Source organism: Setaria viridis, chromosome 1 (assembly GCF_005286985.2).
Source record: "Setaria viridis chromosome 1, Setaria_viridis_v4.0, whole genome shotgun sequence".
Lineage (NCBI taxonomy): Eukaryota > Viridiplantae > Streptophyta > Magnoliopsida > Poales > Poaceae > Setaria > Setaria viridis.
The window spans coordinates 4,593,946-4,648,120 of record NC_048263.2 but is presented as its reverse complement, the minus strand read 5'-3'; the positions used below and the strand labels follow the sequence as shown (position 1 = coordinate 4,648,120).

Here is a 54,175-nt window from a genome sequence, read left to right as displayed (position 1 = left end):
GGTGCTAAAATTTAACACTGTACTAAAATTTAGCATATGATATCCAAACAGGGCTGGTAGACAAGTAACAGAGAGCAAACCCTCTTTAACCATTGCGGGTGCCTGAGGTGGGCTAGATTTGGGCCTGGATCGGCAATGATTGGGGTTGGAAACTAGTCAAAAGTTTGGGTCGACTTCAAGGATGATTACCGTTGTTCCCATTCTCGCCCAAAAATCTTTTGATTTTCATTTTATGTTTTAAGAAGAGCTTGAACACATTTTGTTTGGTATATCTTGTGCGATTTCAGCATGGATCCTAAGGGAGCTTGTTTGGTGGTATTCAGAAGAGCTTGGGCATCCTCTGTTCTTGGGAGGGCGGAGATATTGCTCTCGCCTCAAGGCCCATCAGAGGTAGTATAGAACATGACCGACAACATGCTGCCACTCGGCCTTCTGAAACTGACACAACAATCGATCACTTCGCATCCTATTCATCCATGTGACATTGTCTTGGCATGCAGGTGTGGTCTATGCGCACGATGATTCTATTGTCAGAAGGAAATGGATCTATCAATCGATGGATATGCACGCAGCACGCCTCTGGGGTCTGCTGCATCGGCCTCTGCACATCGAACAGATGAGGCTGAGCCGGAACACAGGATCGGTTAGATGCCATGCAATGCCGTGTCCTGCAAACGGCAGAAGCATGACAAGATCAGGGAATCTCCGAGAGTGTTCAGTTGCAAGTTCAGCTCAATCCGGTGATCCATCCACCAACAGGGTAGGTTTTACCCTGACGCATCCGCTCTCCGGTTTCGGTTGCGAGCTCCGCTGCCAAGTTGCCGTCTCTGCCCTTGGGTCTGAAAAGGGCAGAGAAGCTTTTACCTCTCCGACGTGATGCCGATGCGCCACTTGCTGCCGTGCGGCGGGCCGGCGGTGGCGTGCAAGCAAGCGGCGGGCGACGGCCATGGTGGATTGGGACGAACCGGTAGATGATGGATGGGTGATGATGGCGTCGCCTTGCGGCTCTTGGGGTCCAAGAATCCTCTGATATAAACCGTCGCTCTCCCGATGCGCATTTGTCGCCCACCCCTATTCCGTTGATCCGTCCCCGGCGAAAAAGGAGCAATTTCTCCTCCTTCCTCTCGAGACGGAAACAGTAAACATCACTGTCACAGTCTCACTCCAGTGAAGTGAGTCGAGGTCGTCTTCTTCAATCCTCCCTCCGATCTTTGTTCCCCTCGTATGAATTGCTTTCCGCGCAATTCTTGGTTGAATCACTGGTAGTTTGATGCGCTGTCACCATTTCGTGATGCTTAATCTTATCCTCCTCGCCCTTCTCACAGGTTACAGGTTTGGGTTTTTGGAGGCTTTCGCTTATGCGGTGTGTGTCGGTCAACTGAGGACAGGGTAACGAGTGGTTCTTGCCAAGAAAGGGGGGTTGGTTATGGCGAGAGGGCCGGGCATGCCGGCGGCGGCGGCGCTGGGGGCCGTGGTGATCTTAGCCGCCGCAGCCGGCTGGCACGGCGCGGAGGGTAAGTCGTGCACCAACGCGTTCCCGGGGCTGACGTCGCACACGGAGCGCGCGGCGACGCAGCTGCGGTCCGCGCCGCGGGCGCCGGTGCCCGAGCGCAGCCACCACGGTCGCCACACCCATGAGCATGGCCACGAGCAGCACCTCACCCCCACCGACGAGTCCGCCTGGATGTCGCTCATGCCACGGCGGGCTCTGCGGCGCGAGGAGGCGTTCGACTGGCTCATGCTCTACCGCAAGCTCCGGGGCGCCACCGCCGGCGCGCCGCGGCCCGGGGTTGCGGCCGGGGCGTTCCTCTCCGAGGCCTCCCTGCACGACGTGCGGCTTGAGCCGGGCAGCCCGTACTGGCAAGCACAGCAGACCAATCTGGAGTACCTGCTCCTCCTGGACGTCGACCGCCTCGTCTGGAGCTTCCGCAAGCAAGCCGGCCTGACGGCGCCGGGAACGCCCTATGGCGGGTGGGAGGGCCCTAACGTCCAGCTCCGGGGTCACTTTGTTGGTGCGCCACCGCATCTCAGTTTGATTTCGATTCTGTAGCATTTACCCACTACAATTTCGCAGCTAGGCTGAATTTCAGCGTCCTGCCGTTGTTCTTTTCAGGGCATTACCTGAGTGCTACTGCAAAGATGTGGGCTAGCACACACAATGATACTCTTAATGTGAAAATGTCGTCTGTCGTCGACGCGCTCTATGATTGTCAGAAGAAGATGGGCACAGGGTACCTGTCGGCCTTCCCGTCGGAATTCTTCGATTGGGTTGAGGCCATCAGGCCTGTCTGGGCCCCTTACTACACAATCCACAAGGTTCATGGGGGTTTTCAGTTTCTACTTCATGATAAATATGTGAATGAATGAATGATCACCACCAATTTGAGTGGGTGTAATTTTTGGTTTACAGATTGTGCAATGAATGAATGATCATCACCAATTTGAGTGGGTCTAATTTTTGGTTTACAGATTATGCAAGGCCTTCTTGATCAGTACACGGTGGCTGGGAATTCCAAGGCTCTTGACATGGTGGTAAAGATGGCTAATTATTTCAGTGATCGGGTGAAGAATGTCATACAGAAATACAGCATTGAGAGGCACTGGGAGTCTCTCAATGAGGAAACTGGTGGGATGAATGATGTGCTCTATCAGCTCTACACAATAACGGTGATTTGCCGTTTGTTACAAGTGTAGCATCGATTAATACAGTTATATCTAGCTGATATGCTGACTTTCTCTTAATTGGGCAGAATGATCTGAAGCATTTGACACTGGCCCATCTCTTCGATAAGCCATGCTTTCTTGGGCTGCTTGCAGTTCAGGTGTGCTGAAACACTGATTTGGTTTGCTAGTTGTGAATCTTCAGCTATTTGGTGATAGCTAGGATTATGTTTACATTACAATAAATGACTGAAATAGAACTTAACCAGTTTCAGTTTTAACTATGTTAAGAATTGTGATTACTAACTTCAGTTCAATTTGCTTATCATCCAGTGGTCACTACATGTCTATATATCGAACAGATTTTAATTATGCCACTACTGAACTGGTATTACCATGTAAAGTGTACACTTTCATGGAAATTGAACTTGGGTTCCTAGTACAGGACTCAATCGATGGACTAGAATTACTGTTCCTCTCGAGGGATTTTTCGTTTAGTGATAGCGTTGTTTGTGTATTTGTTTCATTTCAGGCTGACAGCATTTCAGGCTTCCATTCCAATACACACATTCCAGTTGTCATTGGTGCACAGATGAGGTATGAAGTTACCGGAGATCCTCTTTACAAGGTAAAGTTCACTGCGAAATTTATTACTACAGAGTTGAAGTATTCCATTTTCATAGACAGTGAGGAATCTGTTAGGGGATGCGGACATAAAGTGCATGCTGTTATCAGTTTACATAAAGACACTGACTACTGTTCAGAAGAGGAAAAATGGGTTAATAAAAATTAAGATATGTATGACTCTTGCTGTTATTACTAAAATTCCGAATGGATTAAGATAAACTGTTTTCAATTTTTTGAAATATGCTGACATTATGCGTGTTTAGCACAGCTCTTTGGATTTATATGTTTCTTTCCTTTACATCCATTTTAGCCTTTTGCCTATGAGTATCTGCGTCTCTGTGTCTGAAGTAGTACCATCTTCTGTCTTCTTTTTATCATTTGTTCTCCACCATTTGAGTGAAGTTGACCATAAGCCTCATTTTTGAAACAGCAAATTGCCACATTCTTTATGGATACAATAAATTCATCTCATAGCTACGCGACTGGTGGCACATCTGCTGGTGAATTCTGGTAATATAGCTTGTAGATGCTTGATTAATGGCATCAATACTTCCATAGTATATCGAAAGTTATATTTGGCAAGGAACTGATTCTCTTAATTGTTTTTCAGGACTGACCCAAAACATTTAGCTGAGACTCTGAGTACTGAGAATGAGGAATCTTGCACCACTTACAACATGCTTAAGGTTGTGAAACCATACTAAAAAATTGTTTTCTTGTTTAGAAATGTGTCATATGTAAACCTGTGTCATATCCAGATATCTCGCAACCTATTCCGATGGACAAAGGAAATATCATATGCAGATTACTATGAAAGAGCACTGATAAATGGTGTTTTAAGCATTCAAAGGGGGACAGATCCTGGTGTGATGATTTACATGCTACCCCAGGCCCCTGGACACTCTAAGGCTGTGAGTTATCATGGTTGGGGAACAAAGTACGATTCTTTCTGGTGTTGTTATGGGACAGGTAATACAAAAATTGCAACATCTATTTATTGCCTTGATGTGAATATTCTGCTTGATTTCAACCAACTGTTTCTATCCAATTTTGATTCCATAAGCTAAAGGCAGTGTCTAGCCCCTTCATTTTTAACCTTTCTGCTTTATTGCCTCAAGCTGTGAACGTTGGGGTCGCATTTATTCTCGAGCAAGTTGTTTATTTCAAAATATAATGATTTCCATGTGCAGGTATAGAATCCTTTTCAAAACTTGGCGATTCTATTTACTTTGAGGAGAAAGAAGATACACCTGCACTCAACATCATTCAGTACATACCAAGCACTTTCAACTGGAAAGCAGCTGGGCTCACTGTTACTCAGCAAATCAAAACCCTCAGTTCTTCTGACCTGTATCTTCAAATTTCACTCTCCATTTCTGCAGAGGTAATTATTTTCAATTCTTTATACGTTGAATTCAGATAAAAAACATCTTCACTCAGCTCATTTGTTTGCTATTTGTTCAGACGACAAGTCAGTCTGCCAAATTGAATGTTAGAATTCCATCATGGACATTTGCTGATGGTGCAGGAGCAAATCTAAATGGCAAAGATTTGGGGTCATTATCTCCAGGTAAAATCATTCCATTCTGTTCAATATTCAAATTATCATCGATTTTTGAAGCCCAGTTCATTACCTTATGTTATTTTATGGGCAGGATCTTTCCTCTCAGTCACCAAACAATGGAACTCAGAGGATCACTTATCACTACGCTTTCCCATCAGGTTAAGAACTGAAGCAATTAAAGGTAACTCATGATACTTCCACTGTTGACTAATTTAAGATTGAAGAACAAATTGGCTGACTTTACTTGGCTCGCACACTGATATACCACCATGATAACCAGTGGTTGTACACTTATACTACAAAAACATAGGGGCGCTAGTAGAAATAACGGATTTTGCTACGATGTGTGATAATATTCAGATTTTTGTACAGAGAGAATCTTGATCCAAATATTTTTGAGGAACTTGATCCAATATTAATTGCTAGCTATCTGTTCAGATGACAGGCCGGAGTATGCATCCCTTCAAGCCATCCTATTTGGGCCATTTGTTCTTGCTGGCCTATCCACTGGTGACTGGGATGCAAAAGTTGGCAATAGCAGTACAATTTCAGATTGGATCACCACTGTTCCTTCAGTGTACAACTCACAGCTGGCAACCTTCACACAAGTATCCAATGGAAAAACATTTGTCCTCTCAAGCGCAAATGGCTCCCTAACAATGCAAGAGCGACCTGAAGTTGACGGCACCGACATCGCCATCCACGCAACATTCAGGGCACACCCTCAGGACTCAACGGAGCTGCATGACACATACAGCACAACCATGAAGGGAGCTTCCGTGCTGATCGAGCCATTTGACTTGCCAGGAACTGTGATCACCAACAACCTCACCCTATCCGCGCAGAAGGGTTCAGATTCCCTCTTCAACATAATACCCGGGCTCGATGGAAATCCTAATTCAGTTTCCCTCGAGCTCGGGACCAAACCAGGGTGCTTCTTGGTGACAGGCGTGGATTACTCTGCAGAGACTAAGATTCAGGTCAGCTGCAAGAGCTCTCTTCAGAGCATTGGTGGGATACTCGAGCAGGCGGCGAGCTTTGTGCAGACTGCCCCACTGAGGCAGTACCATCCAATCAGCTTTATCGCAAAGGGAGTGAGGAGGAACTTCATCCTGGAGCCACTGTACAGCTTGAGGGACGAATTCTATACGGTTTACTTCAACATTGGGGGCTGAGTCCCCAAATTTACACTTGGAGTAGAAAAAATACAGAATAATGCACGGCCTCTTTCTTCTCATACACTGTAGTTTAGAACAGACAATTAAAGAGGAAATGAGCTGTTTCATGTGTATCCCTCTCATATACATTCACTTACTGCAATACCGAGCAATCCACACAGCGCTTCTTCGGTCCTTTCTTGAGTGAGAAAGTTACTTGAGATTATGTGAATTTTTCGCAGCTGAAGACACCGCTGATGAGTTTGTTCACCTTATGTATCTCGGTAACTGAAGGTGTTGCTAAATGTTTCGTCCTGAAGTGATCTGCTCTTTGCCCTGAATCCGGGTTGCTCAGTTCTGGCTGGGTAAAAAAGAAGTGCCATTGGGTGTCTTATTTGCAACTAGGTAATCCCCATGGTTGCTGCTGAGCTCTGCAAATGTTTTCTTCAGGCTGTTACATACTCTACAATATAATGGCAGTTTTATAGTAAACTGATCAGAGCAGGTAGCAACAGCTAGTGCCATAAAATACATCTCCAGCTACTGGGATGGGAGGACGACAAAGCTGAGATCCTATCCATTCTCCCATAAACAAACAAGGAATCTCAAGGCGATCAGGCTTCTATGGTCCTAGCCCTGTTAGGATCCACCTAACTAAACTCTAGAAACTTTCTTTTAGCTACTTTAGTTAAAGGTGTTTGGATCCACTAGCTAGAAGAGGTATTCGTCTATATAGAAGAGGTATTCGTCTATAGTATCCCTCCCTCCCACTTTAAAAACTTTTCTCGGGGAAGGTTGAGAGGCAATTTCATCTTTTACTGGTTTAGCTGGGTTCAACCAACTACAAAAAATTAAACTAGTTAGATCATATTTGCATCCATAGCAGTTAAATTTAACCAGCTCAAATATAGCTAGTGGATCCAAACAGAACCTATATCATTGCTTGCGTTCTTTAATCCATCGCAGCTCAACACCCGGCACAAGAGTTGCTCAATGTTCCCATGATGTCTGAAGAGACCCACCCACAAATTGAGGAGCAAAAATATTCCCCCCATGCAGAAGAATATTTTTTTCGTACGAATTATCTTCTTTGCAAGTGAATCATACAAAAACAAGTTGTTTAGACTTGTTCCAATTCTTTGCAGGTGACAATCATACAAAAACAAATTAGGCTTCGTACCAATCACATGTAAAAAGGAGAGCTGCATGTCCCCACTTGCACAGACTAGAAAGAGAGAAGGATAAGAATTGTGGAAACCATGCAAGCAAGTTCCTTTGTTTACAGGATTTTCCAAAATAGATCATGATGAATTGACTGTGTTTGCACCAAGTAATTGCGTTTGCATAGACTGTGTTGTAATAAAGAATCAGCATACCCAACAATAAAGCTCCATCCACAGCTCTCTCGGCTGCTACATGATTTTAAAATGCAGTGTTCATCCACAACAATCCCACTTCATGCAAGCAGCGGAAGCTGATTGCTTCCACTTCAGAGAGCACGAAGCAAGAACAGTTGATTGGTCAATAGCTCCACACATCAAAACTTCAGATAATATCAAACATCTGAGCAATTGCCCCCATTGCTCTGAATGAAATTCACAAGCGCACATGAAAAGAAGAGAACCAGAAAATTGCGAGGAAATATGGCAGACCATTGCTGATTACTATTACTGATTGGGATGTAACACGCACGAGACAGTAGTACATTACAGAGCTACCTAAATGGGAATGCCACAATACCAACCAAACCACCATGAATAACTGAATAAGCTTACACAACATAGCCAACACGCAAACCATTTTGGACTCGACTGGGGATGAATTCTTGCAGCTGCCAGGATGCATGTGCATCAGTGTTGAACAACTCGGGGATGTGGCAGCAAACAAGAATGGGAAGTTCAATGATAAAGCAGCAAAGATGCATGACTGAATCTTGCAGATCATAACCAATTCCGCTCCCCATTACCCCTCAGATCTTGTCGAGCTTCTCCGCCTTCACCACAGGATTGGCCTTGGCAATCGCATCCCTAGCTGCAGTCCGATAGTCAAAGTGGCAGTCATGTTTGTCGGAATAGCGGTGCACCGCACAGTACATGTTACCGCATCGGCAGTTGAATCCCGTCAGGCCAACCCGCTTCCTACAGGTTGCGCACCGGTTCGGGCCTTCCTTGGCCTTGGGGATTACAGCAGCAGCCTCGCTGGTTTCAGCTACAACTGGAGGCTGCACAAAAATTGCCTTCTCCTCAACTTGAGCAAACACCACCTCGGCAGTTGCAGCTATGGCAGGGCCTTTCACACCGTCACCACCATTAACAATGCTATCGATGGAGGAGGCAGCTAGCTGGGCCTGCTCCTGCTTCATTATCATCTCCTTATGGCACTTGGAGCACATGTTCATGGTGGCCGCACTGCCAAAGAAGCCACAGTTGTTGATGCATAGGATTGGGCCCTCGGGTTGCTGGCAGCCCGCCTCCTTGTGTTCCATGACTACTATAAGCTGCACATTAAACAATCGATGTAAATAACCACACGATTTGTCACTTCAGCAAATATAAGTCATGCAGATGTTGTACTTGATGAAACGAGATCCTAATTTTTAGGGAGAGCATCGCGGAAGCCACTATCACAAAATACGTTGTGTAATACAAATCAAAACGACATTCCTAAACAAATCAGGGTATATCAATTCCAATCTTTGTAAAAAAAAACCATGGTGATGCAAATCGAGGACAATATGCACCAAATCTGCCAAGTAATTTAACTAATCCACCGCTTACAACTAGATACGCACGATTTCCATGGAATAAAACACTTGAATCACTAGTAACATTTAGCAGCGCTACGAACTCTAAAAAATCAGACAAAAAAAAGACAGGTAAAGCCTAATCGTTTGGACAAGAGAAACAACCTTCATACAATTTTTAAAAAAAATAAGAAGAAGAAAAAAACAAGAACGCGTTTTCATTTCCCCACCCAAAAGACTCAACCTGAACAGAAGAAACCCCCAACCGAAGACCGAATCAACACACGAACCTCGAAGCGCCCGTCCCCTTCGCGATTCCACGGCCCGTGGAATTCCCCGCACCAACGAATCAACACCCCAAAAAAATCACAAGAAAACCGCGCAGATCGATCAAGAGACGCTGAATCAGGCACCGGAAGACACAGATCAGGCCTTCCCTACCAAATCTCACAGGAAAAAAACAAAAGCGACAAGATGGGGAGCAGAGCAAACCCTAACCCTGCGCGAGGCGGAGGCGGAGGAGACGTGCGGGGATTGGAATCGCGAGGAGGAGCTCCGAAATGGGGGGCGTCGTCGGGCCAGGGGAAGGTGGGGGAGCCAGATAAAAAAGGCGGAGCCGAGGGGAAGTTACCTCCTTGCCCCTGGCAGTTCGAATTATTTGCGGTTGGTGGCGTGGAGTGGCCTGGCTGAGGTGGGGGAGGCGCCGTCCGATCGCGGTGGCGTGAGCTGATGGACGGTTGGGATGGATGCAGCTGTGGATTTTTTTTCTTTTGAGGAATACGGCTGTGGATTTTCAGTGAGGTTCCTGCTGGCTGCGGGTTTATATAAATTTTGGAAAGGGTTCTTTTTCTTTCTTCGATGGGGAAGAAGGAGCGGCGTGGCATCCTTTTTCTTCTCCTAAATGGCGTGAACTTGGCCACTCGTACTCGAGTAATTGGTTTCTGCTCCCTCCGTTTTAAATTGCAAATTGTAGGTCGTTTTGACCTTTCTAGATGTATACACTTAGATATAATGTATGTCTAGATGCATAATGATATATATGAAATTAATAAAGCTAAAACGAACTGTAGTTTGAAATGGAGGGAGTATCTTTTTTGTGAGGCAAAATTTAGCATCGGTAGAAATTTGAATAACTGTCCAATATAACTTGGATGAGTTCACAAGCTGGAGTACCGTGTAGCAATATGCCAACGTACTTTTTTGGCACGTCGGTACACCAAGGCAGCTAGAAGGTAATATCAGTCCAGCGATAATGTGTTGGTCTGATATATCGTTTTGGAATCTAGTTGTCAGCATCCACCGTTAGAATGTTATGATTATAACTATAGGCGTGTTTGGATCTCTTGCTGCCGCTCGTCTTGCTTCCTCTGCTTACCTCGTCTCGTCGCGTAAAACAAGGCAAACTCCGAAGGGACCGTTTGCTTCCCTCGCTGTTGCTCGTGTAGCTTTCCCTCGTAGCTCGATCCGGTAGTGTCGGAGCTTGTTTCGGCAGCATCGAAAGTCGATTCGATGGTGCTGAAGGTCAACCCAACGGCACATAGGTCGATTCGATGGCTGTAGAGTTCGATTTTTGGTGTCAGTGAATCTCATTTCGGTGATGGTGGAGCTAGTTGCCACAGCGCAACATCGATTTGATGCGTTATTGGAATTATTCTTTTACTATTGGAATTATTTTTTTACTAGCAAAATGCCCTGTGCGTTGCTACGCCAGAATTCGTTGTTGTCGTCATCGAATTCGTCCAAATGGGACATCATTGACTGTTTATTGTGTGTTACACTGTACAGAACTGCACCTTAACTTAAAAAGTAGAGAACAACAATTGATACTAATATGGATTGTACTCTGGAGTATCTTAAAATAACACCATATAATATTAATGCCTGTAGGGAAAATTCACTCGTTTTCAATTTGTTCTTAAAAAGGAAAATGAGCTATGCTTCTAGGAATTGGTTTTCTATTGTCAGAGATCCATTTTGAGGCATATGCTCCTCTGCCCTCCAACAAATCAGCTGACACCACAATCAGATATTAAAAGAAGAGGAGCAAGAAAACACCAGTCATCTCGTACAAGGAAAAATAACAGCACTGATGCAACTTTGGTAATGTAATTTTGTTACTAAATTTGGTTAAAGGGTAACCAATTCAGAGCTGTTCAGAGTATAGCATAGCCTTTAGCATCAAATGGGATTAATCACATTGGTAAATAATTAGAAATCGTTGTCATCGAAACAATTGTAGTCTACAGTTGCGCATTCATAGGATTTCAGAAAATAGGAGCGCTATCTCATGCCTATCATAGGACAGTATGCCAGCCATGATCGTAGGGACAATGATGAAAGAAGTCACTCCTTGTTCCTTGATGGCATCAAAGGCTAATTTGGCGTCAAATTCGGTACCAGGACATGGCAACCTCTGGCCATCAGGGATAGTCATGCATGAGGAGATCCCCTCTGATATGGCAAAGAGTCTCCATATGCAGGTAAACCTGCAGACCAACAAAGGAAAATTATTGAAGTCATACACTTATTGTTTCTTCTAAACTCAAATTGAATTGCATAAAGTTATGAACATAACATAAAACTTATGTTGGTGATTCATCAAATCTATTAATGACATACAGGGCAACATTATGTTCATGGGGGAACTGTAATATAACAGTACTTGGATCTTGATATCATACATCATCCTCTCCGAAGCCATTTTCATGGCAATTTTTGCAAGGGACTGAATGATCAAAGAATGGCTTATCGCTACACCCTTTGGCTGCCCATTAGTTCCTGAATCAGAATACCATAAAGTATAAGTCATTTTGTACCCAAGTTTCTCAATTCGAATTTTCTGTAATAGGCAAAGCAAGATCACCTGAAACCGACAGGAGCATAAGAAATGATGTATAATCAATCGCACCTGAGAAATTGGAGGTGGAGGGTTTTGGACAGCTTTCCGACCCCAACGCCGCTTTGCCTCCTCCTGCTTTGCTGTCGCTGATTGCGGCGGCTCCTCCTGCACTTCCTCCTCCTCAACCCGATCGCCGTCCGTGCCGCCACCTTGGTGAACTCCAAGATCACACAGAAACACCGTCAGATTTGACGCTGGAAGAACCAAAACAACTCGGATTTGCGACAGCGTAGATTGATTCAATTACCTGTACTTGCTGCTGTGCGGTGACGATGGCCCTTGACAGCGGCAGCACCCACCTGCCCGCCGAGCTCCTCCTGCAGCCGCTCCTTCCCCCGCCCACCTCCTGCCGCCAACGGCCTCGGCGGCGGGATGTCGACGGAGGATGATGGCGTCGATGTCGGAGGACGGGGGGAGGTCGTCGATGGACATGGGGTGGAGGGCGAAGGTGGGAACCGACCGCAGGCCCCGGATCCGGACGGAGCGGCGGCGGGATGTCGACGGAGGATGATGGCGTCGATGTCGGAGGACGGGGGGAGGTCGTCGATGGACATGGGGTGGAGGGCGAAGGTGGGAACCGACCACAAGCCCCGGATCCGGACGGAGCGGCGGCGGGATGTCGACGGAGGATGATGACATCGATGTCGGAGGATGGCGGGAGGTCATCGGTGGACATGGGGTGGAGGGCCGGACGGAGCGGCGGCGTCCAGATCCCCCGAGGGAGGGGCCCGGAGCTGGACGGAGTGCGGTGGAGGAAGGGGAGGGGAACAAGGGAGTTGGGTGGAGGGCCGGACGGAGCGGCGGCATCTAGATCCCCCGAGGGACGGGACCGGAGCCGGACGGAGTGCGGCGGAACTCGATCCCCCGAGGAAGGGGAAGGGAACGAGGGAGTTGAACTCTTTTCGCTTTAATCCCTCGCTTTCCTCTTTTTACCACGCGAGCCCCCATCTCTTCAGATTGGACTGCGGGTTGATATCACGAAATGTCAGGGTTTTTTTTTGCAAAATAGCCCGACGGACGAAAAATCGAGGCAAAGACGTTACTGACTTTAATAATAGGTAAAGATTAATTCTCAGTCCCATTTCTAGTTCTAATTATTAGTCCTAAGAGCTCTTGCATATCAAAAAATACATTATGGTGCATGTAAAACTCAAAATGGCACTGGTTCCAGAGCAAGCCTACATAACAACCCTCAAGAGAACATCTATACTCTAAAAAAGGTAAAAAGGTGACGTTTTCCGGCTCTCCGCCCATTGCCCCTCCCCCCTAACGTCCCTCTGCTCGATTTCCACCCCCGGATTGTCGACGCGCCATCTCCGGAGTCCCTCAACAACTCAGCGCTGTACATTCTTCCGCTAGGTTATCCCTCCGCACCGTTTTGCGACTCCGCCTCCGCTTCCATCTCTTTCCTCATCCTCATTGCCTCCCTCGCCGTCGCCGTAGCCATCCCCATCACCACCACACGCTGGGGGTGCCGCTATCGATAGCACACGCCGGTCCCGTCTCCATCGCCAAAACTCCCTCGCTGTCACCTTTTCCATCCCCATCACGGTACAGTGGATCCAGTGGACGTTGCCCGCCACGGCTGTCGTGTCCACGACGGCACATATCCGGTGAGGTGAGCCAACATCAAGTTCTTCGCCAAACCCTAATCTTCCCCAGTGCTGCCCCCCAACCTCATACTCGCTCTCCTCGTGCCTAACGTGCCGGGGAAGGAGCCACGCTGCCAGGTTAGTTTTCCTTGATCTTGTCGAGTGATCTACAGTAATGCAATCCCCCGTGATCCTGTTGTCAGACGGCGCTGCCGCCCAACCTCATACTCGCTCTCCTCGTGCCTAACGCGTCGGGGAAGGAGCCACGCCGCCAGGTTAGTTTTCCTTGATCTTGTCGGGCGATCTATAGTAACGCAGTTCCCCCATGATCTTGTTGGATGGCGCCGCTGCCCAACCTCATACTCGCTCTCATCGTGCCTAACACGTCGGGGAAGGAGCCACGCCGCCAGGTTAGTTTTCCTTGATCTTGTCGAGAGATCTACAGTAACGCAGTTCCCCCGTGATCATGTTGTCTGATGGTTTTCCTTCTTTGGGATGTTGGCATACGTGCAATTCCCATGTGGTTTGGTGCCTGAATATTTTGATTTTGGGCTAAGTCGTATTCAGTATAGAATTCCTGAAAATTTCCTTTTTTTAGGCTAGAGTTGTGGTCAATGTACGAAATAGCGGGCTATAGTGAGGCTATAGCGGCGTTATAGTGGTTGATGCTAGCTGCCGCTACAACAACGTTGTACTAATTAGCGGGCTATAGCGGCGCTATAGTGGACTATAATGGAGCTATAGCGGTTGAGTATAGTTCTACGTTAAAATCTCATAATCCGCTATTTTGTACATTGATTGTGGACTTTTTGATGCATGACTTGGCTTCAATTGATTATGCAACCGTTTGATCAGCTATGGTGTTCTCTCACCATACAAGTTTAACTGCTGGTGATTTTCTTTTTCTGAATTTGGGTAATGACTCAAAGGGCTAACTAACAAGTTTCCAGCTTTTCCAAATGGTAAAGTTGGACCTCATGCTGATTTTGTTCTTTTCTCGACTCATAAAAAAAAAGAACCTGCTGAAGCCGTTCCACTGTCAAAGGGTAAGCAAACTGTTAAATGGGTGCTTATGAATCTGAGCAAACTTCATCGATCTTTTAGCACATGAAGCGAATGAGTGGAAGATAAGACTACCTGGCATTGTAAAACATTATCTTTGGCGCATCACAAGCAAAGAAATAGGATAGATGGGGGTAGCCTTTGGATGACCTGTCGTACCATGCTTACGATTATCTATATTCGTACTTGTTTCCACGTGATTATTATCCTGCTAAATCCAATGTTGAAGGTTGTTCAGGTCGCCGTTAGAGCTTGCTACAAACGAATATGATGTAAAGGTGATTAACTGTCATGTATAGTTTGGGAATTGGTCACATGATTATTCTTTTGCAAGTTGAGATAAAGAACATCCAAGTGTACTGTGTGCTTATGTTATTACTCGTTGCAAATTCATTTTTTTTCCATATTGGGGGCATTTCGCATGTTATTACTCATTCCAAGATTTTATGACTTAAATAAAATGTAGTGTTGGAATTAGATGAAACCTCGCAGAAACATAATGCATATGTCCAAGGAAAAAAATGCCTTATATTTTTGAGTTTGTAGAAGTAAATATTTTACACGATAATATTTAATGTTTATAGATGAAATTTATTTTGCCCGTAGCAACGGACGGGCACGATCTTGCAAAGAAAGAAAGAAAGAAAAACCTTCTAAAGAGCTAGTATTTGGTATTTGTACCGTATAATCCTTATATAGTGTCGATTATCTTCAAATTATACCGTCTCGGTTATGGGCTATAAGATCATGACGCCACTCGCGACCCTGAAGTTATCTTGGAATGTGAATAATTGAGCAATTTCTCAAGATAAAAAAGGCTACATATGCAAAAGGCCGAGAGATGATGCCTCGACACGTATTGCCTTGTGAAAGAGAGAGGAAATGGAAGGAGGTGCTACAGTTGGCAGCCGGTGGCAGCACGGTTCGGTTCGCTGACGGTTCACTGCCCCACCTACGCACAGGCCACGATTTTTTGCCCTTTTGAAACGAAGTGCAACAAATGTGCATAGAAAATGGAGCACGTATGATGTTACTACTTTTGTAAAACACGCGTATGATCTGGATTTGACTAGTGGTGTTGGCGAATGGAGATGTATTATGGTCTATTTTAGAGAAAGATCGATAAGCAACTCGACATTGTTTCTAGGTTATGATATGTTTCATCTAGTTCTTTTATTTTTCATTCCTTGCTATTTGACATGGCGCCTAAAGCTCCTGAGTTTTCCATGTGAAACATGGAAACTTTTCTTAAGCGATTTTTATGGTTTTTCCACCCTATTAACTCTAACTCTAAGGATGTCTTGACATCCTATAAATGTCTAAGAGTAAACATATCTTGCTTAACAAAGTCACCGTAAACACACAAGTATCTCCATGCGTCAAAAAAATAAATGTATTAATAACACATACTTGACATAAGTTTGAAAGTTTGATTGCTAAATCAACCTAATAATTGCTCGGTTCGACGGTTCCACTTCATCTACAAGTTAGTGTTTGTAATTCGATTTTGCAAGAATTTTGATAGGGTGGGTCTGTTTGGTAGAGCTCTATCTGATTCTGATTCTCTATGGGAGTCGATTCTCTGAGAGAAGTGATTCTGTGGCTGAAAGTGATTTTTTTATTCTCCAGCATAAACTCTTAAAATCAGGATGGAGAATCACTTCATAGAATCAGGAGAAGCTACTTTTTTCAGCTCCTAACCTCTTAGTTTATTTCAGAGAATCACTTCTCTCTGAAAAACTGTTTAGCAAAGCTTCTATTAGATTCAACATAGAATCAACTTTAAGAGCTCTGCTAAACGCACCCTTAGACCTGATTCAAAGGTCAGGACAAAGTCTTTTGTTGGCCTGACGCGTAGCTTAAATTGGAATTGTGCCTATTGACACGTCTACACAGAGAGGTAAGGTAAGGTGTACGTGTAACACATGCTTATAAAAAGATTACACCCTGTAGCTCCATGAATTTCGTTGTTTAGTTCTGGCTCCATAGGTGAATCTTTGTGACATAAAGTTGATATCATTAAAGTTGCATTTAAATTCTTTTATTTTGAAAAAGAAATTATCTTACCAAACAACTACCCTCCATTTCAAATTGTAAGTCGTTTTGATTTTTCTAGATTCATAGACATTACGATGCATCTAAACATACACTTAAGTGCGTAGAAAATTAAAATAATTTATAATTTAGGATACATGAGTAATATAATACTCCCTCTGTCCCAATTACTAGCTATGGATCAAGAAATATCTAAACGAATAGTAATTTGGGAGGTGGGTATATGGAATTACGGATATCCAACGTGGCAAACCGCAAACCTCATCACCCCGCCGCCGGGCCGCCCCATTTCGGATCCCGTCCAGCGTCTCACGGCGCTCGCACTCGAAAGGGCGGGAAAATTTTCGGCGCCGCCGCGCCGCCCTCCCCTGTATAAAATCCCCAATCGCCTCCGCCCTTCTTCCCGGTTCCCCAATCCCCCATTCCTCACCAGTCACCACTGCAGCCACCGATCCACCACCGCCTCCCGTCGAATGGGCCGCAAGGGCAGAAGGGCTAGGGTTTCCCGCGACGCCGACGCCGACGCCGATGGCAGCGACGAGGAGAGGGGCGCCGCCGCCGCCGCTCCGGCCGCCACCGGGAGCAAGACCCTCTACGAGGTAAGGCGACATCCTAACCCTAGCTGGGATCTCGGGCAAGCGCGGGGCGGAAGGTTGCGTGCTGGGTTGGGGTTGGTTGCGATGCTGGTGCGGCGCTCGAATCCTGTGCGGGAAGGGCGCTCCCTGCGCTCGCTCGGTCAGATGGCTTTCGATTAGTCTTCTTAGGCGTTGTGTTGTGTTATGAGTGCCCGTGAATTGGTGGATCTTGCGGATTTGATCGTTTCGGTGATTGTATTTGTGGAATGGGGACAAAGTTTTTGCGGATTGCAGACTGCTCGCCTGTTACAGTAACAATCATGTGTGGGTGGGTGTGGGGGGCTCTGTTTCAGTTAATCCGATTGGTTTTGCTTATCTACATGGTTCACCTGCTGATAATTTGTGGTGGTGTTAGTTCGGCATGCTAAGCAATTGGGTTGTACAGCTGTGCCATTTGCTTAATTGTAACAATGCTTAAGCATTTGGGATCCGGCAAAATGCAGGGGAAATTAATAGTTGCATTCATGTATATGGAAGTTGTAGGAATGTCAGGAGAGAATCACAGTGAAGTCACTGGAACACTCTTTTTTATCTCGTGATATGTTCTCATGCTGTAGTTAGCTCATTGGGTATCATGCTTGTCTTCAAGCTGTATCTATTTTTAGATAATGGAAGTAATATCCGGCTTCAACCCCCTTGTGGAGGGAGAATCAGTCCACACAATTATAAATTGTTACACGTAGTAGCCACACGCTACACGCTCCCACAGCTAAAAATTCAGCAGCAACTAAAAAATTCAAGCTGTATCTGTACCCAGTATCCTGCTTTGGGGGAAGGAAGAGGAAGGTATGCAGGCAATTGAGTATTAAACACAAAGAATTGCTATGAGAAGTGGCAGCACTGTCAAACGGTTATGCGCCTGGATGTGAACAGGCTAATGTGTTCTTATGCGCCTGGATGTGAACAGGCTAATGTGTTCTTATGCGCCTTTATGTGTATGCCACTATGTTGATTCAGGGATGGGTACTCTTCATGAATATGCTGCAGTTAAATTTAAAGTGCTTCTTATTTGTATGGTAAATTGTTTTGCTTTCAAATGAATTTTTTTTTTGCTCATCTGGTGGACCGCACAAGGCCTTGGTCATTTGTGTTTCATGCCTAGCAAATTTACTCTTTTGTTTAGATCAAGAATAATAGAGCTTGCAATTTGCATTTAGTTGTATCCACTGAGTGCTTTTACTAGTTTTTTCTCTGTAGGTCATGGTTCACTTATGCTAGTTTTTCTTGACCTGCGCCATCACTTTAGACCTGTAGCTAATCAGTGCTTACTACTTGATTGCACTTAACAAACTAGTACACATGGAGATGCAGTTCAAAAAATATAATGGGTATACTCATTATTGTGGACAGGTCCTGAACTTTAATTGCTCCGGACTCTTTTGGTACCTGTTTAAGTTGTAATCGCAAATGTAGGGTCTGTGTCAATGACTTCAAATGAGATGAAGTCCGAACTGTTTTTGGTGTAAATGTAGAGGTTATTGTCACAAACCAATTTCTCATTGTTCTTTTTCCAGATCAGAAGTTACTAATTTAATGCGTTGTTTCTTTTCCTTTCTTTGTTTTGAAGATCCTAGGGGTTGAGAAGACCGCTTCACAACAAGAAATAAAGAAGGCATATTACAAATTAGCTCTTCGTCTTCACCCAGATAAGAATCCTGGGGATGAGGTAGGATCTCAACCCTAAACCATCGATATTGTTCTACAGTAATTTGGTGGCTTGTTTCTCAAGTGGAATGTTGTGTGATTCCAGGAAGCCAAAGAGAAATTTCAGCAGCTGCAGAAGGTGATTTCCATTCTTGGAGATGCAGAGAAGAGGGCATTATATGATGAGACTGGCATTGCTGATGATGATGTGAGCACCTCTTTTCTAGTACTTTCTACCTTTGAGATTGAAGCAATATTTTCTGAACCTTCTCTGTCCTCTTAGGCGCTGGTTGGAGCAGCTGCGGACAATCTTCAAGAGTACTTCAGAACAATGTACAAGAAGGTATGTTTCCTTGTATATCATCAATCACAGGTGACTGTTGTCTATGCATTTGCAATGGTTGACAAATCAATCTTCGAATCATTTTTTTGCCAGGTCACTGAGGCTGACATTGAAGAATTTGAAGCTAAATACAGAGGATCTGATTCTGAGAAAAAGGACTTGAAGGATCTTTATACAAAATATAAGGGCAACATGAACAGGTGATTTCTGTGAACTAATCTGCTTTTAGGCTCCATCAAACCAATCTCCGAATGTTGTGATTGTGAACTGATGCCAAAAACTTGGTGCTATTTTCTATTGTGACATGGTTCCCTTCTATGCAGGCTTTTCTGCTCAATGATTTGCTCAGAACCAAAGCTTGATTCCCACCGCTTCAAGGATATAGTTGATGAGGCAATTGCTGAAGGTAAACACTTGGCTGTATTTTTTGGTTATCAAGGATTGATTTCACAGTTTCATTCATACAGTAGTGCCAGCTAATTGCCCTGTTTATGCATGCTTAGTCGTGAAACCATTCACCATTTTCTTCGTATACCAGGTGAGCTGAAATCAACTAAAGCATATGAGAAGTGGGCTAAAAAGATCTCTGAGATGGAGCCACCAACAAATCCATTGGAGAGGAGAGTGAAGTAAGTTTTTCCTAACAGAACACTCAGCCTCTCATTTGATACCCTTAAATGTTGCATTTATTTACCATTTGCTTCCAACTGATCGTTGTTGTTGTTGAACTCCGTGGCAGGAAAAAGAGGAAAAGTGAGGAGAACGACCTGATCCTAGCCATCTCGCAGCGCAGGGCGGAGCGGAAAAACCAGTTCGACTCCATCCTCTCGTCCATCATGTCCAAGTGCGACCCCAACGCGAGCAGCTCGGAGCCCACCGAAGAGGAGTTTGAGCAGGCGCGGCAGAGGCTGGAGGGCAAGAGGGCCAAGAAACGCAAGTGATGCTGCTGCCATCCTCTTCTTGCCCTGTGCCGAACATCATCTGTTTTAGCATCAGGATGTAGCCAAACTGATTGCAATACCATCTGGGTGTCTTCTCTTCTCCTCTGGGCTAGTACAGTAGGTTTGTATGTTCATCGCCATTGGCGGGGGGGGGGGGGGGGGGGGGGGGGAAGCTTTAGCTGTTACTCCGAATGTCCAAGTTTCGTAGCGTCTGGCAACTGGTTATTTTGTACTGAGCTGCGTGCAAGAGTCGTTATGGTAAATGCCATGGTTGACACTGACAATCTGGTCCCACATGGAAGACTCATTGCGTTTGGGCAAGCAGTTTGGTTCGCCATGGATCGATCCTGCAGCGCACAATGAACTGATGCAACGTGACGTTCCACAACTGACGCGCGGGTCCTACAACTGCTGGGCCCGCATGTCTGCGACAACATCACAACTCCTTCCGATCGATCGAGCACGCATCATCCTCTCCGCCCTCCATATGCCACAACAATGGCGAATCATCCTTCCAAACCCGCGGCCCGCGCGCACCGCTAATGCCATGCCATGGCCTGATGGACACCCCAAAAATGGCAAACCCACCAGCTGATCACCCGCCACCGCCGCTAACCACGCGCGGCCACCCTATTCCCGGCAATCCACACGGCCCGCCAGCTCGCCCAACCGCCGCGCCCTGGCTTCGCTCGCGGCCGCTCGCGCTCGCGCCGGGGAGCTCCTATAAAGCGGCGCCCCGCCCTGAGGCGGCAGAAGCAATTGAGAGATCTCTCACGCCGATCCCCGAGCGAGCAGCGTCTCCCAGTTCCACCCCAATAAAAAAAAGGCTAATAACACCACCTCTCTCCAGCGGCAAAGCAAGCGACCAGCCAGCAGCAATGGAGATGAAGAAGGTCCTCTGCGCCGCGCTCGTCGCCGCCGCCTCGGCTACCGCCGTCCTGGCCTCGGCCTCGGTTGGCGCTGCCACCGAGGCGCCCTCCGAGGCGCCCGCCGGCGCGGTCGGCGCGGCCGGCCCCTCCGCCAGCGGCGCCGCCGCCGCAGCCGTGCCCGCCGCCGGGGCGCTCGTCGCCTCCTTCCTCGCCTACTACCTGCACTGAGCGAGGCGCGGGAACGGCGCGAACTCGCGATGGCGATTTGTGCTTGGTTCATTCGAATGATTTTTTAATTTTATTATCTGTGTTTTTTATTACGATTGATTAATTAATTATATGTGTGTTAGTTTGCTTTGCGTGTGAATTGTCAAGGATTCTGTTCTGTAATTGTGGATGATCCAAGCTAAATATCATGATCCCAATTTGATTTTCTTTGATGGATTCGTGCTCTGCTGACGTGGTGTGGCTAATGGGCTAAGCTCCTTGCGTTGTCTGAATTCTGATGCTCTTAACTTTCGCGTCAAAAAATTTATAAAAAAAAAATGATGTTTTATTTCAAGAACCCAAGTGATGTGGTATTTGATCTACGCCATAGGGCATTTCAGAACCGTCACCATCGTTGGAGCAGGTACACAAGTACATTGCATCATGATTCATGCCGCTTGGTGTTCTTCAGATTAGGAAATTGTCAGATGGCAGCACTGCTGCGGCTTGGAGTTTAGCAAGTCGCAACCTGCAGAGTCTTACTTTTAAAGTGCCTTTTTTTTTCTTTCCTTTTAACCTTTTCAGTGCTTTAAGTCGATCTATACCAAAGTAAAACTAGTCTGCTGACGAAACAGGATGACGCAAGAGGGAATCATGAATCTCTCTCAATCTCCGTCGCTGCTGTTGCCAATAATCGTCGCTAAACGTAAAATTCCTCCATAATTCTCATAGGATTCGCATTTCGAAGCATAGCTCTCGTTGTTTGGGCGTTGGGATCTTCAAAGCCGGCTCTTTGCCGAACCTGCTGCTAGATTCAACATTCGCAACGAAAGCCAGAAAAAAATACTTCTTTTTATGCGAGATTTTCAAAGTTTCAAATATGCGATGCCAACAAGAGGGGTCAGAAAAGGTTAAAAAATTCCCCACTTTTTTTTTCCGGTGAGAATAAATCCGCACTTGCGCCTCCTCCCGTCGCCTTCCACGATTTTCAGTTCAATTCAATCACTCCCCCAGCCATCGCCTCGCGCAGGCTCACGACAAGCTCACCCTCCTCTCCCTCCCCTCCCCTCCCCTTCCCCGCTTCAGCCTCGAATCCCCCAAAGCCCAAACCCTAGCGTAGGCTGCGTGGGGGGAGAATGGAGTCGCAGGTGTTCTACAGGGCGCTGATGCTCTCGGCCGTCGGCGGGCTCAGCACCGCCATCGGTACGGCTCCCCTCCGCCCCCCGGCTCCTCGGTCGCTGACTTTCCGCTTGCTTGCCGCCGTGGTGGTGGTTCGTTGCGTTTCCTGGGGTTGGAGCTCTAGCGGGAAATTCACTTGCTGCCTTTGGTTCAAGTCCGATTTCCTAGCTTGGGCTGCGGCGTGAAGCAGTGTACACGATGCGATTGAGTGTTCCGCACCCGCAGGGGTTTCTCGCGTCAACGTAGATATTTGTGGGCGAGTAACCGGCTGTTCTGCATAAGCTTAATTCTGGTGTCTACAAACCCCTACCCTCCTGTACGGATACAGAAAATTGCAGAGCATTTTTGGCTTTACTGTTTTATTAACCACACATCACCAAGTGATGGAAATTGTGCACCCACATGGAAAAATAGGCTAATTTTCAAGTTTGGAAGGAGACCCCAGGTAGCCTAGTTGCTTGGTTAAACCATACATATAGCTAAAACCTGATCCACATTGTACTTTACTTTTGATCGATTTGGTGAACTGTCTCAAGATGCCCAGCCTCACTTTTGGTCAGTCGAATTGGTGACTTGTTATGTACAACAAAGTTTTTTTTAGCAACCTCACCCACTTAAGTTTGAATTCTCTGTTTCAGGTGCGCTGTTTGTGGTTTTGAATCCTGCCCCTAACCTTAAGATGCTTGGGCTTCTCCAGGTGAAAAATTGTCGAGTAACTTCACTATCTCTTTGAGTAAGTAAGATGTTTAGTTGCTAATGCTCTATATGTTGCTCATACTGACTACAGGGTTTTGCTGCTGGGCTTATGCTGAGCATCTCCTTTCTAGACTTGGCACACAATGCGATGAATTCTATTGGCTTCTTGAAGGGCAACCTCTGGGTGAGTCATGTTGTGCTTACAGTTCTAGAACACATGCTGATGTGATGCTGATCTGTCTCTGATAACGAAAAGCAACCTGCAGTTTTTTGCAGGAGTTCTTTTCTTTGGTTTTATCGTCAAATTTATTCCAGAGCCAGACTTTTCACCAGAAGCTGATCCAAGTGAGAAAAAGGTTGGAATGAACAGCACTTATGATTCTTTTGGAGCAGCATATCTTTTTTGCTCGCTAAAATAGAAAAGCTGAACAGAATTTAGTTCTCTTTGTATGACTTGAGGAAAGCAGGCTGATGATGGTGGCTCGGGTAAAGATATGATGAGAAAACATCGCCGGCAAGTGTTATTCAGTGGTATTATCACTGCTGTTGGTAAGAAATTTAAAACAATTCTAAATTATTCAGTGCCCTTATTTAACTAGTAAATAACACATGCACTCCATTGGATTTCTTTCGAATTCTGATAAAATAAATATTAAGACTGTTTCATATCATGTGTATCTTGTTGCAATATCTTGTGCAACTTTGCTTGACGCTACAGTCATTTGAATTGCCTTGCAGGAATTAGCTTGCACAATTTTCCAGAGGGAATGGCTGTATTTCTTGGGTCTGTGAAGGTACATATTGCCTTAGTGTAATTAACTAATTATGTCAGTAAACTCAGTATAACAGCTCAAATCACTAACCATCAGCCAGATTACTGAAATAACATTTATTTGTGGTGCCTTTCCTGTTATTTAGCTGTTAAATTGTCGAACTAGTGATACTCTCTGTTATTCATCACACTGCTGATTAAACTGTATTTTAGAATGTTTCTGATTGTAAATGTATGTTAGTGTAATAGATCAAATGAGTAAGACTTAGTTGAATTATATCAATGACTAACAATCCATTTAATAATTGGAGCAACAGTTGTGTGTTCCTGTAGCATGTTCTCCGATTAATTTGTTCTTAACAGTTTAACTAGCGATACTTTCTATTGTTCATTACTATTAAGATTCAAATGTGTGCTAGAATGTTCAGTTATACTGCATGACTTTAATTCTTGGTCAAGTTTGTAAGAGTTCTGTGGCTAGCGTTCCTGCATTTCTATTGGTCCCTGATTTCCTGTGGTATCTTAGTACTTACTGATGATCAGCTCAGCATCATTCATTGTTTTAATCACCCATTCTAGTATTCATAGCTGTTGTGATTTTTACCATCATCCATCCTTGCAAAATTTGTAGTCTGACATAGTCAGTAATAGTATCATATACCTGCATTTATCAAGGACAGTAGCTTTATGAACAACTGAACATCATATCAATATGTTGAAGTTACAACACTCGTTAACTATAGCCTATATGTTACTTCCAGAATTATTCTGTCTTGGTTCCTTTGATGTGTGCTTGTCTTAGCTTCTTTCCATGTTCCATTTTTGGTGAACTGTGACAAAAAGTGTGGTTTCATGTGCCCTGCATTTTCTTCTAATAGAACACTGTTGGAGTTACTTGTTCCTAGCTTTGTTAGTTCTGGAAAGGCTCCGCCCAAAACCTCATGCTTGAATTGATTGCTTGTTGCATTAAAAAACTGCAGGGTCTTCATGTGGGTCTGAACTTGGCTGTTGCTATTGCTTTACATAACATACCAGAGGTACAGAAAACAACTATTCAGCCCCTCCCGTCAAATGAGAATTATCTATATCTGATATGAAGCCACGAATGATAACGACCGGAAGATTTAAATGCCACAAAGTTTCTAAAACTTTAAAAATCCCATAGTCTATGGATGCTCAACTTAAGGGTTACCTTTGTGTGTGCAAATTAATTCATAGCATGACAAAAGGGCTCATGACAGTTAGTAAGTTCTGTGTAATCTATATCATAAAGCCGCCCTCTTAAATTTTGCTAGGTATCAGCAGTAATCAAATTATATTCCTTTTACTCATCTCTTTCAGTTTTCCAGAATCGGGTAGTCTCAGAAGATACCAGTCTAAAGAGGGGTATGTTTGTATATAGCATTAGCAGAGTATAGTGTAAAAAAACCCCATCAAAATAGTACTTAGGAATATTTTTTCCATTCCATAGAGAGAATATATGCAATGTACATAGAAATCATATAATTTATAACTGGGGATACATGGCATATTAGTGATACCATTCAGGTTCTGTGTATTTGTATCTGTTCTTTGGACCAGTTTTCAGTTTCATTCAGTTCGGTTCATCTTGCTTAGTTCGTACTAACTGCTCACCACTTTGTTACCTTTTCAGGGGGTTGCTGTAGCTCTTCCAATTTATTTTGCTACCAAGAGGTACCTGTTCTCTCATGGAGATAGTCATGGTGAATGGAGTTTATATTTTGCAGCAGCCTTTACAAATGATTCCAGTGTCGAATATATATATGATTTATGGACAAATGAATCCTAAAAAAAAGTTTGAAAATGTTATCAGTTCAAATCCATGTTTGTCAGATATATCATTGCAGGATGTACGAGTCGAGAACTTGAACTTATTATAAATGGTGAAAATACAGAAAAACCAAAATGGTGGTTCGTTAGAAAGAAGGCAGATCCTAGTTAGCATTTCCATTTTGTAATGGTTGCTCATAGTATTATAACCATTCCTATATTTGTCGGACCTTTCTTTTTATGCATATGATATATCTGTCTATTATTTATTTTATGTCACAGCAAATGGAAGGCATTTTATATGGCAGCAGGATCCGGTTTGGCCGAGCCAGTAGGAGTAATTGCTGTAGGTATGCTTTCTCATGAACCCCTTTTGAAATGATGTTCTTCAGATGGAAACTATACTAAAATCTATCTATTTTCTGTCTCTTACTCTGCAACCTTATTTAGCGCTGATATGATTTTACTGCAGCTTACTTGTTTCCAAGCAGCTTGAATCCTGACATTCTTGAAGGTTTACTTGGATCTGGTTAGTTTGTTGAGTAAATCGAACACTGGTTTTGATATTGAATACTCTGTCAACATCATGTGTGTCATTTTGCAGTTGGTGGTGTTATGGCTTTCCTCACTCTGCATGAAATGCTGCCTCTTGCATTTGACTATTGTGGCCAGAAGCGAGCTGTCAAAGCAGTCTTTGTGGGCATGGCCTGCATGTCTGCAAGGTTTGTTGATTCTTCGATTTCGTACATGTTCTCGTAATGACTAGTATGGATTATTTTAGACAAAAAATCCAATTCGATTCAATTTGCTTTTGGCAAGAGACTTTCTGTGTGGTAATGTGTTTTTTAAGAACACCTGTAATGCAATATGAGAATATGAACGGGTATTTATCCTCGTAGGGTGTTTATTGAGTTTTCACAAGTCACAGGCTTGTGGGTATGAGTAGGGCACTAAACGCAAATGTTGTTAATGTTAGGGCTCTAAAAAGAATAGCCTACCAATGCCATAGTTCTATCATCTATGAAGGTTGACCATCCTGCAATGGCACAGATAAAGACTGACAATATGTTTAAACATACTGGCCTAAGTTTATGCAGCGGTCATCAATAATCACATTTGTTAAGTGCACTGGCTGGGGCCTTTGTAGTGTGGACCTGTAGGGTCGTGAAAGTCCTGAATTTGATACCAGAGTACCAGACGAGCTTGTATCGTTGTACACGCCTTTTTTACATCACTTCCTGCTATTCTTTTACGACCTAATTGCTTTCTTTTTTCGGTTATGACAGCTTGTACTTCTTGGAGATCAGCCTACCAAAGGAGATAAGCTTGTAGCATCACATCTGTAGCGCCGCAAGTCCTCCACAGTGTCACAGCAGCATCTGAATTCTAAAGCTGAGCTTTTCAGTCAGTGTGTTCCTGGAGGATTTCATCCGACAATGTGTTTAGGCAGTAGGCACTACACCAAAACATCAGAAAGGAGCCAGGAACAATGGCTACATGTATCGGAGGGGGGAAACTGCATTTCCCCAGGATGTAAAAACTGAATTAGTTGCCAGACGATTCGTGGCAACTGTAACAATCGAAAAATTGTAGTCCTCAGTTGGTCGACAATGAAAGCTTCAAAAGTATACACTCCGATTACACTGTTTCTTAACGTTTCATACAGGTTGCTGTCGACCTTTTAAAACTTTGATTGTGAACAACCACCTCAAGTTTTGCTCTACATGTCTTGCAAATCAAAAGGTCATCAATATTTTGAGAGCAACTAGGTCACGCTGTTGGAGATGCTGAAGTTTATAGGAAATGGGGATCATTTTTCTCGATCTACTGGAGATGCTCTTACCGGCAATCTTGGATATGGTCACGCATCCCTGAACTGGATCGCAGCAATGACCGACTGCAGCAATAGACCTGCCGCTCACGAGTCAAAGCATTACAGCCACTTCTGGCACACTGAACATCTCAATCTGAACAGTGTGTGTAAATGGCGCTCATCCATCTTTTCTCAACAGAGAAACATATGCTACCAAAGATCATTCAATTTTTTGTACTGGATCAATTGTCCCCAAAGATCATTGTTTCACGGATATGTCGTACATAGGCGTAAAAACTGCAGTTGCCCAGAATGTAACAGCCAAAATTGTTGTTAGATCCATACATTAGAAAAGGTATGGTTGGCAAACCATTCTCTACCACTAAGAAACCTTTTGTATTGTCCGGATATATCATCTGTCATCCATGTGATGAAATAAATAAATCAACCACTCAGATCTTCAAGTGTTTGAGCACTGAGCACATATACACATGCATAAATACGCAAGGAATGGCAACACTATTGTAGCAGCATATTCATCCCTCGTTCTTCGCATCTTCTGTTTCACTTGCCAGGCCTCCCAGAATTCAGATACCTTAGGCAGGATGAATCTACCAGCTGGGGTCGACTTAAGTTCTCTAGCACAAGAATGCTTACAACAGGAGCAAAGGGACTATATGTTACAGAAAGGAAACCTGACTAAATAAAGCTTTCTATCCAAAACTTGCGACATCGCCAAAAAATGGGAAGGCATGGATCACCTCATACCAGCCAAAGAATGCTCAGAAGAACATGCCGAATATACATGTTAATTTCTGTAGCCAACACCAAAGTGAAATCTCCTTGCTTGTTTATCATTGAAGGCATATTCAAGCCGCAGAGGTCCAAGTGGGGAGTCCACACGGATGCCAACACCGTAACCATACCCGCTACCTGGTTTCCCACGAGCTCCCGCTGGGTCACCTGAACAGCCAATCACCACGGATGGTCCAAGTAAGAACACATACTGTCTAACAGGAAAAAAAATGCTGATATGTATCGATGATATAATGATTGCATAAGTGCAAGATCTCCAGCTGTTTATATTTTCATTCTGTCAAATGTAACCTACAAAAAGTATATAACTATAAGTTGGACAAAATGTGAGTAGAATGTGAATTACCAGGAACTTTAGGACCAGAACCGACATCACTACCATAGTCCCCAAAGACAACACCTTCCAGCGGTCCAAACTGCATGCATTAGTAGGTGTAATGTGCATTAGTGTGACTTTATCAAATGCATATGATGGCATTTGCAGACAACAGCACTCAAACTGTGCACATAAGCATTTCCAGGCAACGGCACTCAAACAGTGCATATAGCTATTCTTCAAGCTGGTAATATAGTCAGGCATGAGAACAGGGCTCCAGATTCTCTGTGCAAAAAATAAAGAAGAAAAAGAACCAGGAACAGCTGTTTTACCCCACAGCAAACATTCTATTAAAAAACAGTAACAGCATCCATCTATAACATTGCTGCTACTTGGGCCCAATATGAAAGTAGAGCAGTGAAAAAGAAAGCAAGCACGCCTAAGCTACCGCAGCCAATCACTGGGTGATGGCCCCATCCATAGAAGACTCATTTGAGCAAAAACAATAAGGTAATGCTAAGACACAGGCGTCTGGACGGGGAAGAAAAATCGGATGCTCCGACATATGTTGCAAAAGTTAAGCATCGATGTTGCAACTATTGTTTTTGCATGTTTCACAGTGAATGTTGCATGAAACATAGTGTTCATGTTGCGGCGGGAATTTTCTATCCCAGAATCGAACGGCATATTTATTTTTTCAATGTTGCAACTATATATTTTTGATGTTGCAGATGTTGTATTTTGATGTTGCAACGGAGCGTCCAATAGGAAACTTCCCATCGGACGTCTGGGCGCTAGCAGCACCGAAAACAATATAAGACTGGGTAAGAGACAAGTTTAACTGGGCTGCTCACTTTACTTTCATGTTGAGCCCTGGTAACAATAATGTTATAAATGCATATTGATTCGGTTTTTGCTAATATCCGTTGCTAGATATTCGTATAGGTATTCCAGGACTATTGTGTTTTGTGCAGAGAACTTTGGGCCCTATTCCTGGGTACGGCACCTACAAATGGTAATTATGTACATATGTATACCCTTGTAGCCAACACGGTATTCTGTGGTAAGTTACCATACCATTGTGCCTGGATTTTGTCATACTAGTGTCACATGTTTCCTTGTGGAGTCAATATAACAAAGACAAAAGGCCTATGAGGTTCAGGAGGATGAAGAAGCCTACCATGCGACATGACACTTCTCCACTACCTACGGCATAAGAACGCCCAGAACCAACAGCACCTTCTTCGTATCCTCTTACACTATTTGTCCCACCAATTGCAAATGCTTCATGAGGTGGAAAATTTCCCTCCACGTGACCTCCAGAAGCACTACATCAAACAAAAAAAAAATTATATAGAAAGTTACACAACTGGAAACAAACTATCAGTGCAAGTTAATATGCAGAGCATTCAGTTCATGATGGTTTTTGCTACAGGCCCAGTTCAAGAGTTTGATAAAAAAAACAAACCTTAGAAGAAGCCGAGCAGGACCAATTTCATAGCCCTGCCTCAAACGTGCTGTCACTCTGTTGAAGCTTAGCCACTCAGGAAGAACAGGGAGACCTTGCTCAACGTTGAAAACAAACTACAAGCAGCAATGATAGCAGGAGATAAGCGATTATGGCTACAAAATTGCCAAGTTGGGGAAGGAATAAGCATTAATGCCAACCATTGTAGAGCTATGGTCCCCAGAATCTGTGTAGACACTTTCAAACTTAGCAAGCAGTGTATCATCATAAGCATTTCCACTGCAATGCAAAGAGATAAACATCAGGTAGAATGTAGAAGTCTTAACTCGACTATTATATTGATTGTGTGCCTGGACATATAGGATCTTTCATGTGAAAACCAAGAAGGAAATAAGACAATGAGAATGGAGACCTGGCAGTTAATTGGCTGTTATAGAAATCCCTGATGACAGGATTGCCTTTGTCATCACGAGCACCAGCATGCTGTGCAGACACAAAAGGTCAGCACCATACTATGTGGCTAGTCCTAAAACGATAAGCAGCAGAAATTAACCTGAAAAATTAAGCCAAGCGTCCCACTCCATTTTGGCCTGAACGGACGGCTATACTCCACGCCGGCAGTAACACGTCCAATCGTTATAGGCTCATGGTTAGGATGATCACCACCATGTACAAGTGTTCCAGGAGTCCTAGAGTTCTGGCACGAGAAATAACAATAAACATATGTATGGTGCTAACTAGCGGAAATCGAAAGCGATGTCATATTAAAGCCAAATACCTGAATCATAACAGTTCTAGAGGTTCTCTTGTTGTCGCCATCGATCCATGGGTCAGTAAAGTTCAATCTAAAAATTGAATCAATCTGCCCCCTTTCAAGTGAAAGATTCAATTTTTTGTTCCTCCCAAAAACATTCCGGTGTGAATATGCAAAACTGCATTCAATTAGAACGTATTAGACTGTGCATCTTCAATATATCCAGATAAATAGGTAGGAGCTAATAAGAAGTTGCAATATAATGATTTTGTTCTAGACATACTACCACAAGTTCGGAAATCAGAATGTCTACTTTAGCAAGTTGGTTTTGGTTCGCAGATACTTGTCACTTTGGTTTCGAGGCATTCTGCCACAAATGGCACTAAAACTTGCCAATTGGCAGTGGTGTTTGAAAGAAGGCTACACAATCTTAGAGAGGAACCATGTAAAAAAATGAAACTAGTAACTCTTCCTTGTTCCATATACATGGAGCTAAAACCACAATTAACTTGAACTAGTGTATTGTATACCAATACACTGAATTAAAGAATATTACGGTCTTAAGCATGCCAGTGTAATATTATATTTCTATTGAAGTTTCAAGCCAACTAGCCAACAGATTCCAATATCCAAATGCTACAGATTATGGCAAATCCTTGAGAAAGGAATTTTTTGAAGTGAGCACATGCTTGTAGCCAACTAGTAAATGGCTGGTCAGGGGTTTGATGTTATATACATCTTACAGTAAAAAAAGAAGTTCAGCCACACATTCGAATTAAATATCATCAGCTATCTATTCAACTGCACATGATTTCATCGCCAATAATTTTTGTGTGGGTGGGATGGGGGGGTGGGGTGGTGTCTTTGGAAGAGGGGCATAACTCTAGACTAAGAATTTGGATCACAATACACCCTTTCAAAACAGGTCCTAGTTTTGAGCGCAGGGCCACCCAACTAATATTCAGCAAGGAAAGTTGCATCCCTGGGACTATTTGAAGAACTATGATAATGTTGAGCCTATGAGGAGAGTAGGATCTCACAAGAAATGATAGCATTATAGCATTAGAAACAGAAACACAGTAGCCGTATATATACATCTTAAACTGTGAAAGAATAACATACAAACCTGCCAATAAGTCCAGAAAGGGGTCCATTTGTTATCCTGCAGAAAAACAGCTTGTCAAATAATAAATTAATAAGAATTGAAGAATAACAGTTCAACTGTATTTTCGCATCTGCAGATGTGCTACAACTGGAGGTTAAGAAACAGTGCATCCACAGTTTCCGCACTAGTGAGTAGTGACTGAAAACAGAATTTCTTAAAGCATGCAGGCACCAGCTACGTCCTTTTATGCAATCTTACTCAGCTCAATTTACAAAGCACTGTTTGTACTCACCCACTTGAAATGCCACCACCAGCAGAGAAACCACCCGAAGGGCGTTCAACAAGATTCATCACAAGGTCAACTTTATTCGAATCTGCAGATAATTACAAAGCACATGAAGACTAGCACTTAAGAAAAGAACGGATCAGCTTCAAAAACAATGATAGAGAACTTAGAGTTAGCTTCACCTCCAACTGGCTGTGGAATTATTGTAACATCCTCCATGATGCCCATAGTAAGTATTGTTTCAACATCCCTTTTGACTTGCGCCCTATTGTAAGCCTGTTTTCACCATTCGTAGTTTAAACAGATACGATCAGTGCAAAGTTTAAAACTGACAATATTAGTGTGAAGTAAACAGACAAGATTAATGTCGCAGCATAAGACAACAGAACATGAATAAAAAGGTAAGAAACCCCCCCCCCCCCCCCCCACCACCACCACACACAAAAAAAAAACTGGTAACATGATATTTTTATAGATGATTGCTAATACTTAGTTCTGAATGCCAGAATTCACACAATAAAGAACAAAGAAAGAGGGACTTAGTTCTACGTGCTCAAGTCTCCAACCAAACTTGTATGCCTATATCGTAACAAAAGCTGGTGATTTTGGTATTAGCCTTTGCGTAGCAATATCAGTGCATGAACAATGCAACACAGCATATGAATTCTAAAAAATATAAGTGGCAAGAATTAACATTTCATGCAACATCTAGAAGACAATAACTGAAAGATAATATTTGCATTTCGACATATCATCAATGGTCCTCCTGAAGTATATAAGACATAAATAGAGAATTGAGAAAGATAACTTCTGAAAATGCTCTGACCTGCCCTTTCTTGGTGGTAAGTTGTCGAAGGATGGTCTCTGGCTGTGTCTTTCCGACAGTTGGTTCACCACTAGTACAACACGGAAAGGAAAGTGAAGGGTGGATGATAAGAAAATTACGCAGTTTAAAACCATACTTGATCAAGAAAAACTCATAATAAAGATAGGTCCTCACGTTTTCCTATCTAGAAAGCGGATGTTAATGTTATTAACCTCAGCTTCTGAAATTTGCAGCCTCAAAATTCCTCCAGAAAGTATCTCAGCGTATGAAACCTGAATCCAAATCAATGACTCTGTGATTTATCATTTAGCATTGAGGATCCTTATTTCATATGCAATGAATAACAAATGAATTCTATGCTGTATGCTCAGCCACCTACATATCTGACATCAGGGAGATACATACAAACATTAGTGGGTTAAAGAAGCAGGAGCATAACGAACTCAGTTGCTACAGTTGTAGGCCCCTGGATGATCAACACATTACAGAGATGTTCTTTCAGGATAAATGCCATCAGACACCTTATTTAGCTAATCATATTAAACATATCATGATATAACACCAAGTACCATAAAACGATAAGCAGAAAGAAAAATGTGGCAGGGAAACATAAATTCAGATTACCTACCAGCCCAGTTAGACCGCGGTGCTGATACCATCCGTTAACAGACTTTATCACTTGATCCAGATGTCTAATGTTAATGATTTTTCCTGCACATTGTAACACCAAAAACTCTAATTTAAGATACCACATCATCACACAGCAAAAGCTTAAACCTGTTTGAGAAACTAACACAATTACCATGGCGATCACGAAATGCATCTTCCAGGAACTTGGAAGGCAGCATGTTGGCGCCTTCGCAGACCAACCCATGGAAGTCCTGATTCGGCTCCACCTAAACCACAGCACAACCGGAATTGTGCATCCATAAATTCCAGAGATAAGCCAGTGGAAGGGAAGTGGATAAAACAAGGACCTCGAAGACGAGGCGAATGCCGTCGCGGGTGTCAACGGCGACGGGCATGCACGATCGGAACAGCCCGCTCTCCACGACGCGGTGCACGTCCTCCTGCACCTCCCGCACGGTGAGCGCGGCGTTGGGGCGGCACGCGCGCAGCGCCGCGGCGGCGGCGGCCTCCAGCTCGGGACGCTCCAGGGGCTCCCCGTCCTTGCCCCGCACCGCCACCTCGCTGATCAGCACCCGCTCCTCGGCGCCCCCTCCCGCGTCCTTCCCGTGCCGCCGTGCCGGCGGGGGCGGCGCCGGGTCGGCCCGCGCGACCGGGACCCGGGGGAGGCACGCGCCCAGGCGGCGCGCGGCCGAGTCGATGGCGCGGCCGATGTGCGCGAAGGGGAGCGCCGCGGAGAGGAGCGCGGGCGCGGGCCCCGGGGAAGGGGACGGTGCGGAGGGGAGCTTGACGCCGGAGGAGACGAAGCGGACATCGCGGCAGCGCCCCATGGCGGCGGGAGTGGGGTGCCCGATCAGGGTCCCGAAATGGAGGTGGGTTAGGGTTTAGGGTTTTGCCGACGAGGCGGAGGAGGGCGCGAGGGTTTCGTCCGCCATGGACGAGGCGGAGGCGGCGGAGCGGAGATGGTGGCTGTGGCTGGCTTGCCCTCCTGGCCCGGGGTCGGGGATGGGGGTTCCCTCGCTTTTGTCTAGAGGGGCAGTGAGAACCGTTCGATTGTGGTCACGAGACCGCTCATGAATCTGGACTTATGGAAGACTCTAAGGAGCCCTTTGGTCGGGCTTTGGCTCCGGCTTATTTGCCGGCTTATGCCGAACCCTACCAAACGCTAAAAATCAAAACGGCTTCTTCCCAAAAGCCGGTAAAAGCCTCTAGCGTTTTTGAACTAGGATGAGAGAGCCGAAAAAAGTGGCTTCCCCCGGCTTCTCTTCCTCCCTTGCGCCAAGACAAATGGAACTATCCCTCAACTTGGCTGGAATTGCAACGAAATTGCCATTCCTACCTCTCTGGTGGCGGCGTGAAGCTCACCGGTGATGAGAGGTCGCAGCTGCCCGGCGCGAATGGTAGCAGGTGCACGCGTGCAGCCGCAGCTGGATGGCGCGGATGGACAGCGGGGTGGAGCAGCGGCAGCGCGGTGCTGGGCAGATCAATGACGGCGTGACCCTGCAGGGCGCACTAGCGGCAGGTCGAATCGGCGGCGTAGCCTAGCAAGTGAGACGAGAGAGAAGACGAGAGAGCGAGATTGGGAGAGCGGACGGTGGACTCCGTATAAGAGGATAAGGATGCACGGAAAGAAAGGGAAATAGGAAAGGAGGAAAGGAAAAAATAGAAAAGAAAAATAAAAAGGATAAAAATAAATAGAAAAAAAAGGAAGAAGGAAAAATGGTATTATCTTTTTATTTCACACAAATCACATTATCAATAGAGCCACACATAAAACTTGTATGGGCAAGCAACATACATATGCATGGGCAAAATGGACAATTGACATCTTCTATACATTCTAAAAAGCTAGGAGAAGCCGTTTTGCCAAATATTTTTCTACAAAATAAGTTAGAACTAAAAAAAGCTGCTTTTTCATATGAGCCAGAGCTAGAGCTATTTTTTCACGAGCCAAAGCCGTGCCAAACGGACCCTAAGGAGCCCTTTGGTCGGGCTTTGGCTCCGGCTTATTTGCCGGCTTATGCCGAAGCCCTACAAAACGCTAAAAATCAAAACGGCTTCTTCCCAGAAGCCGGTAAAAGCCTCTAGCGTTTTTGAACTAGGATGAGAGAGCTGAAAAAAGTGGCTTCCCCCGGCTTCTCTTCCTCCCTTGCGCCAAGACAAATGGAACTATCCCTCAACTTGGCTGGAATTGCAACGAAATTGCCATTCCTACCTCTCTGGTGGCGGCGTGAAGCTCACCGGTGATGAGAGGTCGCAGCTGCCCGGCGCGAATGGTAGCAGGTGCACGCGTGCAGCTGCAGCTGGATGGCGCGGACGGACAGCGGGGTGGAGCAGCGGCAGCGCGGTGCTGGGCAGATCAATGACGGCGTGACCCTGCGGGGCGCACTAGCGGCAGGTCGAATCGGCGGCGTAGCCTAGCAAGAGAGACGAGAGAGAAGACGAGAGAGCGAGATTGGGAGAGCGGACGGTGGACTCCGTAGAAGAGGATAAGGATGCACGGAAAGAAAGGGAAATAGGAAAGGAGGAAAGGAAAAAATAGAAAAGAAAAATAAAAAGGATAAAAATAAATAGAAAAAAAAGGAAGAAGGAAAAATGGTATTATCTTTTTATTTCACACAAATCACATTATCAATAGAGCCACACATAAAACTTGTATGGGCAAGCAACATACATATGCATGGGCAAAATGGACAATTGACATCTTCTATACATTCTAAAAAGCTAGGAGAAGCTGTTTTGCCAAATATTTTTCTACAAAATAAGCTAGAACTAAAAAAAAGCTGCTTTTTCATATGAGCCAGAGCTAGAGCTATTTTTTCACGAGCCAAAACCGTGCCAAACGGACCCTAAAAATGCAAAAGTCCGAGATCTCCTCATGAGGATAGAGGAGCTTGGCATGAGTTGTCCTAGCTTTGAAATTTGTTTCAATCCTAGATCATGTAGTAGGGCAGCACATCTTTGTACCAAACAAGTCTCTCGTTCACTGGTCCAGGGTGAGTGGCTAGATATAGCACCCTTTTCCGGTACGTGATATCCTGAATGACGATTGTAATCCAGCTATTTGAGTGATGAACCTCGTGTTCTCAAAAAAAAAAAAGAATCTGATCTGTTGGCTAGTTAATTAACCACGCGGTTACATTATTGTTGAAATAAAACCACTCCAGTACATAATGTCATGGACTGACCATCGTATTTGTTTTTCGAAATAGATGCACACTCATATATATGCGTACACAATCACCTCTATAAAAACATGCGATGCAATTCTTCGAGAGGCTAATCATTGTACTTACTTAATATGCGATGATGCATTGGATAGGCAGATCGGCAGATGAAAATGAAACTTTTGCCCACCACGTGTGAAAATATTGGAGCGTGTGTATCCACTCCCATTTATGAAGGGTCTGTTCGCTTCAGCTTATTCAGCTGGCTTATCAGCCACCAAACAGTGTTTTTCTCTCACAATAAATCAGCCGTTTCAGCTTTTCAGCTGACTTATAAGCTGAAACGAACAGGCCCGAAATCTATCGTATCTCTCTTCATGACTGTAGTGCCATGCCATCTTCCCTACAACGCGTACTTTTATCGAACATTAGCTGGCTATATATCTTGCAATTGCCCGTTGCTTCTGCCACCCAAGCTGCTGGAGAAGCGGAGGTAGAAATACAGTTTCAGACTTCAGCGAATTGAAGCTCAGCCTCGTGGCCTCGTCAGCTCACCGACGCCCCCGAAAGAGAGAGGAGGGTTTTGAAATGGAGAAAAGAAGACGACAATCCAAATAAAGCCCAAAACTAGAAACCTCACTGGCCAATTTAAGCCCAAAATGGGCCCATCTGGAGATTTTGGCCAGGAAGTAAAAAAAATCATGCGAGATTAGCAATCTGAAGGCTCATATGAGCAAATTGAACTGTTTCCTCATATCCACTCTTTTGAAACAAATTTCAGGATCATGTTGGCAGAAGCTCAGACTGAAGTCTGAAGTCTTCATACGGTTTCGATTGTTGTTTTCAAGACGCTTGTGATTTGAACTCTTGTCCCTGCTATAATGACTGGGATTTTGAACTATAATATGTCAGACCATCAGAGTATCTAAAAGTAACCGCGAATGTTATTTTCCTGGGATGAAAGAGGTTTCAATATTGTCTTTTTTTTAAAAAAAAGAAGTTTCAATATTTACTGGGCCATCAACATGTTTCCAGTTGCATTTGGCTTCGTTTACAGTTTCTTTTCTTTCTCTTGCGAGGAAGCTACGGTGGATCAAAGCAAACCGGATAGCCAAGGTTAAAACTTAAAAGTCAAACATGACAAATTTTCACCGTGGTGGTTACGGTACGATGACAAAAGACTAAGGAATATTAATTTCTTTATACACGTCTTTTGGAACCTAAAGAGATAATGATATGCGAGACCACATTGGTGGCATATTCGCACTGGATTCTTGATACTCCTTGTCCTTTGTAACCTAAAGTTACGCTCAGTTCGTTAAAATTATTTAAATTACATGTGAGATTTGAATCACAAATCTTTTCAGCAGACTCCCATTTCACAAATTCACTCGAAGTCTGACTTATAATTAAAAGGTGTATTTGAACATATCCATAATTAACAAACCTGTTTAATTCAACTTTGATTTTGCAGCTACAGCCTACATGTAGTTGTTAGTGGAATTTGAACCCAAGTGTTACCCACAAGAAAATGAGTGTGGCATAATTGGACTTGCCATCGGTTTGGACTTTGGAGTACCTTTGCCGCTTTGCGCAGCTTTGTTGTCTTGTTGAAGTCGCCCCGTGTCCTACAACCTTTTTTTTTTTGCGAGTAGTCCTACAACCTTTTCTCTTTTAAAGATGAAATGAAGTAAATAGTGTAGTGGATATATGACGAGGAATTGCGTCGTCCCTAGTGCTTAGATGTTGTCCGGAGAAAATGATCGGCTAACCGGACAACTCATTAGTCCTTTTTCCTTTGACGGAGACTGCTTGATGGCCCTGTGTTTTCTTGTACGTGCATGTGGATTGTAGCCCCTCTCCTCCAATCTTCAGATGTAGTGAGCAGGTAAAAGAAACCAAGCATCTCCTTTCCATACGCCTGTTATCGACGAAATGGTGGCTAAATACGGATGTCGAACGGATTGTCTAATTAAGGCTTTACTTGGAACAACCACAAGATGAATTAGGAATTCCGACGAATTATTCGAGTTCTGTGGAGAAATTCATACGGCTTCGCCTCAGATGGCAAAACAAGCATACAAAATACCATGGAAAATTAGCAAGTTATTCCCTTTATTCAAATTCCTAATTGCATCAAAACGATATCCATATAAATCTCCTATTAAACTCACATCAATTGCTCATCTACAGTAGGGAGTATCTTAAGGTGCTTTGTTAAAAATCTCATACTTTTGCCATCACAAGTATTGATGATCAAAGTTAAGAAAATCTGACTTAGAAAAAAAACCTAAACGGTTTTTTATCTGTAATAGATCCAACCGCCATAGCAAGCTGTTGGTTAAGTCTACGTGCCATCGCCACGTCATCCAAAGATAGCACAAAAGTATACGTCCTAAACCATTCTTTGCCTTTCTCTCTCCTAGGGTGGAGACTATGAACTAAAAATTAGTCCGATGTTTGGATACCAATTAGGATGACTAGACATGAGCTGATTGTGAAACTAATTGCATAAGTCATACATAAATAATATATGACTTATGCAATTAGTTTCACAATTAGATCAATTTGTGTGACTTATGCAATTAGTTTCGCAATTAGCTCATGTCTAGTCATCCTAATTGGCATCCAAGCATCGAACTAATTTTTAATCGGAGGCCTCCAAACGGGACCTAGTATATATAAGTATATAAGAAAAAAAAGAAGAGGTATGTATAACAAATAATCAAAATGAAGTACAGTAATAGCATGTAACCACGGAAGCGGCGCTCAAAATCTCTTTTGCGCAGCATCAAACGGATGGCCGCCGCAGGGATTAGCAACCAGCCAATCACAAATCAGCCCTGACATCCGGCACCACCTCCGCAAACTCTGCTCGCCTCCATGCGTCGCCGTCGCGTCTCGCGTCCTCTTCGCAAAAGGTCGGCATCTTCACGCGCCGCTGCAGCGAGCCAGCGGGCGCGCCACGGCCACGCACCTTCCGTGCTCCCGCGGCGGCGGGTGCGCGCCGAGATGCTAGCTGCTTTCGGCCGGATGGGCCGCGCCACCGGTCCCTGCGCCTCTGCAGCCCGCGCCGCTCGTGGGTCGTGGCTCGTGCAAGCGACAAAGCAGGAGACGCCCGCCGAGGCTAGCTACCAAACCGGCCGTCCCTTTCCTCGCTGGATGATCATCGGAGATTGAGACAATTCCCTATTGGATGCAAAAAAAACTACTGGTTTCTTTTTTTAACCCTCCGGCGTACACGGCGGACGTGGCTAGGGGCACCTCCACGGGCGCTCGCTCGTGCACGAGGACGTCAAGCCCGCCAACGTCGTCCTCGGCGCCGCGCGGGGGGAGGAGCAGGGCCCGGCCGCCGACGTTTGGGCGCTCGGGTGCACGGTCATCGTGATGGCCACAGGGCGCGCGTCGTGGAGCGACGTGGGCGGCCTCCTCGCGGCCGTGCACCGGATTGGGTACACAGACGCCGTGCCGGAGGTGCCCGCGTGGATGTCCACCGAGGCGAAGAACTTCCTGCCCCGGTGCTTCGCGAGGAACCCGCGCGACCAGTGCACGGCGGCGCAGCTCTTGGAGCACCCGTTCCTGGCGTCAGTCGGCTGCGGCGTCAAGGCAGAGGAGGTCCCGGCTAGATAGGTGTCCCCCCAAGAGTACGCTGGACGCCGCGCTCTGGGAGTCCGACTCTGATGACTCCGATGATGAGGGCGACAGTGCCAAAGGAAAGGATAGACTGTCCAGTGGCCTCGCTTTCCACTCTCGACCTGTTCGCGTCACAAGCAAAGCGGGGGCCCCTGCTGCCCGGGCTTCCCTCCGGCCGGCCATGCTACCCGTGCCCACCAGCCACCAGGACCAGGGGGCAGGGCCCCCCGGCCATCCACCCCACGCACACGCTGCTCCGTGCGTTTTGGAGAGACTCCGTAGACCAGGCTGGTAGTTCCGGGAACGCTGGATCACTGATCCGTCGCAAAAATGGTCGATTGGGGTGGCTCGGTTCGTGTTCAGGCATCGTCAGCGTCTACTCGTGTAGGATGCGGCTCAAAAGGCTACCGGGATGGAGCGTGTTAGCGCGCGACCAGTGGCGCAGTGGCCGAACATGCGACCCCGTCTCCCTATGTTTGTTTTGACGCACCTAACCTTATAGTTGGCCATGGCCCGTGGCACGTGGGCCGGCCCACGGCACGAGAGTTTGACCTGGTCCAGGCATGGCCCAGCACGGCGACCATCGTGCCCGTGCTAGCTCGGTCCATACCATGGGCCGTGCCTGGACCGCTGTCTCAGCCCACGTGCTGGCCCGGCATAGCCTGGCCCATTTGGCCCGTCGGGATTCAACGGTTGCCCTGGCCTGTTAAAGTCCGCTAAGCCTGCCTCCTGGCCATATAAAAGTCGGCCGCGGCCGGCCGCTCCCTCACCCCCGAAACCCTACTCCATTCCGCCGCCTCCCCCGCTCCCTCATCCCTCCGCTTCCCTCTGTCTCGTCGCCTCCGCCTCCCTCTATCTCCTCGACTCCACTCCTTGCCTCCTCCCCTCGCAGATCCGCCGCCGTCCTAGCCCGCCGCCAGCTCGCCCCTCCGCCTTCCTCACAGATTCGCCACCGTATCGCCTCTCCGCCTCCCTGTAACCACTCCTCCCTCGCAGATCCGTCGCCTCCCTAGCTCCCTCATCGAAACCGCTCCTCCCCTCCTGCTCGCCACCGTTGGCTTCTCTGGTGGGTGGATAGACGACATCGACGACGACTTCGATGCTCCAGGTGTGCTCGAGGACGAGGTAAGCAATCTTCGGTGCTCCTGGGGTTGTTGGCATTACTTGGTAGTGGATAGCTTAGATGTTTGGGTAGCCGCAAAGAAGGGAATATAATCTAGAACAAAGAGGAAAGGTAGCAATGCATTGGCATTTCATCTTGAGTTTTATAGCTTTCTTTCGTATGTTTCTCATCTTGCTGTTGTGTTAGTGCTTTAATAGAAAGATATGCATGATGTTTTGTAATGTCAAACCATATTGTGATTCTAACTGTCTTCTTTTTATCTGTTAGCATACTTTGGTCTGTTTTATAGCATTGACATTTCATCTTGAGTTTTATAGCTTTCTTTCATATGTTTCTATTCCTACAATTGTTGTTCTATTGTTTCATCAATGCTGATTGATACCACAAAACACACCAGTCTTTTTTTATCTGTGAGCATACTTTAGTCTGTCTTATAGCATTGTCATTTCATCTTGAGTTTCATAGATTTCTTTCGTATGTTTCTATTCCTGCAATTGTTGTTCTATTGTTTCATCAATACTGATTGACACCACATACCACACCAGTCTTTTTTTTATCAGTTAGCATACTTTAGTTTGATTGTCATTGTCTTTATAGGTCTTCGGTGCCCACCCATTGAGGAACCGGGGAGCTGACGATGGCAGACTATCCAACCTGCTACAACGATGAGGTGAGGTTGATGGGGCAGACTGGAGATGACGAGTCTGACTTGGAGGCGGATCGGCGTGAGCTGCTCAACATCCCCATTCCCAATGCCGATCCTGATGATCAGCCCGGTGGTGGAGATCTACCACCGCCTACTGCTGGTGCTGGAGGTGAGATGGGGACGGAGAGTAGGAGCAGTAAGAGGAGTCGTTCTTGCACCTCTAAGGTATGGGAGGACTTTGAGCCACTGTACGAGGTAAAGAATAGCAAGAGGGTAAGAACTGGTGCTAGGTGCCTCCATTGCAAGAAACTCTATTTTGGTATTTTCTCTAGTGGTACTGGACACTTGCATAGGCACCTTCCAAGGTGCCCAGTCTTGTAGGGAGCTACACGTATGGCTCAGTCCCAACTCAGGTTCGATCCTGATCGCTCTATCCATCTCTGGGAGTACAATTCTAATGTTGCTCGTACCAGTTGTGTAGGTTGATTGCTAGACTGCATCTTCCTTTATGCTTTGGTGAGTCTGATGCATTTGAGGAGTATATTCAGGTTGCTCATAATCCTAGATTTACTTCTGTGTCTAGGCAAACCACCACCAGGGATTTTGGTAAGTATTTCGATGAGCATCGTACTAAACTTGTGGCTTCTTTGCAATTTGTTTCCTCTGTTGCTCTTACGTCTGACATATGGTGTGATAATGCTAAGAAAGATTACCTTAGTGTGGTTGCTCATAATGTGAATGCTGATTGGCAACTAGAGAAGAGGATTTTAGGTTTTCGTTTAATTGATGTTTCTCATAATGCTGATAATATTGCTGAGTGTATTACTTCTGTTGTTTCTGATTATGGTTTAACTGATAAGATCTTTTCTGTTACGTTGGATAATGCATCGGCAAACAATGCTGCCATTGGTAAGCTCCATCCTTCACTTTCTGGTTATATTGGAAAACTATTTTTCATCAGCATTGTACTTGTCACATTATTAATCTTATTGTTAAGGCTGCCCTTAATATTTTCAAACCTATGCTTAGTGCATTTAGAACTGCAATTTCATTACTAAATTCTTCTAACAACGTATTGCTGCATACAAGTCCTATTGCATTGTTGTTGATGTTCACCTCGTAAGTTTGCTTTGGACATGAATGTGAGATGGAATTCAACTTATCTCATGCTCAAGTATCTAATGCCCCATAAAAACACATGCCACTCAATATGGTTTGGTTGAAGGCCAGACACTCCTGACAGAATTACACTGGTATGTTGCTGAAAAGATTCTGTTATTTCTTGAACAGTTCTATGATTCTATTGTAGTTTTGTCTGGTGTTTATTATCCTACTGATCCATTAGTATTGCATCATATTCTTAAGATAGCTGGACATCTTAGTACCTATGCCGATGATGATGATCTCAAACATGTTGTTGCACCCATGAAGTCTAAGTACTTAGATTATTGGTGTGATGTACCTATACTTTATTCCTTTGCATTTATATTGGATCCTAGAGCTAAGATAACAAGTTTTAGCAATATTCTTCAGCTATTGTCTCAGCTCAATGAAAATGATTATTCTTGTTACTTAACTGATGTAAGGGCTGAATTGTCTACAATATTTTCCAAGTATGATGCTAAGTTTGCTTCTGTGAGGTTGTAGAGGGCCACACAATAGGGCCTACAGGTAAGAAGAAGACCGCTTGGGGTAAGATTTTTGGTAATCAGGTTGCTAGCCTTGGTGCTGGCCTGGATTTTGGTTCTGCATCCTCCTCGCTGTCTAGGAGACAATCTACTAGTGCGTTGTTGCAGGCTGCTCATACTGGTGCCTCTCTTGCTACTGCTTCCGAATTGTCTGCCTTCCTAGATAGTGATACTGTCAACCAGTATGATGATGACTTTAACATATTGCATTGGTGGTATGAGCATAAGTTATCCTATCTGTTATTTCTATCTTAGCTAGGGATGTTATGACTGTGCCTGTTTCTACCATATCTTTAGAATCTGCATTTAGTACCACTAGTAGGATCATTGAGGAGCGGCGACGTCGTCTGACCTCCGAGATGGTGGAGATCCTGGTTTTGATCAAGGATTGGGAGCAAGGAGATTCAAAACTGCAACATACCATGGACGATCCAAAACTTGAAGAATCATTTGAGAACTTGTATCTTGATGATTAAATGTAATGCAATTGTGTTGTATCTGAACAATTATAGAGCTGGTTGTACTCCTTTTTCCTTTGTAGGGTTTTCTCACGAGGTGTGAGTTTTTACCTACAAAGGTTTTTAATAAGGTAGCAAAATAAACAGCTCAAAATAATATTGAACTCTTTTGAATTCAAATGTGTTTGTGTTATTGTGAACTTGTGAACTTGATTTTGAACCTGTGAACTTCATTTTGAACCTTTGAACTTGTGTTAATATGTTTGTGAACTTGAATTGGTGTATGTATGACTTGTGAACTTGATTTTGAACATGACAAATTTGAATTGGTGTGGTGAATCTATTTTTGGAGAAGTGTATTTTGATGCCGTCCCCGCGGGCTGGCACTAGCAAGACGAGGCTGTTAAGGACTGTCAGGCCAGCGTGCTAGCACGGCCTACCTAAGAAGGCAGTGGGCCGTGCTTGGGCTGTTTCTTCGGCACGTGGCCCGGCCCAGCACGGCACGTTTACTATGCGGGCCTAAACGTGCCGAGCCAAACCATACTTGGGCTAGACCGGGCCGGATGCCCATTTGGCCATCTATACCTTACCTTAACTACCATGAGTACTTGCGTCGTCCTCTTCTCTACAGCTAAAAAAAGCAAAACCAAGTAAAAACGTCAGACGTCAAATGTTTTTCGGTCCGCCATCCATCCCTTCGCCCATTCGTTGACTTCGTTCACGTTCGCGCTAATCACGTACGCCGTCGATCCGATCGAGCCCTTCCACGATGTCCCTCACCTTCCCACCACGATCGCGCCTTCAACAGTGGCCCTCCAATCCAACCCTACGTGTCATCCCTCGTCGCCTCACGCAGCCATCACTACCGCCTCGCCTCCACCATCGACCACACCATCGCCTCGATCATGTGCTGCCATCGCCTCTACCCCACGCCACCGTCTCATCCAACCGGGGGCTGAGGTCTCCTCTGACCCGGCGCCATCGTCTCCTATGGCCCAGCATTGAGGTCTCCTCCAATCCAGCACCGCTCTCTCCCCTAACCTTGCCGGCGCCGCCGATGCCTCTCGGATCATCTGTACGCGTCCACCCTTGCGGCCGTCCGCCGTGGTGCCGCCCGGCCGGTGCCACCACAGGTTCAGTGGCCCCTAGACGCCAGCGAAGTGGGCACTTGCCCTACATCTCATCCTAGCACGGGAGTGGCCATCGAAGAGGGAGGTCGGCTCCCTGCGTCGCCACCGCTCAGCCTTAATTGACCGGTAAGAGTAAAACTTTTTCCTCAATCATTCTCTAGTTGTGATTAGAAGGGTGGACCTTGTAGTGGTAAAACTCTCCACTTATGGTCCGGAGGTTCTGGGTTCGAACCAGCCTCTTTGCAGAATTTTAAAAGAATTTTGGAAGGGTAAGACTGTCTAGGAATTCCCTTCCCCAGACCCCACCTTGTGTGGAAGTTTTTGCACTTTGTACGCCCCTTTTTATCCTCCAGTTGTGATTAACGAATATGGTGAATCTGGATAAGTGATATTTTTGTTGCTGTGTCCGGTACTGATGTCAAATTTCATTCATCATTCATCAGGAAAAGGGATTCCATCACTGTATTTTTCGCCGATCTGTTTTGTGTGGATACTAATCTCATTGATCAGGCACTACTGCTACTGCTCATCCTCAATTGACCGGTAAATGTAAAGCATTCCTCAACCATCCTCCATTTGTGATTATACACTACCACTGCTTGAATAAAGCATTCCTCCTGTTGTGATTATACACTGCTACTACGGCTCATCCTCAATTAGTCTCCATATTCATTGATAGAGTCGGAGTGCCCGATCTTTCGGTGAGTGGAGATAAATTCGACTTGGTGGAAGTAGACCCTCACGATCCGACTACGACGAGCGAACCCGAAGCGCCAATGCAATCGCTGAACCAACTCCCGATGGTTACCAACCTCGCTGGTGCGAGATCAGCCTGATCACGAAGATCGATTCCTGTCCGCAATCGAAGAACGAACAAGAAAGAGAGGTGAGCAATCTAAATATCACTCGAAGGTGGAGTTCTGAATCACAAGGACAGCGCGTATTTGCGCGTGTTCAAGAGTAGCTAAAGCTAGATGTAAAACAAAACTCAAGTCGTAAACAAAAAGGACTCGGACTAAATAAAGGGGGCGCAGCCCCTGGAGTCCGAAGGGGTCACGGCGCCCAACCCTAGGCGCCCCACCTGGGCTGCCCTGTTGGGCCATCTTCTTATTCCGATGGGCCTTCGTTCCTTAATAGCATGATGAAGTTTAATTCTCTCGCACGGGCTCGAGTGATTGGCCCAACTGGATGAGCAACTGTAGGCGCCTGAGGTGGATGAGCAACTGGAGGCGCCTGAGGTGCTGCTGGTGTAGATGTACTCGTGGTGTCCTCATCATCCTCCCCTTCTTGAACTGAAGTCGTCCTCGACGGCAACTCCTCATCTTCGCCCACATACGGTTTCAAATCTGCAACATTAAAACTCGTGGAAACACCAAACTCCGCAGGCAGGTCAAGGATATAAGCATTATCATTAATCTTGGTTAGCACTTGAAAAGGACCAGCAGCACGTGGCATCAATTTAGAACGACGTAAGGTAGGAAAACGATCCTTCCTCAAATGCAACCAAACCAGATCACCCGGTGCAAAAGTAACATGTTTTCTCCCTTTACTACCCGCAACCTGATATTTAGCATTAGCAGCAGCAATATTTTGTTTAGTTTGCTCATGCAAGCTAATCATTTGATCAACATGTGCAGCGGCATCTATGTGTGGGGTGTCCTCGGCATCAAGTGCAAACAAATCAATAGGCGCCCGAGGAATATAACCATAAACAACTTGAAAAGGACACATCTTTGTAGAAGAATGCGTTGCATGATTATAAGCAAACTCAACATGAGGCAAGCAATCTTCCCAACGTTTCAAGTGTTTATCTAAAACAGCCCTAAGCATAGTGGACAAGGTTCGATTAACCACCTCAGTTTGTCCATCAGTCTGAGGGTGACAAGTGGTGCTAAACAGCAATTTAGTTCCCATTTTATTCCATAGTGATCTCCAAAAATGACTGAGAAACTTAGCATCACGATCAGAGACTATTGTATTTGGAATACCATGCAAACGAATAATCTCGCGAAAGAACAATTCAGCAACAGTGCTAGCATCATCAGTCTTATGACAAGGTATAAAATGAGCCATTTTGGAGAAACGATCAACAACCACAAAAATACTGTCCCTCCCCTTCTTAGTTCTAGGCAATCCCAAAACAAAGTCCATAGAAATATCAAGCCAAGGGGAAGTAGGAACAGGCAAAGGCATGTACAAACCATGGTTGTTTAATCGTGACTTAGCTTTCTGGCAAGTAGTGCAGCGGGCAACAAGGCGCTCAACATCAGCGCGCATCCGGGGCCAAAAGAAGTGGGCAGCCAGCACTTCATGCGTCTTGTAGACGCCAAAGTGCCCCATGAGACCGCCTCCATGCGCTTCCTGTAACAACAAACGACGAACCGAGCTAGCTGGAACACACAGCTTGTTAGCGCGAAACAGGAACCCGTCCTGTATGTGAAATTTGCCCCATGGTTTGCCATGAATACAGTGGGCGAAAGCATCTTTAAAATCAGCATCATCCACATATTGATCCTTCACAGTTTGCAAGCCAAAGATTTTAAAATCTAACTGTGACAGCATGGTATAACGACGAGACAAAGCATCAGCAATGACATTTTCCTTCCCGCTCTTGTGTTTAATAATGTAAGGGAAAGACTCAATGAATTCTACCCATTTAGCATGACGACGGTTCAGGTTTGTTTGGGTACGAATATGTTTTAAAGCCTCATGATCAGAATGAATTATAAACTCGCGATGCCAAAGGTAGTGCTGCCAAGTATGCAAAGTGCGCACTAAAGCATAAAGCTCCTTATCATAAGTAGAATAATTCAAGCTAGCACCACTTAATTTCTCGCTAAAGTAAGCAACCGGTTTTCCTTCTTGTAACAAAACAGCACCTAGCCCAATACCGCTAGCATCGCATTCAAGCTCAAACACTTTAGTAAAATCAGGCAACTGCAAGAGAGGAGCATTGGTTAACTTATCTTTCAAGGTGCTGAACGCAACCTCTTGCGAATCACTCCAAGCAAAGGGAACATCCTTCTTTGTAAGCTCATGTAGAGGCGCTGCAATGGAGCTAAAATCACGAACAAACCGACGGTAGAAACCTGCAAGGCCAAGAAAGCTTCGAATTTGTGTAACCGTTGTTGGTGTAGGCCACTCCCGAATGGCATCAATCTTGCTGCTATCCACCTCAATGCCCTGTGGAGTAACAACATAGCCAAGAAACGAGACACGTTGTGTGCAAAACATGCATTTTTCGAGGTTAGCAAATAAATGGGCCGCACGCAATGCATCAAAAACAGCACGCAAATGTTCTAAATGCTCTTCCATAGACTTGCTGTAAATGAGGATATCATCAAAATAGACAACTACAAACAATCCTATGAAGGGCCTCAGAACTTCATTCATCAAACGCATAAATGTGCTGGGAGCATTTGTCAAACCAAACGGCATAACTAACCATTCGTATAACCCAAATTTCGTTTTAAAAGCCGTTTTCCATTCATCACCTAATTTCATGCGAATCTGATGGTAGCCACTACGCAAATCAATCTTAGTGAAAATAATGGCACCACTAAGCTCATCTAGCATATCATCAAGGCGTGGTATAGGGTATCGGTAGCGAATGGTAATGTTATTAATAGCACGACAGTCTACACACATACGCCATGAGCCATCTTTCTTTGGAACAAGTAACACAGGAACGGAGCAAGGGCTAAGAGACTCACGAATGTAACCCTTGTCAAGCAACGCCTGTACCTGGCGCTGGATTTCCTTCGTCTCATCCGGATTTGTACGGTACGGTGCGCGGTTCGGAAGCTGGGCGCCGGGAATGAGGTCAATCTGGTGCTCAATGCCACGAAGTGGTGGAAGTCCCGGTGGCAAATCTTTTGGAAAGACATCAGCGTACTCCTGCAAAATGTTAGCAACCGCAGGGGGAATATCCAAAGATGGTGCATCATCAAGTGAAACGAGCACACTAGAGCATATAAGGGCATAGCATGGCAAAGGAGCATCGCGTAACTCATCAAAATCAGCACGTGTGGCAAGCAAAACAGGAGCATTCAACTTGATTTCAGAATTAAGAGATGTCGATGGTTCAAGTTGTTTAGCAGTTTTAGCAGCTCTAGCAAGATCATCTTTAAGAATTTGTTCAGGTGTCATGGGATGTATAATTATTTTCTGACCCTTAAACATGAAAGAATAGTGATTGGAACGACCATGATGCAAGCTATCAGTATCATATTGCCAAGGTCGCCCAAGTAACAGAGAGCATGCTTCCATGGGAATAACATCACAATCAACAAAATCAGAATAAGCACCCATGGAGAAAGGAACACGGACTGATCGAGTAATTCTAATTTTCCCACCATCATTAAGCCATTGAATGTGATATGGATGTGGATGCTTACGAGTGGGTAAAGACAACTTTTCAACCAGCGTGGTACTCGCCAAATTGTTGCAGCTGCCGCTGTCGATGATGATGCGAATCGACCGCTCCTGCACAACGCCCTTGGTATGGAAAAGAGTGTGTCGCTGATTCTTCTCGGACGGGGCGACCTGTGTACTAAGAACACGCTGCACAACAAGACTTTCATACCTATCGGCGTCGCCCGGGTTGACATGTACCTCCATAGCTGCATGGTCAGTGGCAAGCATCGCATGTCGAGTATCTTCAGAATCACTAGCGGAAGAGTACTCACCATCGTCACGAAGAAGCAAAGTGCGCTTGTTCGGACAGTCCCGAATCACATGGCCAAATCCTTTGCAACGATGACACTGAATATCCCGTGTATGGCCTGTGGGAGGGGCGGTGCCTGTGGAAGGGGCAGCGCTTGCAGGTTTTGCCGTTCGCTCGCGCGGTGTCGTGGTGGGCGTGGGTGGCGCAGGGAGAGCGGGTGCGGAGTTGGATGGCGAGCTTCTTCCTGCAAAAGAGTTAGAATATGTCTTCGAGCGGCGTCCCTGCACTTCACGTTCAGCTTTGCAAGCATATTCAAATAATGTTGTCATATCGGTGTAGTCCTTATAATCAAGTATATCCTGAATTTCGCGGTTCAAACCACCACGAAAACGTGCCATAGCAGCGTCGTTTTCCTCCAATAACCCACAACGAATCATTCCTATTTGTAATTCCTGGAAATATTCCTCAACAGATTTGGAACCTTGCTGAAAACGTTGCATTTTATTAAGCAAATCGCGAGCATAATAAGAAGGCACAAATCTGTGGCGCATAGCAGTTTTTAATTGCTCCCAAGTGGTTGGAATGGTATTGGGATGTTTGTGTTTATATTCACGCCACCAAATTAAAGCAAAATCAGTAAATTCACTAATAGCAGCTTTAACTTGAGAATTAGCAAGAATATCATGGCATGAAAATTTCTGTTCAACTTCTAATTCCCAATCAAGATATGCAGCAGGATCATATTTGCCATTAAAAGGTGGGATTTTAAATTTAATCTTGGAAAAGGAATCATTACCACCGGAGCGGCGTGGCACGCGGCGGGCACGGCCTCGGCGGTCGCCATCGTCCTGGTCCGAGTCACCACCATAACCCTGCTGCAACTCTGCGACTGTAGTGTGCAATGCATCGAGTCTTGCCACAACTGAGTCGAGTGTGGCCTTAGCGGCCGTCTGTGCAAGGTCGAGCTGATCACACCGCTCGGTCGTCGAGGAGATCGTCGAGTCCAGCCGTTCATGAATCGTCTGAATGTCGGTGACAAGCCCTTCAACTTGCGCCCGTATGCCCTCCAGCTGGGTAGCCCCCGCGTCGACATCATCTGCCATGGTTAGCGCAAAGACAAGAACACAAGCGACGACAAAATAGGGGTGTAACAGCTCACAAGGCGCTCACACTAGTGCTGTTATCAAATTCTTATCCGTTCTTACCACGCACACAGGGGCGAACTGCAACCAACCGGTGGAACTCACGAAAGATTGGAGGAGCGATTGCCTGGAGAAACAAAATATGCTCGTCGTAGAACTATGTGGAGTTCTGGGAAGGCTGCACTCAAATGAAGGATTAGCACAATCAAACAATAATGCAAAGTTGAAAGATAGTGCCAAACACGTAACAATAGTTGCTGGTAACAAGGAAAAATCGAAAGAACAGAGGTAAGGTGGAGAGGGCGCACCTCTTTTTTTTTTTTTCTGTTTTTTTTTTCACAGAGGGTGCCCCAAAACTGATAATATGAACACAGAGGATCTCAAATATCAAATTGCGGCACACACTTTTTCCGAAAGGACAGGGGTATTCCGGTAAAAAAAAGATACTCTCTCTCTCTCTCTCTCTAGAGTAAGGCGGACCTCAGAATAATAAAGGACCAAGAAAGAGAGATACGGATGTGAAAGGCTGGCACGGAATACGTGGGGGAGGGGGGAATTAACACCAGAGAGTCGTGACCCAGGAGGAGTCACGGCGCGCGCAAAGGGAGGTGCCACCGAAACAAATCCGAATCACCTTCCTTCTCCCTGTTGGATTCTTCTTCTTCTTCTTTTTTGGCTTCTTTCCTTCTTTTTTTTTTTGCACTTTCCTTTTTTTTTTTGATTGCTTTCGATCTTTTTTTTTTTTTGACAGGGGAGGGGCGATCGGAGTAGTGGGATGGCGCGGCGCGGTTGTCGCGGGGGGAGGTGCGGTGGGCGCGGCTGGTAGGGTTGGCGAGCAGCGGAACGGCGGCGGCGGCGAAAACTAGGGTTAGATGAAACACGAGAAACAAAAGTAACCAGCAACAATTGAACGAGTAGGCACACAAATTCAACAAAGACACTTATTGAAAGAATGTGCGAGGCTAAACGGTTGCTGGGACAAAGGATCTAACCTGAAAAAAATTTGTTTTGGTTTTTGTGGACTGTAGGAAGGGAAAAAACACTCGGTAAAACTCACCGATCAACCTGGAAAGCTGATACCACTTGATAGAGTCGGAGTGCCCGATCTTTCGGTGAGTGGAGATAAATTCGACTTGGTGGAAGTAGACCCTCACGATCCGACTACGACGAGCGAACCCGAAGCGCCAATGCAATCGCTGAACCAACTCCCGATGGTTACCAACCTCGCTGGTGCGAGATCAGCCTGATCACGAAGATCGATTCCTGTCCGCAATCGAAGAACGAACAAGAAAGAGAGGCGAGCAATCTAAATATCACTCGAAGGTGGAGTTCTGAATCACAAGGACAGCGCGTATTTGCGCGTGTTCAAGAGTAGCTAAAGCTAGATGTAAAACAAAACTCAAGTCGTAAACAAAAAGGACTCGGACTAAATAAAGGGGGCGCAGCCCCTGGAGTCCGAAGGGGTCACGGCGCCCAACCCTAGGCGCCCCACCTGGGCTGCCCTGTTGGGCCATCTTCTTATTCCGATGGGCCTTCGTTCCTTAATAGCATGATGAAGTTTAATTCTCTCGCACGGGCTCGAGTGATTGGCCCAACTGGATGAGCAACTGTAGGCGCCTGAGGTGGATGAGCAACTGGAGGCGCCTGAGGTGCTGCTGGTGTAGATGTACTCGTGGTGTCCTCATCATTCATGAATCAGAAAGCCCAAAGCGCATATTTATTGGTTACTTGATTAAAGGATTCCTCATTACAGGGAAAATGTTAATCTATAATCGAAGGACTACATTGCTCTTGATGTGAACCTGCGTCTGTGAGAAGGTGGCCTGGGGTGAGGTTCGGGTCCTCCATGTGCCGTCCTCTCATCAATTCACGGACATCATGATGAAGGGCTTGCCAACTTCTTTGTTTACTGAGTTTAGGTCCAGTCTGTGCGTCCGTGATCCTCCCGCTTCGTCTGCGGGCGGATATTAGGAAGTATATGTGTATTTTAGGATATATTTATCCTTTCCTTGTACACTTGATGTATTACTTGTACTCCAAGCTATATTGGCCATATATATAGAGGTCATCCCCCCTCATTAGGGTGTGTGGTGTTTTCCCATCTACTTCTCTACAGGAAGGAGCACCGCCACGCCGGCATGGTTGCGCCACCGCCACCGCTCCGTGCACACGGGAGAAGTCTGGAGGTTGAAGAAGGTCAAGGACCCGATTGCAAGGGGAAAAGGGGTCCTGCATAAAGTTTCAGAGTTAAGTATGAGGTGGGTTTTGTCCTAGGGGTTTAAACGCGAAGTGCAGGGGATTAGAAGAGAAGGGAAGGGTAGATCTGTGAAAGAAAAAGTTTCTCCAGGGGCCTAAATGTGAAGTTGGTTTTGGTTTTAATTAAATTGCTAGATTTAATTTGTTGCAAACTTGGAAAATCTATAGAAATGTGTAGAAAAATGCTAAAAATGTGAATCTTATTTTGTTGAGTTCCTGGTGTGTCTAGATTATTTTAAAAATATTCATATGCATGTTAATGATCTGTTGTAGCACTAGATTTTATTTTGTATAAAAGCCAGTAAATACTTTATAAATCGTAGAAAGCTTAGAAAAATATGAAACCACTTATGTTAGTTTACTTTTGACATGAATGTTCTGGATCTGTAAGTTGTGCTACCGGAATCCTTGATATTCATACTGTTTTAAGTCCAAATGCTTAAATGCTAAGTTGTGTTGGTTTAAAATTCAGAAACAGGATAACTTTCCAAATAAATGTTGAGCAACCCCAAAATAACCCCACCTTTCTTTGTGAAGTCTAAAGTTGTTAAAATCTTATATGTGTACACAATCATCATCAAATTAAAGCACGAGTTTTAATCACATCACACCGTACTTTACAAGAAAAGAAATCGTTATAACCTTGTCTAGGTGAATGTGGCTAAAAGGAAAGAATTGTTTATAAACTTGTCTAAGTAAATGTGGTCCAAAATACACCCTATGCTTGTGCAATAATTAACGAAATGAAACCTACGTCGTGAAAGTTTATGAACAAAATCTTATGCATATGCATCTTGTGTAGAAGCTAACTTCACTGA

At 45.1% G+C, this 54,175-nt stretch overlaps 5 protein-coding genes across 10 annotated transcripts; 3 read left to right on the top strand and 2 right to left on the bottom strand.

The window, feature by feature from the left end:
• Positions 1-730: 730 nt before the first annotated feature.
• On the top strand, positions 731-6,205 carry LOC117847677 (uncharacterized). 3 transcript variants are annotated; one of them, XM_072291487.1, is made up of 13 exons: positions 731-1,182; positions 1,333-2,012; positions 2,114-2,316; positions 2,470-2,667; positions 2,751-2,822; positions 3,194-3,289; positions 3,719-3,798; positions 3,899-3,974; positions 4,047-4,257; positions 4,479-4,672; positions 4,753-4,858; positions 4,944-5,033; positions 5,291-6,205. In XM_072291487.1, the coding sequence occupies exons 2-13, from the start codon at positions 1,427-1,429 to the stop codon at positions 6,025-6,027; spliced, it is 2,649 nt and encodes an 882-aa protein (XP_072147588.1). In that variant the 5' UTR covers positions 731-1,182; positions 1,333-1,426; the 3' UTR covers positions 6,028-6,205. The 3 variants fall into 3 exon arrangements, with proteins under 3 accessions (XP_072147588.1, XP_034584827.1, XP_034584819.1); XM_034728936.2 differs by having other exon boundaries at positions 731-1,222; positions 1,326-2,012; XM_034728928.2 differs by having other exon boundaries at positions 732-1,182; positions 1,326-2,012.
• A 1,435-nt stretch (positions 6,206-7,640) lies between these two features.
• LOC117847711 (zinc finger A20 and AN1 domain-containing stress-associated protein 8) lies at positions 7,641-9,409 on the bottom strand. Of its 2 annotated transcripts, none has more exons than XM_034728979.2 (2): positions 9,251-9,409; positions 7,641-8,506 (listed from the first exon to the last, which is right to left on the bottom strand). In XM_034728979.2, the coding sequence occupies exon 2, from the start codon at positions 8,492-8,494 to the stop codon at positions 7,979-7,981; it is 516 nt and encodes a 171-aa protein (XP_034584870.1). In that variant the 5' UTR covers positions 8,495-8,506; positions 9,251-9,409; the 3' UTR covers positions 7,641-7,978. The 2 variants fall into 2 exon arrangements, with proteins under 2 accessions (XP_034584870.1, XP_034584884.1); XM_034728993.2 differs by lacking the exon at positions 9,251-9,409 and adding an exon at positions 9,043-9,226.
• Positions 9,410-16,626: 7,217 nt separating this feature from the next.
• LOC140221714 (chaperone protein dnaJ 6-like) lies at positions 16,627-20,028 on the top strand. The gene is made up of 8 exons (XM_072291483.1): positions 16,627-16,959; positions 18,563-18,661; positions 18,746-18,847; positions 18,923-18,982; positions 19,076-19,182; positions 19,306-19,388; positions 19,521-19,611; positions 19,722-20,028. The coding sequence occupies exons 1-8, from the start codon at positions 16,834-16,836 to the stop codon at positions 19,921-19,923; spliced, it is 870 nt and encodes a 289-aa protein (XP_072147584.1). The 5' UTR covers positions 16,627-16,833; the 3' UTR covers positions 19,924-20,028.
• Positions 20,029-21,957: 1,929 nt separating this feature from the next.
• LOC117847947 (zinc transporter ZTP29) lies at positions 21,958-27,078 on the top strand. 2 transcript variants are annotated; one of them, XM_072291484.1, is made up of 12 exons: positions 21,958-22,202; positions 22,817-22,875; positions 22,966-23,058; positions 23,141-23,230; positions 23,339-23,423; positions 23,613-23,668; positions 24,627-24,683; positions 25,301-25,341; positions 25,720-25,787; positions 25,910-25,966; positions 26,042-26,159; positions 26,724-27,078. In XM_072291484.1, exons 1-12 carry the CDS (start codon positions 22,136-22,138, stop codon positions 26,767-26,769), a joined length of 837 nt encoding a protein of 278 aa, XP_072147585.1. In that variant the 5' UTR covers positions 21,958-22,135; the 3' UTR covers positions 26,770-27,078. The 2 variants fall into 2 exon arrangements, with proteins under 2 accessions (XP_072147585.1, XP_034585145.2); XM_034729254.2 differs by having other exon boundaries at positions 21,959-22,202; positions 23,342-23,423.
• A 380-nt stretch (positions 27,079-27,458) lies between these two features.
• LOC117843962 (outer envelope protein 80, chloroplastic) lies at positions 27,459-34,484 on the bottom strand. 2 transcript variants are annotated; one of them, XM_034724838.2, is made up of 17 exons: positions 33,799-34,484; positions 33,624-33,717; positions 33,450-33,532; positions 32,996-33,093; positions 32,822-32,891; positions 32,178-32,271; positions 32,002-32,083; positions 31,731-31,766; positions 30,629-30,782; positions 30,404-30,547; positions 30,263-30,333; positions 30,051-30,129; positions 29,851-29,966; positions 29,563-29,710; positions 28,413-28,482; positions 28,019-28,213; positions 27,459-27,902 (listed from the first exon to the last, which is right to left on the bottom strand). In XM_034724838.2, exons 1-16 carry the CDS (start codon positions 34,276-34,278, stop codon positions 28,059-28,061), a joined length of 1,974 nt encoding a protein of 657 aa, XP_034580729.1. In that variant the 5' UTR covers positions 34,279-34,484; the 3' UTR covers positions 27,459-27,902; positions 28,019-28,058. The 2 variants fall into 2 exon arrangements, with proteins under 2 accessions (XP_034580729.1, XP_034580675.1); XM_034724784.2 differs by having other exon boundaries at positions 27,459-28,213; positions 33,799-34,483.
• Between the last annotated feature and the right edge of the window lie 19,691 nt (positions 34,485-54,175).

Excerpts from the sequence above, each read along its gene's own strand:
- LOC117847677 (XM_072291487.1), top strand. The coding sequence starts at position 1,427 with ATGGCGAGAGGGCCGGGCATGCCGGCGGCGGCGGCGCTGGGGGCCGTG. Across the intron at positions 2,668-2,750 it reads ATCAGCTCTACACAATAACG|AATGATCTGAAGCATTTGAC; the intron begins GTGATTTGCCGT and ends TTAATTGGGCAG. Across the intron at positions 4,258-4,478 it reads CTGGTGTTGTTATGGGACAG|GTATAGAATCCTTTTCAAAA; the intron begins GTAATACAAAAA and ends TTCCATGTGCAG.
- LOC117847711 (XM_034728979.2), bottom strand. The coding sequence starts at position 8,494 with ATGGAACACAAGGAGGCGGGCTGCCAGCAACCCGAGGGCCCAATCCTA.
- LOC140221714 (XM_072291483.1), top strand. The coding sequence starts at position 16,834 with ATGGGCCGCAAGGGCAGAAGGGCTAGGGTTTCCCGCGACGCCGACGCC. Across the intron at positions 18,848-18,922 it reads CTGGCATTGCTGATGATGAT|GCGCTGGTTGGAGCAGCTGC; the intron begins GTGAGCACCTCT and ends CTGTCCTCTTAG. Across the intron at positions 19,183-19,305 it reads TATAAGGGCAACATGAACAG|GCTTTTCTGCTCAATGATTT; the intron begins GTGATTTCTGTG and ends CCTTCTATGCAG.
- LOC117847947 (XM_072291484.1), top strand. The coding sequence starts at position 22,136 with ATGGAGTCGCAGGTGTTCTACAGGGCGCTGATGCTCTCGGCCGTCGGC. Across the intron at positions 23,059-23,140 it reads TCTTGAAGGGCAACCTCTGG|TTTTTTGCAGGAGTTCTTTT; the intron begins GTGAGTCATGTT and ends AGCAACCTGCAG. Across the intron at positions 26,160-26,723 it reads ATGGCCTGCATGTCTGCAAG|CTTGTACTTCTTGGAGATCA; the intron begins GTTTGTTGATTC and ends CGGTTATGACAG.
- LOC117843962 (XM_034724838.2), bottom strand. The coding sequence starts at position 34,278 with ATGGGGCGCTGCCGCGATGTCCGCTTCGTCTCCTCCGGCGTCAAGCTC. Across the intron at positions 28,483-29,562 it reads GAGAAGTGTCATGTCGCATG|TTTGGACCGCTGGAAGGTGT; the intron begins GTAGGCTTCTTC and ends TAATGCATGCAG. Across the intron at positions 28,214-28,412 it reads TTCTGGTCCTAAAGTTCCTG|GTGACCCAGCGGGAGCTCGT; the intron begins GTAATTCACATT and ends TTGGCTGTTCAG.